This window comes from Lissotriton helveticus, chromosome 6 (assembly GCF_964261635.1).
Source record: "Lissotriton helveticus chromosome 6, aLisHel1.1, whole genome shotgun sequence".
Taxonomy (NCBI): Eukaryota; Metazoa; Chordata; class Amphibia; order Caudata; family Salamandridae; genus Lissotriton; species Lissotriton helveticus.
Genome location: NC_136067.1, coordinates 1,131,763,273 through 1,131,835,361, shown reverse-complemented (window position 1 = coordinate 1,131,835,361; position 72,089 = coordinate 1,131,763,273). Strand labels below are relative to the sequence as shown.

The 72,089-nt window shown below is 44.5% G+C and overlaps 1 protein-coding gene across 1 annotated transcript; it reads right to left on the bottom strand.

Annotated features, from left to right (window-relative positions):
• Window positions 1–15,198: 15,198 nt before the first annotated feature.
• Window positions 15,199–55,037, bottom strand: LOC144763309 (neuroblast differentiation-associated protein AHNAK-like). The gene is given in 3 exon segments (XM_078648784.1): window positions 15,199–25,448; window positions 25,538–25,716; window positions 54,869–55,037. Coding segments are annotated over 3 exon segments (7,602 nt in total). The 3' UTR covers window positions 15,199–18,194.
• Between the last annotated feature and the right edge of the window lie 17,052 nt (window positions 55,038–72,089).

The window sequence follows — 72,089 nt, the reverse complement described above, 5'->3', positions numbered from 1 at the left end:
CTCCCGATCCTCTTCCTGCCCCTGAGCCCACTACCCTCTCCATCTACTATCTTAACACTCGCTCTGCAGTCAAGCACTGCGAAGAACTTTTTGTCCTACTGGACTTGCACAAACCAGATCTCTTATTTCTTACAGAGACATGGTTTTGTGACAGCTCCCTCCCTTCCCTGTTAGCTGCTCTCCCCGCCTCATATTACGCACTATGCACAAACCGACCCTCCGGCAAATTGGGTGGTGGTGTCGCCCTGATCGCCCGTAGAGAATTCCCCTTTCAGCCTCTAACTTTTCCCTCCATTGGCTCATCTGACTTCTTAGTCGCCCGCTCCTTATCCCTTAAAGTTCCACTTACCTGCTTTGCTCATGTATCGTCCCCCCCAACCCTCCCAACTCTTTCTTGCCGGGTTCCAAGATCTTGTGGCCATTTTAGCGGTCAACAAACTCCTCCATTGTGGTATTAGGGGATTTCAACTTTTGGCCCTCTGACCCCGCAGAATGCAATTTTCGGACACCCTTTGTTCCCTTAACTTTGACTCTCACGTCAACTCCCCTACCCATATTCAGGGCCACATCCTCGATCAGATCTGGTCCCTCAACTGTCCTATAGTCTCCTTGTCCATCTCCCCCTGTCCCTGGTCCGACCACTCCCTGATCTCTTTTTCCCTACACCTTAGCCCAGCAACTAAGCCTTCTCTTCCCAAAAACATATGGGCACGCTCTTGGAGTCGGGTGGATGCGGCCTCACTGTCCGCCACACTCTCTTCCTCCAGCCCAGGGTTACTCGGTCTGTCAATTTCAGCACAAGCTGACTCCATCAATTCCTGGCTTCTGTCAGGCTGCGACTCGGTCGCCCCTCTCAGGCGAGTGTCCTCCAGACGGGCGAACGATGCCAACCGCTGGTTCAACGGGGAATTGAAGGCCCTGAAACTTACAGTCCGTCACGCTGAGCGAGCCTGGAGGCGACACTATTGCCCCAACCTTAAAGTTCAGTACACCACCCTCTTGTCCCAATATAAAAAAGCCATTCTGACCACTAAAACGGCCTACTTCTCCTCAAAAATCTTGGCTGCAGAGAACCAGCCCAGGGAAATCTTCTCTATTGTCCACAATCTCGCTTACTCTGACAGAACTACCGTCAATCCCTCCCCTTCACGGGCTCTTTGCGACTCCCTGAATATCTACTTTCTGGACAAAATTTCAAAAATCAAAGCTAATATCCCCCCTCCCTCCCCTGCCTTTCTTGACCCCCGGTGTCCACCAGTCAAGACACGCCTTGACTCGTTCCCCCTTCTGACTGAAGAGACCTTCCTCTCCCTTCTTCCCATGGTCAAATCAGGGTCCCCTCTAGACCCTTGTCCTGCTCATATTCTCAGGCATATCTACGCGACCTGTGTGCAACCCCCTCTTACCTTTCTTAACAGCTCTCTGTCTCAGGGCGTCGTTACTCCATCGTTTAAAACAGCTATCATCGTCCCCATCCTCAAAAAACCTGGTGCTGACCCCTCCGCTCTTGTCAACTATCGCCCCATCTCTCAATTACCCTTCTTAGGGAAAGTATTGGAGCGATATGTGACCAGAACGCTCACCTCCTACGTGGAGGAAAATGGAGTAATAGCCCCCCGTCAGGCCGGCTTCCGCCCCGCCCACTCCACTGAGTCGGTGGTGTTATCGGTCCTTGACAACCTTAGAGAAGGTATGGACACCAACCTTCCCCAGGCCCTTGTCCTCCTCGACCTCTCCGCCGCCTTTGACACGGTTGATCATTCCATCTTACTCTCCCGTGTCAGGGCGTCCGGGGTCGGGGGATCGGCCCTGGTCTGGCTGTCCTCCTTCCTCAGGGACCGCACCCAAGCGGTGCGCCTGGGTGACTTCTCGGCGGACCCGCGGAAGGTACAATGCGGGGTTCCTCAGGGCTCCTCCCTTTCCCCACTTCTGTTCAATCTGTATATAGCCCCCCTCCTCTTTGCTCTTCAGCAAATGGAGGTCTCCGTATACAATTATGCGGACGACCTCCAGCTTATTTTCTCCCTGTCACCATCCCCTGACGCCATGACAAACTTCTAATCCACTATGATCTTCATCCGGGACTGGATGAACTACAACCACCTGAAATTAAATCCTGACAAAACCGAACTGGTCTTGGCAGGTGGTTGCTCCAGTCCCTGGACCCCCCTTTTTTGGCCTCCCTCTCTAGGTCCCCCTCCCTCTCCTTCTTCCTCTGTCAAAACGCTTGGGATCAAGCTAAACGATCAACTTACACTGCACTCCCAGGTTGTAGTACTGAAAATTCTGGACCCGTGTCATAAACCTCGTCGTATCATGACGATTTTGGTATCAGCAGACCGAGAATGACGAGTATACTATACACAAGCATTTTCGCTGTATTCGAGTGGCGAGATCACCCTGAAATCAGGGATTCCGTCCTGAACCCTCGGGTTCCATTTTGTGTAGGTATCAGTATACAAGGGAACCCGTAAAATTGGCCAAGGACCACGGGTGGAACTACTTATTTTTATTTAACAAAGGTCCTAGGTTTTTAAGTAATACTTAGAGAAATAATTTACACAGGCTCGAGATAAAGGCTGTGTTTTTCTTCTTCAATGTCCAGCCGGACCTAGAAGCGTTTATTTGGAAAGCAATTTTTAGTATAGGCAGAATAGGGCGAGACAAGTCGCACATTGGTAACTGGGCACAAGCCTGTACCTAGTCAGAAGAAAACAATACAAGGGAAAAAGAAAAAGAGTTTACAGGCAAACAAGGAGAGCAGGGTGGCTTATAATACAATGCAAACAATTTTTGAATAAGCACAAACCCACAGTAACTGCCGTGAAAATTATAAATCATGAAACGAGCAGTACTGCAAAACAGTCGACGAACGTTTCGATCCCTATCTCCTACAGTATAGTGGGATCATCTTCAGGACTATAATTGACTTTGCCTGATTGGTCGAGTGAGCCTGTAGGGTTTAAACAGGAAGGAAAAAAGGGGAAAGAAGATTCTTCATCAGTTCGTTACATAGTGAGGATTAAAAGAAGCTAGTCAGTGACCACTCTTGACATGCAGAATGCAACACGTGCACATGCAGTTGCTTGTTCCAAAGGGCACGGGTGCTTTTGTGCTCGTATTTGGAGTGAAGAAGACCGAGTGATAGTAGGGCATACCGCATTTGCTTAATAAAAAGTTTTTGTGCATGGCAGCCATTTTAGTGGTTGCCCTCACATAGGCCGATGACTAAGGCCAAAACGAGTCTTAAGGACACGTACACCTTTGCTGACTTTTGTGTGACCTGGGCAAGCTGACTCCACTGCCTGAAGCCAAACCTGTTCGGCCGGTCCTTTCCCAGTGGCCGTCCGAGATTAGGATCAAGGTGCCGCATGCCATAAACCTTTCATCACACACAACTATGCCTAATCTTACACACACCTGTCTCTGCTTCTTGCTTTATGGCCTGCTTTACGATGAGGAGGTGCCCGATTTTATTAGGGGTCCGTTCGATATCTGATGAAAGTATTGGGCCTTGCCGGGAAATTGATTGTGGGCTGGGCGAACTGAAAAATGGGCTTGTCACCATGATTCTGCTTTTTCTTTGTTGTGAAAATATGTGAATGGTCAACTGTAAAATAAGGAATGTTTGCCTAAAGCATAATATTTTGTATAAAAAGGGATGGCTGGCTTTGTAAGTTGAGCAGTCTCCTGAGAATATACACCGTGTTGTACTTCTAGGATATCTGTTACTGGCTGCAGCCAATAAATTCGATCTTTGACTTCACCAAGAAGACTCTGTGTTTCTGTAGTCTGGGACAGGAAGGACTCGAAGTCTTAGGGTGCGTTCCCTGGCACCGCTGGGTTCTTAAAAACCCAGTACTTCAAGGTGAGCTCAGCGGTGTCCTCTTCTTTTCTTTCACTTCGTACTATCCGTAAGGTCTCCAGCTTCTTTTCTTTCACTGCCCTAAAACTCATCGTTCTGGCTATGGTCATCTCCCGTTTAGACTACGGCAACGCTCTATACTGCGGCATGCCCGCTTACAATATACGGCGATTACAGCTGGTCCAAAACCAGGCCGCCCGCCTAGTCTACAACTTGGCCAAATTCCAACACGTCACCCCGCTCCTAAAGTCCCTGCATTGGCTCCCCATTCGAGAACGATCCCAGTTCAAGATGGGCTGTATCACCTTTCAGGCTCGGCTCGGCTCCGCCCCAGCCTTTATCTCCTCGGAAATTAAAACCTATGCCCCCGCCCGGGAACTGCGCTCATCTTCCCAACATCTGCTGACAGTTCCCCGCTTTAGGCGCAAAAAGTGGGGGGGCTCAAAATTCTCCACCCTTGCACCCACCTTCTGGAACTTTCTACCGGTCCACCTCAGATCCTCTACTCAATACTCTCATTTCCGAAAGGCGTTAAAAACCTTTCTCTTTCTACAAGCCTTCCCACTATAAATCCTCCCTATTCCCCCCGATCTTCTTGCTCTCTGAGGTTCAGTAAACCATAGCGCCTTGAAACCGCCAGGTGAACGCGCGCCTTACAAATGATTTAAACTCAAACTCATTTCCTGTCAACCGTGGGTCTCTCCTGAACTGCACTGAGAGACTAAAGCATACCACTTTGACTTTCGGCCCTCACAGAACCCCTGACTACTCAATTCAATTAAATTCAACTAAAAAAAAAGTCTTTATTGCGATTATTCATCTTAAAAGACAGGCCAGTCAATTAATTTCAAAGGGTTACAACCATAAATACACCGTGATTTTACATAAAGCTGGCTTTACATAATATGTCAATAAAATTAAGAAATAAATACATATATATACAATTTAAAATCAGTTCTTAAGAAGAGATTAAATATATCACACGCACAAGACTTAAGACACATCATGATAAAACCAATAACATTTTCCAACTCCACGCATTAAATTCAGTAGCCCAACAATAAGCTAACATGACTATTTCGACCTCCCATTTTTCTCCCGTTATACCCATGCCCAACTCAGGAACTTAGCTACTCCTATTACTGCGATGTCGTTAAGACCGAATTTCAGTATCCTCTTTGCGACCATCGCAGGGCTAGTTCCCAAGGTCCGACATACTGGTTTCAACCAGATGCTTCTAGGTTTTTGGTAAACCGGACAAACAAATAGAAGATGATCAATATTTTCTATATGATCGATCATGACAAAATGGGCACTTATTACTGATTCCTGGCTTCCATTTACATGTTAGCCTACTAAGGGGTAGTGTCCTTACCCTGAACTGATGATAAAGCTTGCGATCTAAGGGCTTCGTTATAAGGTCCCAATAGCTTTCCAAAACGGGTTCATCTTTTATCTCAAGGAAATACCTCGACAGAGATGAGCTGGTGTGGGAGGAAAATCTCCTGATTTTAATTAACTCCCAATATGCTGCTCTATAAGATTGTTTTGAGGGAAATTCTGCAGTCTCTGGGCTGTCCCAAAGATCCCTCATCCCCATATCGATAAGTGAGGTTTTAATGCCGATCAACCATGGGATCCTGTGTGAGCGATCTAATCCCCTTACTTCAGACAGTGCCCTAGCAAAAAGGTGGAGCTCCGTAGTAGTCCAGAGACGCCTCCAGAATGCCAGCGGCCTATAGCGAGCTGCATCCTCAATTGTATGACAACCTAGGTCAAGGAGCAATGGGATGTGAGGGGATGATTGAGGCAGTCCCACAACCGATCTCGTAAATTTGTTCTGAGCAGTGGACAATTGGGTAAGGTTACAGAAACCCCTGATTTTAGCACCGTATAGGATAGCAGGAGTGTTTTTCGTTGAATAGATTTTAACAACAGGGGCTATGGGCTTAGTTAGTGATAACCTATGTTCCTTAATCAATGCTCCAGCTAATTGGGCGTGTTTCAGCGCTAGGATCTTAACTTGAGGTTTCCAACTCAGCTTATCACCAAAAGTGACTCCTAAATAGGTAAAAACGTCGGTCTGCTCCAGGAGTTCTCCTCCCATAAAAACTCGTGCTTTGACAGGCTTGGACCCATGGAGCACCATAAACTTAGTTTTCCCTACATTAACCGCGAGCTCATGTTCGCGGCAAAACACCTCAAAACGAGACAGTGCCAACTGCAACCCCTGTCTCATCTTGGATAATAACAGGGTGTCATCCGCGAACATGAGCAAGGGCACTTTCTGGCCAGCTAAAATTGGTGCATCCGTTGGGTGATTAACATAATACTGCACCACCCCATTAATAAATAAAGAAAACAGGGTGGGCGCCAACACACGCCCTTGTCGGACGCCTTTCCTTACCTCAAATTTCTCAGTGACCACACCTGGTTTACCCAGCGAACCTGGGCATAAGTGTATTCGTGGAGTTTGACCAAGAAGGAGACTATCTCTTTTGGCATCCCTATTTTCAATAGAACCTCCCACAATTTTGCTCTTGGGACGAGGTCAAAAGCGGATTTTAAATCCACGAATGCCGCAAAGAGCATTCCCCTACCCAAAAAGACCTCCTTCCAATAAAGTAAAACAAATCTAAAAGCTTGATCCAGGGTCCCTATATGAGACCGGAACCCCTCCTGCAGAGGGGTTTAAATGTCGTCATCAGACATCCAACCCTGAATCCTACCCAGTATCAAGCGTGCTGCTATCTTTTGCACTGCATCAATTAAGCTGATGGGTCTGTAATTGCCCGGAGCAGAGCGATCACTCTTCTTGTAGATCGGAATAATTTCCGCTCCGAACCAAGATACAGAAATTGATGCTCCACCAGCTAACGTATTGACTAAAATTTTGATATAGGAGACCCAAAGATCGTAATCCTGCTTGAATAGATCTGCCGGAATGCAATCTGGCCCCGGTGCTTTACCACTCAGGATAGACTTCAACACTGTCTCTACCTCTCTATCGTTAAACACCAAGGGATCTTCAATTTTAATGAGTGGAACTACCCCAATACTGTCCGTGCTTATTTTAAATTGAGCTTCAAAGAAGGCAACCCATTGCTGAGGGGCAACATGGTTATTTGGGGTTTTCGACTGCTGCTCGTTCCCCCATTTAAGTAGATCCCAGAATTGGGTCATATTTCTACCCTTACAAGCTAGTAATAGATCTTTCCATCGATCCTCGTCCCAGTCTCTCTTAGCTTGTCTTAAGGCTGATTTGTATGTTGCTCTACACAGCTTAATATTGCCATGGGACCTAGATTTAATAGCTTCCACTAAGGCTCCATGGGCGACCGTACACGTGTTATTATACCACGTGTTTGGCTTCTGCGTGCCGATCTTTTTAGCTGGTTTTACGTTTATAAAAAACCTTTTCAGCCCACTAAAAAGCTCATTGTGGATTCCCAGTAAATTGGCATTTAGAGCCTCCTGAGAGCCGCATTCGGACAGTTTCTTTAGAGACCCTGTTACTAAAGCCCTTATCTCCGCCACATTCCTTTCGTCTGAAACTACCCATGCCCACCGAACCCTTCTTAAATCATTAGAAATGGTTAGCAAGTTGGGGCAAGTATCACCTTCGATCGGTACGGGGCTAGAACAACTCCTATCATCAATTTTAAGGACCAAGGGATTGTGATCACTTTCAGGATGGCATTGCACTACCATATCTACAACTGCAGGCCATAGCTCCACATTCACAAGAATATAATCAGGATGTATGACATTACAACGCATGCTTTTACATCGCAGGGTTGTCCCCTAGCGTATACTTTGTAAATAGTTATGTCAAGACCACACACTGAGCTTATCCTTATGACCATGATGTCTGGGCTATCAATAAAAACCCCATCCACCCTTACCCCCTCGAATTGCCTTACCCAGCAGGTCAAACCACCCACTGACCTGCCCCTGTGACCCCTTATTGCTGGTTTGAAGAAGTTTAGATAGCCATCATGGAAAACTTCTTCTGTAGACCAAGGGCCAGATGTAGGTGGCCCAATACCGGTCGGTAACGGCCGAAATTACCGAATTTCGGCCGTTACCGACCGGTATTGGTCATTTGGGATGTAGGGGACAGAAAATTGTCCGAATCTGTAAATTTACCGAATCGGTAAAGTTTCCGAATCGATAAATTTACCGAATCGCAACGGTTTGCGAATCGGTAAATTTACCGAATCGGTAATTTTACCGAATCGGTAAAATACCGATTCGGTAAATAAGAAGTGGTAAAATTGTATATTGAGATGTAGGTAAGCCCTTAAATACCGAATTTGCTTGAAATTCGGTATTTAAGAGTCGGTATTTACCATGGATTGAAATCAGGTGGTAACCAGGTGCAGCCTATAAAAAAGGACCCAAAATGCAATTCTTTTTTCACAATGGCGGCATTCTATGTCATTGCGAGCCACGGCTACGGGAGGAAGGAGAGAGGGAATGGCAGAGACAGGAGCAGGTCTACAGACAGAAGATCACCTTGTTCATGCTCACAGAGGCAGAGATACTCCAGAGGTACAGGTTGGACCCAGACACCATCTTGGACCTCATCAGGGACCTCCAACCACTGTTGGAGCACACTATCCCAAGGGCACACGCTATTCCACCCCACGTGCAGGTGCTGTGCAGCCTACATCTGCTTGCGTCTGGGAGCTACCAGAGTGTGGTTGCTGCGGTAGGTGGGGTGACCCAGAGCAGCCTGTCACGCTTTTTCCACAAATTCCTTGACGCCATGTTACAGAGCATGGACCATTATATATCTTTCCCTGCAACCCATGCAGAACTGCTCCAAACAAAAACTGACATATCTGATGGCGCATTTCCCCAATATCATTGGCTGCATTGATGGCACCCACATTCCCATTTGTCCCCCTGCTGCCACCGAATACATATATAGGAATAGAAAGTCCACCCACACCATCAATGTGCAGGTCACCTTCCTCCTGCGAGACTTGCACTTGGCTTGGACCTGCTTCCTCACTCTCCTCCCTCGCTGGTGCAGTCCCTTCTGTGTCAGTGGGTCCACTGCCAGATTTGGCCCCTAGGTATAAATAAGCATATATCAACTGAGTGCTACTGTGTCACAGTCACTACAATAAATGCTTTGCACATTTCACTTTCATTTATCTGCATTCATTTCACTAACTTGCTGATGAATGCGCTGTTATACATGGTCTTACATTTGCTGACTACATTTCCCATAATGCATTGCTCCTGTATAGTGATAGCAGTACTGGACTGGGGTTTGCTTGTCCACAAAGGGTAAAGGGAAGCAGGTTGGTATGGGGTGTAATGCAGCGCATGCGTCTTATCTTTTTTTGTTGCAGCTCTGGCTGAGCTGTCCACATCTCCCAGTCCGCAGACGCTGTCTTCCTCAATGCTTGAGGCCACCAACTCCTCCAGGTCAGTCAGGGGGGCGCTGGGTTCCTGCCTCCACCGGTTAGGCCTGCCTGCTTGTGGATTTCAGCCATTTTTTTTGGGTGAGGCTCCTGAGGTCATAGAATCTTTTTTTGAGATCCTCAGTATTCCTGGTTGTGACTCCCACAGCATTCACTTTTTCTAATATTGCCAGCCAGATTTTCGGGAACAGTGAGGGAGTGCCTGCCAAAAAGTTTGTTGTGCACTCTCACTACCTCCTCCACAAGTACCTGCAGCTCCATGCTGCTGAACTTTATTTTCCTCTTTCTTTCTGCCTTCTGGCTTTCACTGCTGCTTGCCATTTTTCAGTTGGTAAAGTTTCAAAAAGAACTCTCCCTGCTGCTCTGTGACTCTGCTCAGCTCTGACCGCCTCTCCAGAACCTTCTAATTAGTTGCAGCTGCCTGGGTAGCCACTTCCTGGTAGGGAGGGGGAGGGTGGTAGCACCTGATTGGCTGTTTTCTTAAGTTTCACTTTTGCTTGCTTTCCGATTCGGAATTTACAGAATCGGAATTTACAGAATCGGTATTTACCGATTCGGTATTTCCCATTCATTCCTATGGGCCTTTTGGCCCATAGGAATGAATGGGAAATACCGATTCGGTAAATACCGATTCGGTAAATTCCGAAAGTCCGATACCGAATTTTACCGAATCGGTAAAAAATACCGAACTTTTCCCTACATCTCATTTACAGATTCTTGAATACCAATTCGGTAAAATTCGGTATTTAAGAATCGGTAAATGACGTTTACCTACATCTGGCCCCAAGTTTCTTGAAATGCCAAAATATCTGAACCCTCTATATATGATGACCAATCTACAGACAATAATTTAGATTCCAAACCCGCTATATTCCAGGAGGAAATAGTCAGTAATGGTCTTGTCACGGTAGGACCACCGCAACCAGTGGTTGACCCAACCTCGTTTATACTAGTTTCTAATACAGGAGGATGGAGTAAAGTGGGGGATCTAGGGAGAAAATGTACCTCCAAAGCGGCTTGGATAGTGCACCCTACACTCGGGAGGTCCTGGACACCCATCTTCTTATCCCCTCTACCTAATCCCAACTGTACATTACCATCCATTCCCAGTCAGTCAATGTCTTCGAGTGAAGATAGTACCTTGATGCGATTGTTGATCTGAATGGGAAAGTCAGACCAGTTGTGGGACTCATGGGGAACACGAAAGTCTCTATTTCTAGGCATCATATGCTGGTTGTAAAAGAATCCAAGGGGGAGTAATCTAATCCCATCCGCAATGGGGGGTAAATGACCAGCCATCTCAAGAATGTAATGAACCAAAGGGGGTGACCTGAAGCTCAGTACCACACAATCGCCCGGCATTGATTTAGAAGAATGACCGACCCATTTGATACGTCGGACCATTTTAAACTCATGAAATAAGTAATAACCAATGCCAGTCTTCTTGCTCAAAAAATGAAGAGCCTTATTTTTAAGAGTGGACCAATGCTCACGAGTCCCCGGAGAGAGAGGAGGCACATTCGCTAGGATAACCGTGTATGGTGTTGCTTCTGGTGGGAGAGGGAGGTTGGGGATCATATCTAAACCACCAACAGTACTATGTTCATCCAACCTCCTATTCCCCTCAGCCCTAGCATGCTGCAGCTGAGAAGCGGGCTTAGCATTACTAACACTTGAAGGGGGTGCGCTTACAACCATCCCTACCGGTTGTGCCCTAACCACAGTGATCTGGGCATTCACCATATTACCCGCCTGTTCCTTATGTATTTCCCCCAAGCTGATAGGGAGTACCCCCCCATTTGCCTGTATACTAGGTTGTACAGGGTTCGATTGAGGCGGGCGTGCTAGGGCTTCTTCGATCTTATTAAGCCTAGCATCAACAGAGTCTAATCTTTTCATTATAGGGTTAATAAAGGCAGCTAGTTGTTTGCTTAGTGGAGTACGGAGATCTCCTTGATTAAACTGGGGATTAGTGCAAACCGTGGGGGTAGCATCTAAGATATTAGCACTTGAATTACCAAAAACAAAAACCCCACTTGATTCACCAATACCAGGCAGTGGATTTTGTTAATTTGTACCACGACCTTTCCTTTTTTTGGTTGGTGGTTCTGTGCCATTGCCTCCTAAGGCCTAATTCCCTCTAGTCTTTAACATAACAGGGCTCCTAACACTGCTCTGGGGTTGCGGGGAGCCCTGAGTAGGAGTAATTGGCAACACACATAATAACCTTGGTGATGTTTGGTCACTTGCGGAATCTGCATCAAATCAATATTAGGCTGCCGAAGTGGTATCTGGGCACTAGGCAGGGACCCCCCCTCCCCAGATGGAATGGGTTCGAGCTAAAGCCTGCGCTCAGTTGCCTGAATCTCGTGTATTAAAACCGATTTGGCTCTATTTAAAAAGGCATCCAGAGTGCCCACCACCCTGTCCCCAACTTTCCTTTTACTCATAGCAGATGGTTGATAATATACCAGCACAGCATCAGCCCCCAGCAACCTTCAAGCTAAAGACCGTCAATATTGAACGCTTACTGTCCGTGGCGAGTAAAATGTCAATGACGTGGCCCTGCCCGGCCTCTTCCGGCTTCTGACGGGCACGGACGGGCACGCCCACGCGCGTCCCGTGCCGCGGGAGGCGCCGCGTTGATTTAAGCGCCTCCGGGCGCTTAGCAGTGACGATGTTACCGTGCGCGACCCCTAGGCACGCTGGGATATGTAGTTCCCTGGCCTTCTCGAGCAAGGGTGGCGGCAATTGTATTGGGCTCAACAGGTCCCGTGGCAGGTCTGCGTTACCCCCAACAGCAGCTCGTGATAGCAGGTAAGGGCGTCAGAAGCAGAAGAATGTCCCCCCTGACTACTCAGCGGAGCCCCCCTCACCCTCAAAGTTAGAATGAAGAAGGTAGTTTTAGGCAAATGGGGAAGAAACGTACAGAGGGTAGCATGGATGAGCGATCACTTACCATGTTGGGTTGTATTTGTCTTGAGGTGGTGAAGGGCTTTTCAGGGGATGGATTCGGAGGGTGGCAGGACACTAGGAAGAATTGTATTTTTTGTATGGGTGAGGGGTTAGGGATGAGGGTGAGACTGCATAGAGGATGGTGTGGTACGGTTGCAGGGCGTCAGGTAGGATTTGTTTGTGTAGAGAGGAAGAGGGAGGAAAGGGGACTGCTGGTGGGTTATGTATGGCTCCCATTAGTCCTCTTCTCCTCCACTGCTCATCTGAACAGGGGACAAGCTGTGGAGAGTCATCCATAACACACAATTGTAGAGTAACTTTCAATAAAGAGTATGTTTTTCACATTCAGGTCCTAAGTGTCATCATAGACAACCTGAGCCTCACTTGTGTTGTCTATTGGATGTCACTCACATCCACTGTGTGAAGAACATCCTTGGGTATTCAGTCACCCATTTATAACTCTATATATCTTTTTGCCATATCATTGTGATCTGTTTCCAGTCACATTTGCTGCTTTGGTGTTTCCAGGAATCCATCCTACATACCTCAAGAGCAATCATCTTTATGTATTTAGCCGGTAGTTGTGTACTCACCATAAGTGCAAATGACAAGACATTGCTGCATTGCCACTTGATATGTATTGTGCTTGTGTGTGCTGTCATTGGTGCATTTTGCTTAATTTCCATATTATGTAGTACTACTGGGTATTTGTAAATGGCTACTTTCGTCAGACGCTGGAGGTCTTTGTACAAATCGGCCGGCCATTGCTATTCATCGTGTAGAGGTTCTCCACTGAGGCATTTGGTGCTGAAGCACATTGGTGTTGGTGTGGGTGGGTGGTTTGGAGGGTGTGGGTTATCCTCACAGAGTTCTTCCATAAGGGGAACAGGTCTTGCCACTTTTCCGCATAACTTGTTTGAATGTTGCGTGTTTAGTGGGATGTTTTAGCATCGTGGTCAACAGTGGATTTTGGGTCTTGAGCCCACCATCTAACAGGTGGTAGAGATTGCCCTGTTGTGGGTCAGAGGCCATGGACCTTGTGCTATGACAAATTACCTATGTGTTTGCATGTCAGTGTCTTTCTAGTGAATTGTTTTTGGATTTTTGGTTTCTCATCTGAATTGTGATATACTTTCTAAAAGTAACATACCGTAGTAGGTTCTTGTTTCCATGTCTCCTCGTAGTTGAAAGAGGTCTGTCCCTATCTTCAGCCGTTTCTGCTGCTCTTGGATCCAGTGTCTCTGTCTTGTTGTGTCTAAGGGCCTATATTAATCAAGGTTTTGCATTCCTTTGCACCACCAAGGGGGCACAAGAGCAACACAAAACCTAAGTGAGATTAATCATGGCTTGAGAAGTCTAGAGGAAAGTAAGGCAGCACAAATCGCTGCCTTTTGTTACTCTGAGGTAGGGAGGTGTTCAGTGGGTGGAGCAGTGGAGAGATGGAGCGCAAGTGTTCCCATCGCATCCACCAATGGATTTTGGCGCATTCCCAGATTTACTATAAGTTGTAGGCCTAGGAATGCATCAAAGTGCTACGCCTCCCCAGGTGAGGCGTAACAAGGAAAAATATCTTTTTTTTCCTCTTTGTGCATGTGCTGCAGAAAGAGGAAAATGCCTCTCAGGATTTCTTTTGTGCAGGAAGGCGTACCTTCCTGCAAAAAGAGACAATCTTGCCTACAATACAGGCACCCTGGCGACGGGATGCAAGGATGCCTGCGTTGGCGCTCGGCAGCCAACCTGCGCCAGCGCTAGGAAAGGACAGTAATGAGCCGTATAATGGTAAATACAAGGGGCCTCATTTATGAGAAATGACGCATCGCTGCGTGAAAGCAGCGATGCGTCACTTCTCAGTGCGCACTCCTTGCGACCTTCCTGATGCGTCATATTTAATGTATGACGCATCATGTCGCAAGGAGTTACAGATACGTCAGTATTTCTGACGTATCTGTAAGCGCAAAAGTGACGCATTGCTGGAGTGTGTCACAAAAGTGACGCAACTCCAGCAGTGCGTCCTTTCACATGGGGAAGCCCCATGTGAAAGGGCCTGCGTCAGTCTTACGCCTGCTGTGAGGCAGGCGCAAGATTTTGATGCAACAGCGTCCTAGAAGTGACGCAGTGAAATCTAATAGATTTCACTGCGTCACTTCTACGAGGCTTTTTACGGGGTAACGCCCCCCCTGCATACATTATACCTGACGCAGGTATAATGTAGCGCAGGGGTTTACAAAGTGACGCATCTGCTTAGATGCGTCACTTTGTAAATAGTGCGCAACAGGAGGCATGTTTTACGCCGCCGATGCGTCACAAAAAGTGACGCATCGGAAGCGCAAAACTGACGCAAGGCCTCATAAATGAGGCCCAAGGCATTTTTGCCCTTTCACCCAGCGCAGTGAAGTGGCTTGCAGATTTGAACTGCATGAAAGAATGATAAATCTGTCCCAATGTTTCCAGGCTGAATGTTTGATCGTGTAAGAGTTTACTCGGTTCGTAATTTTTGCAAGGTTATAAATCGAATTTAAGGCAAACTGGTAATTGTAAAAAATGGGAAACATCCTTTACAACGCAACTTTTATCACGCAGTGCCTTTACGACGCAACTTTTACAACGCAAACCATTACAACGCAATGCGCTGGGGGGCGCTCTAGGATAGGGAATATATTTAATTTACTATCCAACACCTTCCCTACTATCCACGGGGACTGAAGTTGGAATAGTAAATTAAACTATTCACTATCCAGCACCCTATGCGTTGTAAAGGCATGCGTTGTAAAAAACGCGTTGTAAAGGCATGCGTTGTAATGTCATACATCCGTAAAAAATATGCTTGTACACAAGTGCAAGTGCTGCTGTTCTGCTATTAGTTTAGACTGTAATCAAACACATAAAAATCACAATTTGATACAGCAAAGTTGCAAAAGTAATGTAAGTATGAAGAAGATGCTTGTTTTAAAAGCTTTATTTGATTATATACACTTTTCTCGAACAATGTACAGTGATTGCATTTCGTTTTGCATCCTCATTCCTTCATGCAAAGCTCAGGATTTCATTTACAAAGTGAAGAACAGAATTTCTTCTTTCTCAATCCTTGTCAAATTTTAGTACGATGGAGAATGTATATCCTTTACAATATATACGATATGATTTATTCCCACATTCTTAATAAAAACCTGTGGTCCTGCATACTGACAGGGTGCTGTTTCTAGCGAGAACAGTAAAACTGTATTAACTGCCAGAAGAACACGTTTCTGTTTTCAGTAAAAACTGGTGTAGGACAACCTGCCTTTTACGTATTCATGTAATATCAAATATAACCATAAGACAATATAAAAATATATCCCTAAAAATAACATTTTGCCATATATTATATCATAACATAATTATAATATACAATGATCTACAAATTCACATAGAAAAATGATCACAGGTGCCTTATTTCTAAAGATATTTTAGCAGAACTGCAGAGCGGAGGGTACTATTTTCAAATACTTGACATCCTTGGTCATATCCCACATTGTGGTGCATGCGGTAGGCAGACAGGCTAGTTTGAGATTGCATACAAGATGGACATAAGAGCAATATTTAATTTGTAAAACAAAAAAGGGCCAGGTCTCTCGTTAGGAGGCCACTGCAGCTTGCACCACACATTGCCCCGCCATGCTTCCAATGATAGTAACAGCACAACTACTAACCATCACAAGGCTACAAGTGTGACAGTTCGGACTATTTCAATCGTCCAAAGCTCTAAGAATGGCTTAGGCGGCAGGTAAAAGTCAATGTATATTGAATTAATATTTACTTTTTGTTGTGGTCGTCTCTAACTTTGCCAAACAGCGCTCCATTGTGGCAAACTTTTACAAGCGCCGGTGTTGAGAATCAAGTGCAGGTGCTGAGCACTGGCAACCACAAGCTCAAATTAAGCACTGCATAAAAAGAGCACATACAAAAGGTTACCTCACAATTTTCTATGACTCTTTAACAACTTATGAGATTGCACCTCAGCAAAGTCAATAGTGAGCCATGCTTGTCTTCTTCACAGGGGCACATTCGTGTATTGTTTTGTGGATTCCTTGGTTTCCTGCTGCTGTTTGTTGAAATCCTTGATACACCAGTTTAGATTGTGTGGACACATTGCTTACATGTTTTGATGGAGAAAGGGCATGGTTCTCTGAAATATCATTCTATTACAGCCTTATTGTCCGCTGCCTAGGGCTATACCGGTTGTTAAAGGCCCCTATAACGAGGGAGAGGCACTGTAACAACCGGTATAGCCCAAGGCAGAAGGGCTCAAAGGATATTACAACATTCCAACCACTGAGGGTGGAGTGGTCTAAATTAAAAAGGCAGAAACATATAGACAAACATTGGCAGGCTGGCGCTCGTGATCTTATACCAGCCATTATAAGCCTGGAGCTGCTCCATTGTCTTCAATGGAACTCTCAGCGTTCAAATGTTATAATTAAGAACCTGATCTGAGGAGTCTGCCAGCTCCACTGTCAGAAGCTGGAGAGGGGACCATTAATTCTCTTAGAGAGAATGCATGAGGCAGATAGTTTATTGAAGGCCACATCCCTCAAACACACTTTGGTGAGTACATTGAAACAGCATAAATCCACAAAGAACATTATAATATGGAATGCTAATAGAATTTATCACATTTAATAATTTCATGATTTTTTGTGTGGAATACAGTTTAGGAGAAACAACTGAGGCTACATTGAGTCTATGGGAAAGCAAAGCTAGTAATTTAATGGCTAGACCTATCTTTTTGAGATGGCTCTTTACTTGGACATTTCATAACCACAGTGGAAACCAAGCATCAGGCAGTGCAAACTGAGGAATTAGTACATTATATTAACATCTTAGCAGTGAAGCTGTTGTTCTTAAACTTCTGCTGTCCCCATACCACCTGCGTATGCAGAATAAATAGTTTCATATTTTACAGCCTATAAAGAACAATATCACTATTTGAATATATATTTAATTAGCATTAAAATAAAGAAAGGCACTGTGCTAAACCGTAGAATAAAATGTTGTTAATTATTCATTCTCTACTTTCTGGACTTTACACCAGGGTAAATGCCTGTGAAACCTCCCGAGGCACTGTATCTGCGGAGAGGGCCCTCTGCTGGCAGAAAGAGAGGGGGCATTTAACTTTTGTGTTGTTTCTAGAGCTGATCCATGCTAGTGAACTTTCCAGCACCATAAGGAATGTTATTTTAAAGCAGTAGCACACTTGCTAGGAAGCCTAAGTGAAATATTATTTTTACTGCCTTCACTCTTCTTTTCCATAAAAGTTTAACTCCACCTTCCAGTTTTTTTTAACATCTGCCGTAATCCTTTCGTATGGCATTTTGAGGGAAAAACTACGTTCCCCTTTATTTATTAGAAAATTATGTGTTTATCCATGTGTAACACAGCTTCTGAACTGGCTATCTCAATTAGATTATTTATCAGATTTCAAACTATGAATAGATAACACATTTTAACCGTGGAGTCCTTTAGCAAAAATTTTCAAGGTGTGCAAAGTTATTGGAGGCCTCCTTTAGGAGTTTGCCCGGGGCCGCACTTGCTGGCCCTAAGTGGCTGTTCGCAGCTCCTAAGATCTACTTTGCACCCTTTGTGATGTATGCATTCTGATTACTGATCTTTGAAAAGTTAAATACCCCGTTAACTTTTCTTAAACCATTTAGTATCATTGGTGGCTGAGTGTTTGTTCCTTTTGGTATTAATAAGGATTGAAAGTTTCTTGGTTCACTTTACCAAAGAGTGGAGGCAGTAAACTTTAACTTTGATGAAAGGATTTAACCTCTCTCATGTTATCACTTCCTGTGATGTCATCGGAGTGAAAGGTCATGCAAAGCCACTTCTGGTACCCTGATGATTTGGATGAACTGATACCACTAGGTCCTCTTTACTGTGATACTTAAAGTGAGTGCTCAGAATCCAAAATCTACTTCTGGGAGAGTGAAATTAGAATCACTAAGGTTAAATGGAAGCTTTATGGGGGAACCTTTGCTCTTTTTGTGTGGAGAACTGGGGTTCGTGGATTCTTTTGGAGAATTGACATGAACTTGGGGTGTGCTTTTATTTTGTGTGCCCACATCTAGCTCTACCTCAGGCGTCTGTACAGCGGGACCAGAATAACCAAATGAAGGGAGCTTAAACTGAGGTCCACTTATTTTTTTCTCTGAAGTTTTAAGGTTCAGTTGTGTATCTAATTCTGGAGCTGATAGGTCAACTTCACCTTTTACCTCTGGCGCATCCAAATTGAAATCAATATCTGGCACCAGTATTTTCTTTTTTTTGGATATCTTATCTGAGGGAACTGACACATCAGGATTTTGAGGGTTCTCTGCAGAAATGCTGGCTGATGGCAATTTAAATTTTGGGACACTGATATCTACCTCCGGGCGATCAACATTTATTTTATTTGTCACACCCGGCAAGGAAATATCAATGTTGCTGTCCATCGTTCTCCCATCTACCTTTATTTTTGGGGTTTCAATGTTTGCACCAGACATTTGAACTGAGGGCATGTTGAACTGTGGCAAATTCATATTTTTCTGAGACCTTTTTAAGCTGACAGTTGGTGCGTCAATTTCTACACCGGGCCCTTCAACATTGGCTTGCAGTTTCGGGCTGCTAATTTTCGAATCACCTTTAATACCTGGAGCGTTCACATTTACATTTCCGTGGGAAATGCCTGGCCATGCCATTTCAACATTTGCACCTTGTGTATCAATAGTGGGAAGATGAGCTTTTGCCATGGAGCTCTCCAGTTTGCCTTCCACCTTGGGCAATGAAACATCAAAGTCGGGGGCTTGCACATTAGGCTCAGACATTTTAAATGCCGGCATTTTGAACTTTGAAAACGTTGATTTCGTGTCAGGTTTTGTAAACTCAATATCAGGTGCGTTTATGTCAAGCTTGGGCCCTTTAAGACTCCCTTCCACTTTGGGATCTGAAATGCCACTACTTCCTTTGAATTGTGGAGTCTTCAACCTTAAATCCCCCTCAGGAGCGACATGTTTGTCCGACGAGATGTTTATTGATGGCATTTTGATTTTTGCATCTGTAATATTTGCACCAGGGAGATCTACGTTTATGTCTGGACCTTTGAATGTGCCTTTTGTTGTTGGCATGTTGACATCTATGCCACGTTCATTCACAGTACCACCCGCTTCCAGGTCTGGGGAGTTGAGGTTGGGCCCAGAAAATGAAAATTCAGGCAGCTTGAAGCGAGTGGGATTGGCCTTTTTGTCAGATTTTTTAAGACTAATATCAGGTGCATTCAAATCTAGCTTTGGCCCTTCAACCTTACCTTTCAAATTCGGTGCATTCACATCACTACTTAGTTCTGGAGATTTCAAATTCACATCTGCACTAGAACTTGTTTTTTTCTGGAAAAACTTTGGCATTTTAAATTTTGACGGTTTCACTTCTGCTTTAGGAAGATCAATATTAATTTCAGGACCTTTCACCTTTGGTGCTTGCATGCTTATGTCAGGTTTTGTAATTTTGCCATCTACTTTTGGCAATGAAACATCTAGCGATGGTGCTTCTACGTTACCATCAAGCTCAGGACCTTTGAAGCTTGAACCGGATAGGCCAAATGACGGCATTTTAAAATGTGGCGAGCTCACCTTTTTGTCAGAACCTTTCACATTAATATTTGGTGCCTTGATATCTACATTGGGCACTTTAACATCCCCTGTCAATTTAGGATCTTTAATATTAAGGCCGCCTTTTAGATCTGGAGGATTCACACTTAACCCACCCTCAGGTAGTGAAAGATTACCAGAAGGCATGTCGACTGAGGGTATTTTAATTTTTGGAGCTGTGATATCTGCATCTGGCAGATCCACAGCGACCTCAGGACCCTGAAATGTACCTTTCATTTTCGGCACAGAGACATCCACTTTAGGTTTTTTCATTTTACCATTAATGTCTAGATCTGGCCCTTCAATATTACTTTTTAGTTTTGGAGAAGGGATGTCAAAGTCACCTTTCATGTTTGGACCTTTTACATTTAAATCAACTTCTGGAGTTCCAGCCTTTGTACTGAACATTCCCCCAAATGAAGGCATTTTAAACTTTGGACCTTTCACATCTAAACTGGGAGTGTCAACTTTTGCTGATGGTGCTTTCAGGTCACCCCCAAACTTTGGCAAAGACACATCTAGTGATGGCATTTTTAAGTTGCCATCAAGCTCAGGTGATTTTACACTGGGCCCAGATATCCCAAGCGAGGGCATCTTGAATTCTGGTAAGCTTATCTTTTTATCAGAACCTTTTAGGTTAACATTTGGTGCGTTAATATCGATGGCGGGGCCATCAACCTTAGCCTGCGCTTTTGGTGCACTAATATCAAAGTCACCTTTCAGTTCTGGAGATTTTATATTTAAATTTGCACCTGGTATTTCTGCCTTGGTATCAAACAATCCCCCAAGAGAAGGCATTTTAAACTTTGGACCTTTCACATCTAAACTGGGAGAGTCCACTTTTGCTGATGGTGCTTTCAGGTCACCCTCAAACTTTGGCAAAGACACATCTAGTGATGGCATTTTTAAGTTGCCATCAAGCTCAGGTGATTTTACACTGGGCCCAGATATTCCAAGCGAGGGCATCTTGAATTCTGGTAAGCTTATCTTTTTATCAGAACCTTTTAGGTTAACATTTGGTGCATTAATATCGATGGCTGGGCCATCAACCTTAGCCTGTGCCTTTGGCACGTTAATGTCAAAGTCGCCTTTCAGTTCCGGAGATTTAATATTTAAATTTGCATCTGGTATATCTGCCTTTGTATTAAACATTCCCCCAAGAGAAGGCATTTTAAACGTAGGACCTTTCACATCTAAACTGGGAGAGTCCAATTTTGCTGATGGTGCTTTCAGGTCACCCTCAACCTTTGGCAAAGACACATCTAGTGATGGCATTTTTAAGTTGCCATCAAGCTCAGGGGTTTTTACATTGGGTCCAGATACCCCAAATGAGGGCATTTTGAATTCTGGTAAGCTTATCTTTTTCTCAGAACCTTTTAGGTTAACATTTGGTGCATTAATATCAATGGCTGGGCCATCAACCTTAGCCTGTGCCTTTGGCACGTTAATGTCAAAGTTGCCTTTTAGGCCGGGGGATTTTACGTTTAGATCTGCATCTGGGACTTCTGCCTTTGAACTGAACAGTCCACCAAATGAAGGCATTTTTATCTTTGGACCTTTCACATCTACATTAGGAAGATCCACATCTGCTCCGGGAGCTTTGAACTCTCCTTTAATCTTTGGCATTGACACATCTAGTGATGGCGAGTCTATTGTACCATCGAACTGGGGCGCTTTATTGTTGGGCCCTGATATCCCGAAGGAAGGCATTTTAAGTTGAGGTGCGCTTCCCTTGATATCTGGAGCCTTCATGCTAACACTTGGCGCCTTGACATCAAGACTTGGCACTTTAATATCCCCTTTCAATTTTGGATCTTTGATATTAAGATCACCTTTAAGTTCAGGAGCATTCACACTTAAGCCCCCCTTCGGTAATGAAATATTCCCGGAAGGGATGTCGACGGAGGGTATTTTTATTGTTGGAGCTGGGATGTCTACATCTGGCAGATCCAGCCCTACCTCAGGAGCTTTGAATTTGCCTTTCACCTTTGGTACGGAGGCATCCACTTCTGGTTTGTTCAGTTTACCATCTACCTTGAGTTCAGAAGATTTTAGGCTGGGTCCTGACATACCAAAAGAAGGCATCTTAAAATGTGGCAGATTTATGTTTTTTTCTGTACCTTTCAGACTGATATCTGGTGCATTAATGTCTAGATCAGGTCCTTCAATATTGGTTTTCAATTTTGGAGAAGGAATATCAAAGTCCCCTTTTACATCTGGAGCCTGTACATTTAAATCAACACCTTGGGCTCCTGTATTTGTATTAAACATTCCCCCAAAGGAAGGCATTTTAAACTTTGGACTTTTACTCTCTACATTCGGAAGGTCCACTTTTGCAGTTGGAGCTTTGAAATTCCCCTCAATCTTTGGCATTGAAACATCAAGAGATGGTGCTTTTATGTTGCCTTCCAGATCAGGGGATTTTGAACTGGGCCCAGACACTCCAAAAGTAGGCATCTTGAATTTTCGCCCTTTAGCTTCTACTGTAGGAAGATCCAGATTAATGTCTGGACCTGTTACTTTTGATGGGACCGTCATCGATTTTGATGAAGCATTCAGGTCTACACCTGGTGTTCTGTAATCAAGGCTAGTGCTTTTCAAATCGCCTTGTAACTTTGGAGTTGGAACAGTAATGTCGCCTTTAAGCTCAGAGGATTTAAAACCTATATCAGCATCAGGAATTCCTGCTTTAGGATGAAAAATCTTTAATGAGGGCATTTTAAATCGTGATCCTTTGGCCTCTACTTTTGGAGCATCAATCTTTGCTGAAGGGCTTTTGATCTCCCCTTCAAATTTTGGCGATGACAGATCTAGATCAGGTGTTTTTATGCTAGCAGACTTTTTAAAAGTAGGCATTTTGAAAAGTGGCTTTTTCACATTAGCACTTGGTGCCTGAATATCCAGGTTAGGGACTTTAATATCACTTTTTAGTTTAGGATCTTTAATATTAAGGTCACCCTTTAGTTCTGGAGCCTTCAATTTTAAACCAGCCTCAGGTAATGAAAGATCACCGGAAGGAACATCTATTGATGGCATTTTCATCTTTGGAGCAGAGATATCCACATCTGGCAGATCCACACCAACTTCCGGACCTTGTAATTTACCTTTCACCTTAGGTACAGAGATATCCAATTCAGGTTTTTTCATTTTGCCATCTAACTCCACCTCTGGAGTTTTAAGACTGGGTCCAGATATTCCAAAGGATGGCATCTTAACATGCGGTACTTTTAGTTTATTTTCTGGCCCTTTTAGACTAATATCTGGTGCATTAATGTCTACATCGGGTAATTCAATGTTGGTGTTAAATTTTGGAGAAGGTATGTCAATGGCCCCTTTCATTTCTGGTGTTTTTACATTTAAATCTAAATCTGGACCTCCTGTTTTGGTATTAAATATTCCCCCGACTGAAGGCATTTTAAACTTCGGAGCTTTCACATCTGCATTCGGAAGATCCACCTTTGCAGATAGTGGTTTTAAATCCCCTTCAACTCCAGGCAATGACACATCTAGTGATGGTGTTTTTATGTTGCCATCTATCTCAGGGCCTTTTGCACGAGGCCCTGACATTTGAAAAGATGGCATCTTAAAATGTGGTGCATTAAATGTTTTCTCTGGACCTTTCAGATTGATATTTGGTGCATTAATGTCTACATCTGGTGTTTTAATGTTTGTTTTTAATTTTGGAGCAGTGATATCTAAATCCCCTTTAATTTCTGGTGTTTTTACATTTACATCTGCACCTGTATCTCCTTCCTTGGTATGAAACATTCCTCCCAATGAAGGCATTTTAAACTTTGGACCTTTCACGTCTGCATTAGGAAGATCCACCTTTACTGTTGGTGGCTTAAAATCCCCTTCAACCTTGGGCAATGAAACATCTAGTGATGGTGGCTTCACATTTGCATCCATCTCAGGGGCTTTAACACTGGGACTGGAAATTCCAAAGGATGGCATTTTTAAAGGTGGCATAGTAAATGTATTTTTTGGACCTTTCACACCAATATTTGGGGTATTTAAATCTAGATCTGGCCCTTCCATGTTGGCTTTTAATGTTGGAGAAGGTATATCCAAGTCCCCTTTAATTTCTGGTGCTTTTGCATTTAAATCTACGTCTCCCTTAGCAGTGAACTTTCCCCCCACTGAAGGCATTTTAAATGTTGGTCCTTTCAAATCTACGTTTGGAGGATCCATTTTTATGGCTGGAGATTTGAAATCTCCCTTAACCTCTGGTATTGAGACATCTAGTGATGGGGTCTTTATACTGCCATCCAGCTCGGGAGCTTTTGCACTGGACCCTGACATTCCAAAGGATGGCATTTTCAAATGTGGCATATTAAAGTTTTTTTCTGGGTTTTTCAGCTTAATATTTGGTGCATTAATGTCTACATTTGGCCCTTCAAAGTTAGTTTTTATGTTGGGAGAAGGGATATCGAACTCCCTTTGAAATTCTGGTGTTTCTACATTAAAACCTCCATCTGGTGAGCCTGCTTTGGTATTGAACTTTCCTCCTAGTGAAGGTATTTTAAGATCAGGTCCTTTTATATCTACGTGGGGAAGATCAAATTTTGTGGCTGGAGATTTAAAATCTCCTGCAACCTTTGGCAATGAAACATCCAGTGAAGGGGCCTTTATGTTGCCATCCAGCTCAGGGACTTTTGCACTGGGCAAAGACATCCCAACAGATGGCGTCTTGACATTAGTTTTATTTTCCGAATGCTTCAGACTAATATTTGGTGCTTTAATGTCGAGATCTGGCCCTTCAATGTTGGCATTTAATTTTGGGGAAGGGATACTGTGCTCCCCTTTCATTCTTGGTGCTTTTAAATTTAAATCCACATCAGGAATGCCAGCTGACACATTAGGGGTTTGAAACTTTGGCCCTTTCACATCTGCATTCGGAAGGCTCACTTTTGCGGATGGAGCTTTTAAGTCCCCTTTCACATCTGGCAATGACAAGTCCAGGGATGGTATTTCTATGTTGCTCTGCCCAAAGGTAGGCATTTTGAATTTAGGTTGCTTTATGTTTTTCTCTGCGCCAATGGAGTTGATATCCGGTGCCTCCATATCTATAGTGGGACCTTTAATGTTTCCCTTCAATTTTGGATCTTTGATATCAATTTTGCCATTTAACTCTGGACCCTTGAACTGCACATCTTCACCGTTAACAGAAAGTCTTCCTTGAGGGATGTCTCCCAATGGCATTTTGACCCCTGGTGCTGTGAAATTTGACTCTCGCTGATCCACATTCCAATCAGGGCTCTTGAATTGGCCAGCTTTTATGTCTGGTACTAATGCATTAATCTCTGGTGATTTAATGTTGACACCTGGGTCTTTTTTTATGCCACTCCCTTGTATGTCCAATCTAGGACTTTCAATGCGAGCAATTATCCTGTCGGAAAACTTTGTTGCGCTCTCTCTGTATGCACGTTTATTGCTGGGTTCCGACAAATTTTCCAATGACTTTGCTGCTTTCAGATGCCGTTTAATCTTATTGTTGAAGAGGCTCTCATAGACAGAATCACGGGAAACCTAAAAAATAATTCATAAAAAAATATGTAAATATATGGAGATGAATTTTCATGATGGTGTTTAGACTAAGCACTTTGAGTCACACTTACAAGGTCATCCGTGTAAACATTAAATGTAGGTGATGAAAATACGCTTTCTCGAGATTTGACCTCATTTTTCACGTGAAGCTTAAGGCCTGTTTTATACGGTTCAGTTGCCTTCAGTATGTCCATGACGTCATTCTTGTTGAGATTTTCAAAATAAATTGTGGCACCAACCAGTTCATCTCCTAGAAAGTGGAACAGACACATGTTACACGTGAAATGATTCATACAAATACTTTATTTTCTGATTAGTCAGACTGTGAGTTTAAAATGCAATATGATACACTTGTTAATATGCATTAAATTACATGCAGGATACTGTAGCCAACTGTTGTATAGTGAATTTCTAGATGCTGACCTATTTCATGTAAGAAAACTAATAAAATACGTTTAATAAAATAAATAAATACTTTATTCTCAGACATATTGATCTACGTCAATGTTGTGCTTCACTTAAAGAGAATATAGATAACAAATAGGGAGCTTTCCTCCCCTGGGGTGCTGAAGTTGGGTGATTCCTCCTTTCATCTTGAAGCACAAGGCACAGGGCCTCTCTATACAGTACACTGTGAACACTGCAGGCAGTGGACAAAAGATATCATTAAAAGCTTAAATCATACATAGAAAACAACTGTTGGTTAAGGAAAATGACAGCTCCCAATAGAAAGACACTAATCTGTATTATGGAAAACCTTATAAATTCCCTCAAAAACATAAATCTATCTCTATCTCTCTCTCTCTCTCTCTCTCTCTCTCTCTCTCTCTCTATATATATATATATATATATATATATATATATATATATATATATATACCCTGCACAGGGGGGAGTTCCTCAGGGAGTGCCCTCCTTGGGCCAGGCCCTGTATTTTTCGTGTTAGGGTTTGCATACCCTACTGCAAACTTCGTGGCCATGGGCCACTATCTCAGTGCAAGCTTATTGGGCTGGTGTTGGGCCTCCCCTGGGACCTAGGTTGGAGTTTTCAGAACCGGAGAAGAGGCCAGCAGAGGCCAGGGATTTGTAGTAAATCTAACTATATAAGTAGACCCATTTTTTAGTATTTCGTCTCGCTCCACTCTGGAGCCTTGATCACTCCCTGTCCTGAAGTTATGGCTAACTTTGATTACAGCACTTAAACTTAGTTTAAAGCAACTCAGAAATTCTCATGCACATGTATGTACTCATTCTTGATGTGACAGATGCAATTACAAAAGTAAATATTACAGATAACACATTACCATAACAGTATGAAACAGATTACGATGAATGTACTACTATTTATTTGTTTGAGTATCTGTTGGTATTTAATTACAGTGTGCTTTTCGGTTATTTAATGGTAAAAATATTGACAGGTCATGAGCATTGCATTTGGTGTGCAAGGTGTGGTCTTCATGGCTTTTGTGCAAGTAATGCCCTGCCATTCCAACTAAAAGAAGCACATTTCAATGTTTTTGTTTTTAACCCGTTCCATGCTGCCGTCGGCCGTTGGACGTCGCGAGCACTACCTGGCTGATGCTGCGCACGTCCAACGGCCAACGCAGCCCCGCCCGCTCTTTAGAACGCCTGCACCGCGGCGGAAAAACCGCCGCGGTTAAGGCGTTAAGTAACAACCATAACTGCACTTTTACTGTGTTTTTTTCAGTGCATTTCTCAAATTGTTATAAACCAACATTTTTGTGTTATAACCAAAGCCAACCGCAACTTCATTTTAACCTTTGTTTTGTTCAGTGATGTTTTGAGGTTTTTGATGATATACTACATATATAGAGTTTTCAGTATGAGCTGTTAAACCTCTCAGCATGAAATGCATGGGTGGGAGGGGCTATTGGCTGTATAATGGGAAACACAGGCTTCAGCTGGGTGTTACAGAGGTTTGCCACAGGGGTTGGCCTACAGGCAGGCCCTGCACCAGGCCTGTCATAGGTTGACTGCCCCCACTGTGAACAGTCTTTGGCCTGCACAGAGGGGAATGGCCTCAGAAAGTCCCTACTGCCAGACCCAGTGCCCTACCCACTACAGGTGGCCAACCTCACTGGGACAGGCCCTGTTTTACTTTCCTTTTGATAAGGGTTTTCACACCCTACTGTAGATTTCCTGGTCATGGATCACCATCCCAATGCAAGCTTCATGGGCTGGTGTTCGAGCGCCCCTGAGACCTGGTTTTGAGCCCGAGAAAAGACCAGCAGAGGCCAAAGATTTGAAATACACGCCCATGAAGCTTGTACAGGTCCCTGGCCAACCCAGTCCCAGGGAACACAGACTTTGCAGCAAATTCGACATTTCCTTACTATGTTTTTACTATTTAGTCACGGGGGTGCCCTCTAGGAGTCACCACCTTATGGGCATGAGAATGAGATTGTACTCGCCCAGCTGCCATTCAAGCCCTTTCAATCTGTTTCCAGTATGCAGGGACCGACCCCCCGCATTCTGTAATGGCGGGCATAAACACATTTCTGCCTAGCCAATCATAGTGCTTTAGTTCCATACACATAACATTATGTTTGCCGAACCCAAATGGGCACAAGATAGAAAGCTCCCTTTGCAGATATTAGAATATTTTTCAAACCTTTGCTCCGCGGAGGTCCATGAAACCTGATACGCGGACCTCCATGGATTAACGGTCATGGTGCCGCATCATGTAAATGGTGCATTGTTTCTGTTTGTGCCATGGCACTCTTAACTAGGCTGGGAGTCCTATCCTGTCAACAGGTCTCCCCCACCCCTCCCCTCTTACACTTTCACCGATACTCAGGTCGGTTTTGTCTGTCTCTCACTTTGACCACTTTGTTCCCTCTGAAGTACTTTTCCCCTTTGCCAGTCTGCCTGCCTCTATCTGCACTCCTTAACCCTGTTTACCATTCCCCCTCTACATTTCATTCCCCACAAGACGAATACCTTGGCTATGCTACGCGCTAATAACTCATATTATTGCGTAATCTCATGTTTTTTCCACCTATGTCTATACCTGGCTCCTGTAATTAATGTAATTATGTAACCTGTAACTAGCTGATCCTCATGTAAAGCGCTCTGATACCTCCGGGTCTAGCCAGCGCTATATAAAATTTTGCAAATAAAAAACAGCAAATTAGTGAAAGACAGACCCACTGTTTGAAGCAGCCGATTCGTCTTTCACAGTGCACTCGGCACCTGGCCTGCTTTTGAAAGGTGGATAGAGATCCCACTGCACAGGGTGAAATGAGTCACTGCACCCACCTGTAGGGGGATGTCTGGCTGGTCCTTGGGACCACATTTGACCACATTTGACCCCATTTCAAATTGCGCACTGAGTGTGCCTCATAGCAGCCTCTTTGCTTCTTTGCAGTATGGCACAGACTTAGACGGAAATTGTTTCCCTCATTTGATTGGTGCCACGCTCTCCTGCAAATAAGGGCAGGGCTCTTAAAATAGAACTGGCACTACATGTGCGCTTGTGTAATCTGTATTACAGACTAGACCACTCAAGCATCTGTGGCCCCTTCTGTTATAACATAGTGACATAGGGTGCAGAACGGGGTGCACTCACCTGTTGTGCCACCGCTGCACTTTAGGTAATATGGTCCTAAAATCTCCATAATTTGACCCCATAATGCATACCAAACAAAAGTTTTAAGCGTTAACTTCTTCCAATTTACTGAATGAATTTACTCCAATCCAACCAAAGGGGTATTTCTTTGGGTCAAGTTCTATTTTCATACCAAGATGGTGTAATTAAATTCATATTTTTTTCTGTATCAGAGAGCAAAGAATCCTCGGGAAATTAAAACGGGAAAAGTCACGTTATGGTAACTCCTATTTTTTGGCTTCTGCTTGATGGGTCGACATGACACTGCAATGCCAGGCCCAAAGTGGATCAACCTTTTTGGGAAATGTCAGTGCAGAATCATTGTATGGTGCCAAAGTTATTAGAAAAAACTAAAAAAAACTGTTTTAATTGAAATGCTGATCTAATCAAAATTACAGAGGTTTTTTCCAGGTGTTTTCAAGTTTTTCCTGATTAATGAAATTGCATCCCTTGATTGCAACTCCATTGGGAGCTTGTTCCATGTTTACAGACCTAGAAAAGAGAAGCACCTTCTCAAGGTCAGACTGTGAAGTGTGACTTAATTTAAGAAGAGAGACAGAGAATGCCTTTGAAGCTAGGGATTTCCCTGCCCCTTCCAGGCCCACTGTTCCCTGTGAGAGGCCACCCTTCACAGGTTAGCAGGTAGCTAGGTCAGGCAGACTTAGACTTCCTTGCGAATGTGTTCTTGTTTTAGGTTCCTTCTGAGAGGAGACTCCCAGCACCCGCTACCTTCCTGCTCATACATCACAAGGACCATGGCTTGAAGCCTGGGATCCCACAACAGTGGTGAACTTTCTTTGAGCTCCATGTTTGGGATACTGACCCCTTTTCTTTTGTATTTGCCAGCGAGTGCGAGGACGGAGTGTTAGTAAATTCCAGCTCTAAAATCCCACTTCTTGCGGTACCCGCTCCGCGGGTCCCGCTTCGTTTGGGGTGGATTCTGGACCCTGATCTTCACGACGGTGTCCGGCGAAGGAGAGTGACAGGCGGGGCTGCGAGTGAAAGCAGGCGCTGGAGCGGGACTACTGCTCCCAGGAGCGCTTGCCAGTCCTAATTGTGACCACCTGGGCCGCTCTCCCTGTCTGCTCCTCCCCCTCCCCTTCAGTTGCATATATATTGACACTGCCATTGCCGCTGCGCGTTAGCGCCGGGAGAAGCCCGGGACAAGGGCGGGACCGTCTGTGGCCGTCAGTGGCCGAAGGTGGCTGGGCTGGGACACCCCACTAACATCTATAGTCCTGGTATTGCCGAAAACCATTTGTCTAGCAATTGTACCCTGTTTTGCTACTATATCGTTAGCTAGTAGGGGGGTTCGCTATATGGCTTGTTCTACAAGCACTTCCACCCTCCTGCCTTCTGTGGGCGAGGTGGAGACGGCCATTATGGGCCCCCTAGATACATATTTTAAACGGCTTCCCCAGGATATTGACAGGGAGATTGCTTTGTCAGAAAGACGTGCAGGGCGTAGGCTGTCGATTGAGCTTATGAAAACACCTCTCGAGAAACACCAAGGCCAAAGTTTCCCTTCATTGGTTACCCCGTTATCATCTATTGTACTACCAGCTACACATGATATCTCGCATGATTTATCTTTATCTAATGAGTCACTGAGTACTTTTCCCTTAGATATAGTAGCTACTACTTTGCCCGCTGAGCACTTAAATGCTTCCAGCCAATCATCTAACGGGCAAAATGCAACACTAAAAGTCTGTGCCCAAGCACAAGCTATAAAATCCAAACCCTGTCCAAAAAGGAAAGGGGTGCCATTGTCAAAAAATGTCAAGCCCCAAAACCCGCAAGGAAGTATAGGAAGTTGGGCACTAAAACACCCCCAAGCCATGTCCCTGTAGAGAATTCCACTGGCTTAACAACGGGAGAGGGAGAAGCTGTCCCAGTAGGTTTAGACACCATAATATTGGTGTCCCCTACGATGCCAGTATCATCAGGCGTAGATCCTATCTCTATAGCACCCCTTGGGCCATTAACATCTAACCCCGAACTTCTTTTGGAGTTGGAAAAATTAATACGTTCCCTCTTAAACCCCTTTGAGTGTAGACTTAAAAAGCTAGCAGAACAACTGGACCATCTAGAGCAGGCTAGCTTAGACAATTTTTTTCCCATAAAATCTTTAATTAAGTCTTGCAATAAAATGGGAGAGAATGGGAAAAACCAACAGATAGCTGAGCGAGATGCAGGTGCCACGTTGGTTGATGTACAACCTCCAATTGTGAGTGGTGCATCTACCCAGCGGAGTAACGGGCAGAGCAGCAAGAGCATTGCTGAGCCATCGCCTACTGTAAGTAATAGCAATTGTGGGAAAACTAAGTCTAATAGCACTGCAGCCAAAGGTAGAAAGGGCAGTCCAAAAAACTTTGCTACTACCGCTAATAAAAATACTCCACCCTTGCCGACTACTTCGGAAACAAGAAATGGCACATTGTCAGGAAATGCTAAAACCCACTGTAGTAATGGTGTTGGAACAAATGTGCCGCTTGCCCCCCAGATAGTAAGTAGGGGTGGCCCCACAGGGGATGGAAATACCATAGCTGATGGTAATAATGCTATTATAGCATTGGAAAATGTTCCCCCACCATGCCTTGTTGTCCCAGAACGTTGCCAACCAATATCATATGTGACAAAATTTCCGACTAGGAAACCCCCGGTACAACTCACCCCTGATTCCTTCCCCTATGTGGCCATCCTCACCAATGTTCCACCCTTATTGGAAGGTCAAAGAGAAACCTATGACATGCTAAAAAACAAAGCCATGCATTGGCTACGGGTCAATAGACCTTTGCCAGGGGGAGTGGATGGTCTGATTATTGGGGTTAGAAGGGTCAATTGGATAGGGAATACCTTGAAAAAACAGGGAGGCGAGTGTATTATAATTAACTTCCAAGACCCAAGGGTAGTAGGGTTAATCACGAGACCTGGTTGGAATATTAGTATTGGTGGGATTGGTGTTGTGGACCTCACCTTCTTTTACCCAAGACCGGTAGCCACCCAATTTGGGGGGAGTAACGAGCCATTGAGAACTTGTCTCCCTCCCTGGGGAGAGGCTAGCCCCTTTCCTACCCCTATCCCACGATCAAACGATTGTTATAACCAGGTATATAACTCCTACAATGGGCTAGGGTATATGAGGTGGGGATGTTGACGGAAACCAGTTGAACACATTGATTTTGGGGGAAAAATGGCCAGGGGAAGCATCCTGGAGCCAAAATTGGCATTTAATGGGGATGTAATGTGTAATCTAGATAAAGTGGTTACTAACAGGGAATATGGAAATACGAGGGGGGGCACTATGGCATGTCTGGAAGATTGGGGGGGTGAACTCAGACTTCCATCAAGTATTGGCACAAATGATGGTAAAGACGTTAACTGTGCAGATACTGTCCCAGGAGAGGGCGGTGATTGTGAGAGCTTGACCAATTCACCGGCTATGGTAGTTACCGAAAGGGGGACTGGTAAAGGCGACACCATGGGGAGGTTCCTTTCATGGAATATAGCGGGGTTGGGCACTCGACTGCTGTCACAACACTGGATAGATTTTGTTAATGGGTTTGAAATGTGCCTATTTCAAGAGACGTGGGCTTGCGATCCAATTTACCTCCCAGGTTATCTTAATTTTTGTATACCAGCGACTAGAGGCCCCAGGGGCAGACCTATGGGAGGTCTGACAGCCTGGATCAAGCAAAACTCAAAACTCAAAATAAAAGTGATTGACCTAGGCTGTAAGGATATACAATTATTAAGGTTATCACTGGGAAAGGGGGGCGTGATAGATATTTATAACATTTATGCTAGGGGTACTTGTGTTGGGAACTCCCCTACCCTAGAAGCTCTATCCACCTTCCTAGAATTACAGTCACTGGGGAATAGAGTGGTTGTGGCCGGCGATCTCAACAGGACATTTGAGCCTTTAGAAAACACGGAACATCCGATAGGACAGGAGGAAGATGCCCAATGGGGCGTCCCAAACCTAAATCTTATACCAGTGAAGCGGTGGACAAAAGATATATTGTTGTTGAATGCGTTATGTTTGGAATATGGTCTGAGGGCCCTTAATGGCAGGACAAAGAGCGACCAAGGGGGAAATTGCACATTTGATAATGGCCATAACAAAAGCAGGATTGACTATGTCATCTGTAGTCTCGAGTTATGGTGTGGCGTGGGCGATTTGGAAATCAAGGGTAGACTAGAAAGCGATCATAATCCCCTTTGTGTTACCCATTCATGGTGGAGGGCCGCGCCTGACAACCCAGAGCCATGTAGCGAGATCGTACCTGTTATGGCTAATGACTCAAGAAGGGTGAAATGGCCAAATGTGCTGGCCAATTTGGCCACCTTGGATCACATTAACTTGGAGGTGGATAATGCTATCGCCGCCATGGAAACAGTCAATCCTGTAATACCGGGTTCCTCTACAACAACAGATATACATGACACATTCTTTTCTTTCTTTTTTATTAAATTAGTTAAGGTAAATAGAAAAGCACCTATCAAACTGGCGAGGTGGTTCAATAAGCAGTGCAGAGTAACTAGATTGGAGTTGGGTAGGGCAATCAAAAGTAGAGATAAGGCTTTGATTAGTATTGCCAGGAAACAATACAATGATAACATCCGTAAGGCTAAGAAGCAGTGGGATGAGGAGCATTGGGAGGAGTTACTCGAGGCTTCTGGGCTAAGAGATTCCAGACTTTTTTGGAAAATTGTGAAATGGGGCAGAGGTGGTACCCCTAAGAACCCAGACAATTATGTTAATGAGGCATCATGGGTCGAGTATTTTAAACCCCAGTACGCGGAGAATAGGGATACAATGGCCATAGAACCTATCTCAGTGGTATTTTGCAAGGGAGATTTATTCTCAAACAAAGAAGCAGAACTTGTAATCTCAACACTGCAAGGGGGGAAAGCTCCGGGGTTAGATGGAATTCCCTCAGACATATTTAAACACGATAAGGTTCGGTGGGCAAGGTACGTGACCGCGCTGGGAAATGCCCTTGCTAAAGGGGCTAAAATCCCAGATATATGGAAGGGGGCAATAATAATACCGATCTTTAAGAAAGGCGATCGGTCACTCCCGGCAAATTATAGACCGATAAGTTTGCTGGCCACTATCCAAAAAGTGGTGGGGAAGATGGTGGTCGACAAACTTATGGTCTGGGTAGATGAGAATAATGCTCTATCCCCTTACCAGGCAGGATTCAGGCGGGCAACCAGCACGGTAGATCAAATATTTCGCTTCACTATGCTACGGTGGGGGACTGTACTCCTTGGCGAAGGCAGCCTTTATGTGGCATTTGTAGATTTGAGGGCTGCCTTCGACCTGGTGCCTATGAGTAAGTTGTGGGTTGTCCTGAGTAAATAGGGGTCCCACCCGAGTTGCTTACATTAATAATGCGTCTCCACGAAAGCAATTTTGCTAAAGTCCAGTGGGGGAGGAACGGGGAATCTACCATTAATTTCCCAGTTGACCGGGGGGTACGGCAGGGATGTGCCATGGCACCCCTGCTGTTCTCCTTGTACATTAACGGTATAGTGGATAGGATGTTGGATGCAAGGGTGGATGCACCCTCGCTAGCGGGCATCAGGGTTCCGATCCTGATGTTCGCTGACGACACCCTGATTGTGTCCAAAACCCCGGCAGGACTCCAGCGAGCCTTGAACATATTTGATATGTTTTGTAAAGAACAAGGTCTCGAAGTTAATGTAAGTAAAACAAAGCTGATGGTTTTCGGAAAAAGGCGCCAATCTCAACCAAGGGTATCCCTGAACAACACCAAATTGGAGGTAGTAAATGTTTTTACATACCTAGGGGTGGAGATTTCGAGTAAATTTGGTTGGTCGAGACATATTGAGAAGGCGGTACTGAAACACCAGCAGATCTCAGGAGCACTCCGGGTAGAACAAGTAAAATCCAAAACTAGGCCTATAAAACCGGTCCTTATGGTATACGATGCAAAAGCCTTGGGTGCAGCCCTCTATGGGGCTGAAGTTTGGGGTTTTGAGAGGCTTGATACCCTCCAAAGATCAGAGAACAGGTTTCTGAGAGGAATAACAAGTCTCCCCCAAAGCACCCCACTAATACCACTTGGTCTGGATCTAGGAAGGAGATTGGTTAGCGATCGTGCCAGACTAAGGCCTATCCTCTACTGGAGACGGCTATGGACGACCGCAGAAATTAGACACTATGCTGAGGGTTTTTTAGCCTTAGTTAAATCAGATGTCTTCCACAAAATTGCATGGCTGAAGATGCTCAGGGATCTCCTCGCTGAGCTCGGTCTTTCCAAGCTCTGGGAAAATCCAATTGGGGAAGTATTCCCTAGTAAAAATATTATAAAGGCCATATATTGGGATCACATAGAGCAGAAGCTCTGGAGGAGCGTAACCTCAGAATCTATGGGGGGTAGATTTATGGAAATTAAAATGAGACCTGCCCTAGAACAGTATTGGGACACTATAACTGTTCCGTTAGATAGGAAATTATTTTTCCAGTTAAGGGCAGGTTCACTCCCCCTGAGGTCATTGACGTCTAGTTGGAGAACCAGTAGTAGTTCGTGTTGCCCGTCATGTGGCGCTACCAACGAAAGTATTGCACATTTCTTATTTTTGTGTGAGGCCTACGTAAACCCGAGAAAATCCTGGTTGGCACCTGTTTGTAGAAATCTTGGTGTACTAAGTGGTGTTGAGGGGTTGAAAATTATTTGTACCTCCACCGAAATGTCCATTGTAGTAGGAACGGCAAAATATCTGGGGTGGGCGTGGTCCATACGCCGGAGGGCTTTATCTCCCAACTTGCATTGAGTCTTATCACTTTTTGAGAAAGCTTGTATTACTATTATTGCTAAGTATTTTATGTGTGTGTATTATGAATTTTTAATTGAAATATGTTGCCAAATGTATGCTAAGAGTTTTGATTGTATAAATTTGGGCATGTTCCAGAAGGCGGAGGGTTTATCTATCAACATGTACTGAGTCTTAGCACTGTTTGAGAAAGCTTGCACTAACTAATATTGCTAAATATTTTATGCGTGTGAATTATGAATTTTAATTGTATTATGCTGTCAAATGTATGTCAAGAGTTTTAATGCATAAACTTTTATGTGTGTGCTTTTATGAGTGTATAACTCGAATAAAGCTTTTTTAAAAAAATAAAAAAATCAGATACTGACCACTACCTACCTGTGCCAGGTTTCGGACCAGTAACCAAGGAAATGTATATATATTTTTTTTATTTGATTATTGCCATTTCAGAAAAAAAACAACATCAACAAAGTAAAGTCTACAGGGAGGGGACGGGGGGACAGTTTAGGTGCTTTACACATCAAGTCATGTTTTCTTGTACTGGAGATAAGGACGAGGATACACCATAAAGGGTTGGATAGCCAAATTAAAAAGGAATACAGATATCAAGGGTAGCATGGCATTTTGATTCGGCTGGTAATATAGGGGCGGCAATTAATCATGCAGACAGGGCCCATCATCAGGCGGGGGGTTGTCTCTGTGTCTGGTGAGGGCACAGCAGTGGATAAAGTTTCAGCTGTCTCTCTCTGTCCCAAATAGATCACTAGGGTCCCCAGATGTCTTTCAGACGAGACCCTATTGGCATGAGCCCTGGAAGTATGCAGCGTCATGCAACCAGTCCACCTCTTTAGATGCAGGCTGTCTGCGCCAGTGGATGGCAACTCGTCTTTTAGCCAGAAGTAGGAGCATAGCAGTGAGGTGTCGGGAGGAAGGGGGCGGGGGCATCTTTGACGTAGCTCAAGAGGCCGACCAATTCAGTCAGTGGTGGTGAGGGACCATTAATCTAGGCTAGTTCTCTGTAAACTTCAGTCCAGAAGCTAGCTACATGTGGGTAGTACCATGCAAGGTAGAAGAATGTGGCCTGCGGGGCAACACACCTCAAGCAGCACGCCTTGACTAGGCCCATGCGGTGCAGTTGCACAGGTGCACAATATAGTTGATGTAGGAACTTAAAGTGGATAAGCCAAAGTCTATAATTGGGTGACAGGGCAGCCGATTGACCATAGAAGTTTGTCCACTGCACCTCAGGGATGGGAGGGCTTGTGTCAAGTTTCCATGCCACATGGGCTGCAGGGGCACAGACCAGCACCTTTTCTTGCATTGTGGTGTACAGACGTGTTACCAATTTGAGGGGGAGGGATTTGTTAATAGGTGGCCCAGAGCATACAATGTGGGGGGAAGCACGGGGAGCAGCATTCGGCATGCAGCTCAGAGCTGGTGATAGAGGAGGGCATCAAGAATGCACACCAGCTTCAAGTGGGAGAGGAAACTGACCATCCGGTTAAAGATCTCCAACTGTGTGGAGGTTTAGTCGGCGGGCTCGTCATCTAATTCCCTCATCCATCAGCGTAGAGATCATGGGGTTGGGTGCGAGTGGTATAGTAGGAGTGCAGAGACATGATAGCGGGGTCTGTCACTGCAGTCCGTCTTGTGCCCATCGGACACAGGCCACTGTGTCGATCTCTGCGCACTGGAACTTGTTCGGCTGGTACAGCGCAGTGGCAAAGGGGCAGGGGACCGCCTGGTTCGCCTCCACCCCTGTGTGATGCTGGCACAGTGTGAGGTATAGCCAAAAGTGTATGTATTGTGCTTGTGCACAGTACGCACAAAGGTGAATGTCAGGCGCGTTTTGGCCTCCCTGTTGGCAGGGTAGTGTAAGCTTCTCACACGCGATCCTTGGCTGTTTACCTGCCCAGACCAGAGAGAGTTTATATTTGAACAGAATCATTTCAGACATTGGGCGGTGAGCGGAATCAGAAGATTGATAAATAGATAGAGCCGCTTAGGTAGGACAACCATGTTGGCAATGGCCATCCTCTTGCCATGCTGAGCTGCGACTAGGTCGGGATACTCTCCTCCAACCAGGTCATAACCTTACCATAATTCACCCTCCACAGTTCGTCTGTATCACTGCTAAGCCATATTCCTAAGTATCAGATCGGTTCAACTGCACACTATAGGGGGCATTCAGACTCAAATGGTTGTGCATCTGAGGTGGGAGGGAATAGGGTGGATATTGACCAGTTCATGAAAATGCCAGATTATCCGCCAAACGTAATTACCTCTTGTATAATAGGAGGCAAGCTTGTTTGTGGTTCTCGTATATAGAGCATGATGCCATCCGCAAACACAGACACCAATAGCCCCACGGCTATGAAATTGAGACCCCTGTGGGATGATGCTGTTGCAGCCAACCTGCTACGGGCTCCATTGCTATTGTAAACCTAGAAAAAAACTTTTTGGACTTGCCAGAAGTGCTGACTGCATCCTACCTCAATGAAGAGGGCTGACTTCTCAGGATGGATATTCGATGTGTCCTTGTGCAAAGAAGTCCAGGCCCATACTATGGAATATTTGTCTTCGGGTGCATGACCCCCAGTACTGGCATGAAGGGAGGGTTTGGGGTGGTTGCATAGTGAAGGGAGTTCTAGCTTCTTAAAGTATTTGCAAAATATGCTGCAATATAAGTGAGATTTCAAATCCTGTAATTCAGTTTCTTGTGTATATTTTGCAATTGAGTTATATTCCATACCCCTCTGCGAATTATTGAGGAAAATATTGTAAAAATAGCGTATATGGGCATTTATTTTAAAATAACGATTAAGAAAACTAGAACCACTAGCAAAAGTGGAATAGGATCGATAACATCTTAGGTGATGTTTTGGGGTTCTCCTGGGAAAACTGTGTGAGTTTCAAATCAATTCTTTAGAAGTCTTCCTTCAACTTTATAGACCTTGAATTAATAAGTGGTACACATTAGTGTGAGTTTCCTATTGCATCCAAAAATCTGCTATTACCCACTTAGCAAACACCAGTTTCCTACGCAAATTCCACACAGACAATACTTCCAATTTTCTAAAAGCCTTAATAACATCAGTGGCGATATCATGTAGGAGACATTATTATTTTAGACAACGTTTTAACTTATAAAAATGGCCTATTTAGCATGACCCTCCAAAATAGTAATCCATCCTTTTGCATTTCACTTAAAAGTACAATGCAAAATTGAAGAGGAAGTACAATTTTCCATTTTTATCTCTTAAAATCTCCTTCTAAGTCTTCACTAAATTCGCTATGTATTGGTGTAGGCAGAATATCTAGTAAACCCATGTGTGGCATATGGTATTAAATAAAGGAAGGTTCTGAATTGAAGTGTTCCATATGTTCTACGGAAAAGAGGCCAAGCATGGAATGGAATAGTGTGGTACCACTATACGCCCCTAAAAAAAGTGAAACCCTCCCTATATGAAACTGACTTCAGATCAACAGCACAAACATTGCTCCACTCCCACCTGGATGGAGACAACTGTGCTCAATGGCCTCCTCAACTCCACTTTGGGACCCATTAAAGCCATCCTAAATGATCTAAGGTCTTCTTATTGAGGGCCTATGTAAATGCAAGTACACCACCTCAGAAAGGAGGGCCTGCATCCTCTTTGACCAGGTGCATCACCAACAAGGCCATCATACAAATTCCCAGCATACATTGCCTTGCCATTAGTCATCATGGCAGGACAGTGTGAGGACAGCACCATACCAGGATCCAAGACATAGTCAAGCTGGAAACAAGGAATTCATAAACCAAGGATGTGAAAATGTATCCCTATCAACATTAGAACTATTATGGTCCTCCAGTAATGTTCCTAGGTTCTCGCCCTTTGTTCAGTGCTCCACTACTTCCCCAGATTTGTGCTACGTAAGTATACTCACATACATACATTGTTACAATTGATCATCATTTCAAAGAGAGCAGGATTGATAGGACATAGAAATGAAGTGTTCCTTCATCCAGCAAAAGGGATTTCTCTAAAGGGAGGACAAGGATTGACTAGGTGCGTGCACTTTCAGCATTGGAGACCGGGGCAGACTGCAAGCCCCAGAGTGCCTTGAGAGGAGAGGAAGAGGTGGGTAGAGCGTTGTAGTGCCAGTCGGGCTCTTGAAGAGGCTTTCTCCCCTTCTTCACCGTGGGACATGCCCAAGCGTGTGAACAGTAAGTATACTACAACTGGTTCTGTTGGGTAAACAATTTCTTTACAGTTCTAATAATGAATGTACAAAAAGAAGGAAACACACTTTGATGGGAGTCAATCAAGGTTAATATAATGTAATATTTTTCTTTTTGTTTTTACTTTTTTACAAAGTTTTCCAAAATATTTCGGCTGTCACAAGAAAATATTTACAATTGAAAAAAGCGAAGAAGTGACTTATAAGTGGATAAGTGATCTAAAAGTGACAAGGTGTTTTTGAGTGAAGATACTATGTACAGTGCTATAAACACAGTTTATAAAATGTAGAAATCAATGGGCATCCGTCCCTAAACACATGAATCTCCAATTCATCTCATAAACATTCTGTTCTTGTAAGTGGGATGGAGAACATAGGTTGTGGATTGTCGAGGTACATCGACGTTTCGACCAAGGATTGTGCGTAAATGCAACGGAGTCACAGCGGGTCTTTTTCAGCGCATGCACAGGGCATGAGTGGGTCCGTCTTAGCCTGTTATTGGCCAGGAGAGCCTGGGATGGCCCGTACCTCTTGGCTCGTTTCCCTGGGACAAGCTGATCTGGACTCTGTCACTTGGTAGCAAGGTAGACCTGACACTGCTGTAACAATATGAGGAGAAGAAGGATTGCCCCCTCCAAAGTCACCCATTACTAATTACTTGCCCACGGTAATGGTGGTAATCACATCAGAGTTCGAACAGGTGGAGGAGTGCATTGACGCATCACAGAAAAAGGCCCAAAAAAATCCCCTGGAACCAGGGGTGATTATCATCAATAATTGGGGGCCTAATTCTTCAACTTCAACAGTGGGCGGACATGGTGATATGCAGGAAGCGGGTCTAGAGGCTGACTTCTCTAGAAAAGTGCCCCATGCCTCTTCATATGTAACAACTAACACAGAGGAATCTAATAGGGGCAAAGGCCTCTTTGTTAGTGTGCCCCCGCCCCCCAAAAGAGAAGGAATGTGAAGAACAGACCCTCAGTTAATATGGATCAAAACGGCCACAGTGTCCCAAAATGAGGGGTCCAAACAAATTCTTGATAACGCAGACGATATAAAAGACAGCAATACATTTGTGAAAGAGTCACTGGAACAGTTCATGATTAAGTCCAGATTAGATGATTTTTGGAAAAAGTTAGGGGCATATTATCAAGCAGGGCGTTAAAATTATAGCCGTTTTAGCGGCAGAAAACTGCCGCTAAAGCCGCGATAATGTGCTTGATAATATGCCCTGGAGAATTCCAATAGAAGCCCATGTTCACACCAGAACATGGGTTTCTATTGGAATTCACAAGGCCATATTATCAAGCACATTATAGCCGCGTTAGCGGCAGTTTTCTGCAGCTAAAACTGCGATCATTTTCAACGCCATGCTTGATAATATGCTCCTTAGAATTTAAGATAACAATATTAATCAAACATTAGATGGAGCAAGTACTTTTGCAATCCTTTCTTTCGAATGATGTTACAATATGCACCAGTACCAGAGCGAGGCAGCTGAAGCAGTGGGTAATTTCCCCAGAAGGCCCCTCATCTTGAATGGTGAAGGGGCAATCCATGCTGACATACAGAAAATAGACACTAATTGTGATCAAGTTAGAGCTGTGGCTAATCAAAAGGGCATGCCCAAGGATAATGGCCCAAAACCTATCAATGAGACAGAACTTATCGGTATAAGGCCCTTGCGATTGCCACCTGACTGCACCCTCTATGTGATTATATTAGGGAACGTACCATCGTCACGTTCTGGGGTGAATGAAGACAAAGAGGCGTTAAAACGAAAGACTTCACACTGATTACAATCTAAAACAGGATTTAAAGATGACCTAAATAAGGAGATCCTCTATACCCGGAGGACGAGCTGGATTGGACAATCTACTAAAACCTCAAAAGGGAACTGCATAGTAATTAATTTCAGAGATCCAGAGCTTCTTCATAATTTATCACAAAGTTGAGATTATCTGGCTAAAAATCATGAAGGAATCTGAGCCCATCCACTTGGCTTTTGCTATAAACTCACGCTTCTTTGTAAAGCTTATTAAACCAAATGTCCAGAAAGTGCAAACTCCCTTTTCGCATACACAGCACCAATTTAATGTCCATGTGAGCAATCGCTTTGAATTAATGAGTGACCTGAGCACGATTGATTGGCTGCAATTTATTTTATTTATTTAAAGAGTTTTATATAGCACGAACGTGAGCCTTGGGTATCAAAGCGCTTCACAATTACATGAGGTAGGTTAGAATTACATCTTGTATAGCAGAACGATTCACAATGATATGAGGTAGGTTAGGTATACAGCCATATAAAGTATTAACATAAATATATACAATGACATGAGGTAGATTTAGGATACAACTTGATATCAAGGTGTACTGGGACTTCCAGTCCAAATTAGTTCTGAAATGTCTTCTTCCCGTGCATTCTACATTCATAAGTCAGGAGTAGTATAGTACCGACAGAGGTTATCCCCAGTATAGCTGGTGACTTTCTCTTTACTTACATCGTTGTTCTGTTTTGGAAACATCTATGTCACGGTGCTAGTTATGTACTGTCTTGCCTATGGAAGGAACTTACTATTAGAAAGATCTTAGCTTACCTCTTAAATGTTTCCGTGTTTGGAATTTTGCTAATGATTGGAGGGAGTGACTTCCAGATTCTGGGGGCTGCTCCTGAGAAAGCTCCATCATACATTTTCTTCTTCCGGAAGATGGGTGGTCTCAGCAACAGCTCCTTGGCACTCCTGGCTGGTCTACTTCCTCCTGATAACTCAATTTATTTCTGGGCCACGTATCCTGGTGTTTTGTAGTGGAGCGCTTTGTGGATAATACATGCCATTTTAAGTTGAATTCTGGCTTCGTAAGGTAGCCAGTTTAAAGCTTTCAGGTGTGGAGAGATATGGTAAAATTTCCTCGATCCGGTGATGAGTCTTGCAGCTGCATTGAGGCATGCTTTTAGTGGCGCTGTGGACATTTTTGGTAGACCTGCTAAGGTTGTACATCCATATTCAATCCTTGATATGACTAAGAATTGGACTGCCAGTTTGAGATCCGCCAAAGAAATTAATGGTTTCACTTTTCTAATGTAGTTCAAATGAAATCGGGCACTTTTTGCCATTGATTTGATGTGTGCTTTCATGTCTAGGCTCTCATCCAGTGTGATTTCTAGTGATTTCGCTGAGTCCACTAGAGTAGGGGTGCAGTTTAGTGCTGTGTTCAGTTTGGTCCATTCCTTCACTTCTGTTTGGTTCTTTGGTGGTGAAATTATTAGGAATTCCATTTTTTGTGCATGTAGCTTCAGATGATTGCTAGTTAACCATTGTAAGGACATTTTTAAGGCCTCATTCATTAACTTGATGTCTTCCAGAGACGCAATCTTAATGTATATCTGTGTGTCGTCCGCGTACATGTGATAGGATATGTTTGCGTCTCGGAGAATTTATGTAAGAGGTTCGACATATAGGTCGAACAGTGATGGAGATAGTGTAGATCCTTGAGGGACTCCAATTGAATTAGGGAATGGTGGTGATAGTGTCTGGTTGACCAGGAATCTTTGCGTTCTATTCTGAAGGAAGGATTCAAACCATTTCAGCACATTTCCAGACATTCCCATCCTGTCATGAAGCCTGGCTAGTAATTTTTTATGATTTACCGTATCAAATGCAGACGAAAGGTCAAGAAGAACTAGAAGACATGTTCGATTGTGGTCTAGGGCTTGTGCTGCATTGTCGACAATATGTAGGATCACTGTTTCCGTGCCGTGGCTTGTTCTGAATACCGATTGGCAGTCGTCCAGCAGCGTGAAATTGGCAATGCTATGGCTCAGTTGAATTTGCACACATTTCTCAATTAATTTGGCAAGTAATGGAATGTTGGTCATTGGGCAAAAGTTTTTGGGATCTGCCGGGTCCGCCGTAGGTTTTGTGATGATAGGGACGACTACCTGTTTTTAGGCATTCTGTAAGTATCCCTTGGGATAGAGAGGCATTTATTATTTTTGTCCATATTGGAATGACGATATGGCTGATTTTTTGGGGGCATTTAGAGGGGAGTGGGTCTTTATAGTGGTTGTTGGATTTGATATCCGAGAGCATTTTGGCGATGATATTCTGGTCATACAGCTTGAAGGTATCCCACTGTGCCTTGTTTTTTGCCCTATTATGGTCGATTGTCGAGGTGGTATTGTTCGGTGAGGGTGGTTGGTTGGGAACGTTGTCAGCTGCCATCCTGAGCTCTCTTTCAAGCGTGTTGGCCTTGTCAGAGAAAAATGTTGAGAATTCTTCACAACTCAGTTGCGTTTTTGTAGTTTCTTGGGCAGATTTGGCCAACTTATTGGATTGTTGCTTTAAGATCTCGAATAGTTTCAGTGGCCTGTTTTTGGCGTTATCCAGTTCTGATCTAATAAATCTCTTTTTGGAATTGAGGATCTTTTTGGTGTACTCGTTTCTGATTTTTCTGAGGTATTTCAGTTCGGGGGATGATGGGTGCTGTCTCAATTTTCTTTCAGCATATCTTAGTTCCCGCCTATCTTCATTCAGTGTTCCATTAAACCATGGATTTTTAACCTTCTCTGTGACTCTTTTCAGTTTTAGTGGCATGGTGGAGTTGAATATATTCGTTACTGATGTAGTGTAGTGGTCCGTTAGATCATTCACATTCTGCAAGTTGTTAGGCGAATTAACTTTCTACTAGTAGTTCAATATTCGAGCAACCACTGAGCAACATGACTACACAAAATGGGGAGATGGAAGTTTCGCTTGACTCTGTTTCGCAGACACAGGAAGCCCTGTCTGGTTGCCAGGGATCCAAATGTACGGCTAGAATCCCAGGTGTAGCCAATGGGCCTAAGCTTGATTTCCTGGAAAGGTGCTAATCCAACTGCTCTTGTTGTGCGAGTTCCACTTGCTGATGCCTAATGCATTTCGATACACCGTCCCTTCTTCAGGGGAAAAAGTAGAAGCTCTGTTCTTGCTCCTTACAGTGCCGAACAATTCCAAGATCCACATGGCACAAGATTTTGTCTTTAAATAAGGAGGGGAGCAACATTGTCAGATTATTTCAATAATCAGGATTGCCCATTGCGCGTGATTTTAGTACTCCTTAAACGAAGGATCTTAAAATTGTTCTGCACTGTAAGGAGCATCTACTTTTTTTTCAGTCGTTCTGAGTCATAAGATCATAAAAACTGGAAGGAAAAGTTAATTTGCATTCCTGTGCTCTATTGTGAAATGTAGATCTTGCAGTGCGACCGACAATCTAAGCAACTTGGGATTTTTAACCCTTCATTGCTATCAACCACTGGAGTGGTTTGTGATCTGACAAACCACATACCTAGTACCAACCATATACAACCATAACATTCACAAGGCCCACATTATGGCAACGCATTCTCTCTCAATAGCTGTCTAGTTAAGGCCACCAGAAGCTCTTTACCCTTTTCATCAAGTTAAGCCTGTACTGCTTCAACTCCATTGTCTGACGCACCCAACTGTGCTATGAAGGATTGACAGTAGTCTGAGGCCTTCAACATAGTTTCATTGCCACAATCTTCTCTTCACATACTCAAAAACGATGGGACACTTCTCTATCCGAATAACCTTATTGGGCTGCTTTTCGGATGTCAAAGCTGTCAGAGGCCCCTATGGTCACATAGGAATACAAAGTTTCTGTAGTAACCAATGCGTTCTAGAAAGAATGTCACATGTTTGGCTAGTGGACACTTTCCACTCCAACACTGAGTAGCATGAATCTTGCTATCCAACTGGTGAATCGTCCTGTTGCACTCGTGAGGCCCCAAGGTAAATTACATTGTACTGTCCCAGTTGGAGAAGATCCCACTTCCCACTGAGGGTCTTTGGGAGAGTTTCTATCAAGCTCCTAAAGGTCTTGTTTAACGTCTCAACTAATCACTAAGGGGCATATTAACAAGTAACAGGGAATATTAACGCTAAAGGCGCTTAGCGTTAATTGTTTTAACGCCCGCTATCTCTGGATAATATCGCCTGGTTATCGTGTAATTAACAACTCTAACCGCCTAGGCGATAAAAAATCCAGCGATAGCGGCATTTTGGGATGTTATCGTTGGTAATGCAGCGATAAAACTACAAGGATAGGGCTATCCTTGTTGATAGCCCATGATGGACTTAGCCATGTAATCCACCTCCCATTGGATTACATGGCTAAGTCTGAAAATGAGCAGATGTAAAAAAGCAGCGTTAACCCTGATTAGCGCTACTTTTTTGTTTCTTAACAGGGTTAGCGGGAAGCTTGATAATAGCTTGATAGCTTGATAATAGGAAAAATGTCGCTTAGCAACATTTCTCCTATTATTTTGCTGTGGAACGCCCACTTTGCATCTCATTAGAGATGCAAAGGGAAGCGTAGTGAAAAAGGGTGCTAACATGCGATTTTGCATGTTAGCACGCTGTTGTTGATAGGGTGATATTTTTATCTCCGCTTCTTTGGCTTTTAAAGCCAAAAAAGCGTAGATAAAGCCCTTGGTAATATCCCCTTTACTTTCTGTATGGTATGCAGTAGAGGAAATGTATATCATACCAGCTTGCTCTTACATCCCTCTCATATAGGAGGAGATAAAATTGGTTCCTTGGTTTGAAATACTTGGAAATATAACCTTTAAAAGATCCCCAGCTACTACTTTTTAGTTGTTCTCCTAAGAAGTACCACTTCTGGATACCTGGTGGCATGATCCTCCTCAATAAAGATGTACTTGTAGCTTGATGCTTGGGGGGGGACCAACAATGTCTAATCTCACCAACTCAAAACAATCAGTTGCAACTGGCAGAGGCATTAACTTTGCTTTAGTCTTACCTAGACTTACCATTTAATTGGCAAGTGGAACAGTTCTACAGAACTTCTTGGGGTGACTCTATATCCCTTACCTATTAACAGAGGCCCAAATTCTTCATTTTTTCACGCAGCAAACCACTTTGCTGTGCTGCGGGAAGGTAAGGGCAGGACTGCGCAATATTTAACTTTATTTGGCAAATTCATGTCCTTTTCTAGAGCTTGATCACTTTTGGCTGTCTAGCGCCAACAAAGGCACCCTTGCGTGATGGTGCAAGAGTGCCTGCGTTGTAGGCTGGATTGTGATTGTTACACCTCACCTGAGGAGGCATAGCATTTTGATGCATCACCAGATCTACCACTAATGGTAAACCCGGGAATGCACTAAAATGTATAGGTGGATGCGTGAGAACACCCATGTTCCACGCATGGAATGCCTCCTTGTGGTAGAGTAACGCAAAGCAGCGATTTGCGCTGCCTTGGGTTACTCCAGATTTATCAAGGCATGCAAGGTGGCCTTGCATAGCTTGATAAATCTCACCTAGGTTTTGCGTGCAACTTTTGCCCCACTGCATGGTGAAAAGCCAACGCAAAACCTTGATAAATCTGTCCGAGAGGGTCCAACCTATCCTGCTCCTAATGCTCAAGTATCCTGTTAAGGGGTTTTAGTGGGCTAATGACAGCAGTAAGTTCATGTGCACTAGTGAAACCATTAGCCCCTTGCTAGCTCCTTGTTCAGGATTCATTGCTTCACCATAAAGCAGTCCATCCTCCAATCCAACATGAAACTTTCCAACTACTACTTTACTGACGTGTCCCTCGGGCTTCCTTTAGAAGTCTCACAGGCATAGGGAACTCTATGTGTGTCTTGCAGAATTCCTCCTAGGTAGGTTCTCCCACAGATTACAACCCCTGTAGCTCTGACAGTGACCCAGAGTCCACCGCTTGGTCTGCTTCGGGTATCTCATCCTTCTTTCCTTCTGGAACGGAGGCTGTGGATACCATAGCTAGTGTCTTTTCAGAGTCTGTGCTTATTTGCTTACTACCCTTTTGTGGTCCAGGCAATTCGGGAACCGTCCCAGTCTCCACCTTAGACTGATGTGCAACCTGTGCTTCGGTCAACACAGTTCATGTGGTACGATCCGTGTAGGCTTCTGAACCTGGCACTAAACCAGGGTCGATCAATTTATTGCCCAAGTCATCTCACACATTGCTTCTCTCTCACGCCTATATAACCATGGCTGACTCACCATTGATTTCTACCTCAACTCAGGTAATCGGATACTCCATGTCCTTTTCACTGGCTACCAACTCAGTGCCATTGGCACCAGGGAGAATTTGCTGGTTTTTTAAAAATACTTTCCCTCAACCAAAGTTCTGTAAGCCCCTGTATCACTTAGTGCAGGAACATTCAGGCCATTGATATTAGCTTGCAACACAAATGATATGTAGAGGGGGAAGGGTAAACAGGGTTAAGGAGTGCAGATAGAGTAAGGCAGACCAGCAAAAGGGAAAAGTACTTCAGGGGAAACAAAGTGGTCAAAGTGAGAGACAGATAAAACCGACCAGAGTATCTGTGAAAGTGTAAGAGGGGAGGGGGGGAGACCACCGGATGGGTAGACTAGAAGAAAAGGTCAATCAGGTGCAAAAGGAGCAGTCCCGAGGAAAAGAGGATATGTTGAAACCGCCAAGAGGGAAGACTTACAGAAGCCGATAGCAAAAAATAATAAAGGTAGCTGACTCCATGGGTCCACGAAGGGCTGGAAAAGGGGAGGCAGTCAAAGAGTCACTGAGGGAGGAGGTGGGAGAGGGGAAAGAAACACAACGGGGAGATGAGGAAAAAAATGTCCGATGTCCGGCTGTGCAGGTGATGGCCAAGGGGGTGAACTAGAGCCAGACTCCTCTATAGCTGTATAGGACAGCTCCACCGGGCATTGGCCAAGGCTGCTCGGGCTCCGCAGTAAGTACAGACAGTTGTGGTTTCCGCCCAGGGGGCATCGTTATAGTTCCATCAAAAGCACCGGTCCCGTTGTTAATGGGGAGCGCCGTCCGTCTCATCCTCCAGCTCGCCCCCAGGTCAAGAGTGGTGAGAGGAGAAGTGGAAGGGACAGTTACAAAGTCTGCAGATCTTCCCCATTTCCAGCAGTAGTAGTGAGTGTTGGGCATTTGTGCAGGATCCCAGTGGTAGGAGGACCACTCCCAATCCTCTACTGGGTGTGTCTCCCTTGCCGCTGTGGTCCCTCTCGGAGAGTTCCCTGTAGCCCCGGAGAAGAAATGCTGGATCCCTCACCAACAAGGGGAGAAAAGAGTGCTTTTGTGGAAAGCCCACTTGTGGTGGCCATCTTAGAGACAGTCAGGCTGGTATGAATGTCCCTCACTGCTGTAGGAGGTATTTATTGCACCGGCCTGTCCTGAGTGTTGCCGGCAGTTCCCAGGTAATCTCTACTCCCAGCACTATGCAACAGGAAGCCGGGGGCTCCAGAGTCCATCATTTGCTCTCCCCGCTCTGATGATAGAACGCCTGTGCAATCAAGAGGGTATGGCACAGGGCCCTGCATCCCGGAAGGTGCCGCGATTGGCGTCGGGGCAGTCATCACGTCGAGGCTCATGCGAGACCCAGCAGGTGTCCACAAAACACCGTGCAATCTCCCTGGCCACAGCTAAACTTAAACTTAAACTTTCAATTGAGTGTTTATGAAGCAGGTCATTTACCTAACTACACTCCCTCAAACGAAAGGCCATTATCTCATTTATCATTAGTTAGTAAAGAAAAACTTTTTGGGCGCTAGCTTTTGCACCCTTTAGGTAGAGAATGATCTACTATTATTTACAACATTCACAAGAGAACACTAGATAAGAAAAGGAAGAATGTACTTACCTGCTCAGGAATATCGAACTTCAAATTAAGTGCCATCTGTACAAGTTTAAGTTACAGACAAGGCATACCATTCCATTACGAAGAAAGAAGAGAGGCATAAGTCACCAGAAACTTGGGTAGGTGTATTAGAACCCAGTTAATAAAGATAATAGACTAACGATGTTAAGAGAAGAAGAGTATTGGTTCTAATAAAACATGTATTGCAGTTCCAATGTAATTACACCACCTTGCAAGAACAGAAAATAGCAAATGGAGTGAAGACCCACAAAAGGAATCAGAGTAAGAAGTGTGTCTGTCTCTTCTCTGTCCCATCCCCTTTCCCCCCTGTGGGTTCCTCAGTTAGTCATGTGCTTGGTAAATGTGGTTGGCTGGGAAACTATAGTGGGGCATTGGGAATTGACGTCATTCTGCTCCTGTGCATCTTAGGCAACAGTCTTCCTGACAACAGACTACAATTTTCCTGCATGGACTTGTAAAGACCAGGAAGGGCCTTGGGCCAGAACCCCATCTTCACTGCAACCTTAGCAAAAACCTCCAAGTAAATTGACTCATGTGCCAGTACAAATCAGTAGAATCCTTCCCAGACCATGACCAGACAAGTATTGAAACCACATCCTCACAACATGCAAAGCCAGCCTCATACAACCACCACACATCATCAAACTCCCAGCCACGCTTTCTGACTCATGCTCATCAATGCATGCTTGGAAGCACTGAACACTCCAGACTTTGCAAACCTTATCACCTATCACAGCCTTGACACTCTCTTTGTCACAGAAACATGGCTCACTTCCACATCCTTGTACAGATTAGTTATCCTTGTTCTCATAGGCTACAGTATCCAATGTGTGGATGCGCCCATGAGAAAAGAAGAAGCCTAGCCATAAATTATAAGGTAACCATCAGTCCTCCTGGTCATGCACCCGTGACATGCAAATAATACCTAAGTCTATTTTGCAAATCATATGCAAATTCCCACTATCTGCATCCCTGTACTCCACCTGCACTGCATCTATAGATCTCCTGGTCAGAACAAGGACTTCAAAAATGAATATTCAGACCTCCTCATCATGTCATCCTCCCAAAATACCCAACCCACCCTCCTCTGTGACTCTAATGTCTCAAATAACTCAGACAGTGATTACACAAGAGATTTCCTCCTCAATTTCATTGACACACTCAGGGGCATATTTATAAGCCCCTATTGGCACAGGAACGTCACTTTTTCCAATGTTCCTGGGGTGATAGGGGCTTCGCCTTATTCACAAGGCAGTGTTAAACCACTTAACGTGGCTTATCGTCGCCTGGTGAATAAGGCCCCCACTTCACTCTACACTTAGCCTGAAACGGGTGGGCAATGGGTGTAAGGGTGGGCGTTCCGCCGCAACACCCATTGATTTTGTTGCTGTCTGATATTTACAAGGGTGGCGTAAATATCGGGCAGCACCAAAATTAAGACCAGGGAAAACCTGGTCTTACCATTGCGAAACAACGAGAAATTTTTATTTCTCCTCATTTTTGCTGTTTGTATGTGTGCAGCACATATAGAAAGAGAAGAATGCCATGAATTATTGTTTATCCTGCACATAAACAATCTTTCCCTGCATCACAGGCACCATTTCACGATGGGGCAAGAGTGCCTATGTTGGTGCTAGGCAGCTACATTTAGCACCAGCACTAAGGGTAAGGCAGGGGTGCACCGTATTCCTGGGATTATCGTGCATCCCTGTGTTTGGAAATTGTCGTAGCGCAGCGTTAGCCTTTTTGGCTTAACGTTAAAGCAGCGCTCCAACATTTCACTAGTAAATATGCCCCTCTTGGTGGTACAGCTTGTAACCCTACCAACTCACTCCAAAAGCCATATTTGGACCTCGTCTTTTCAACATCACCAACCACCTGATGCAAACTACCCAAACCTGCAGATTGAACGGATCATATCTCCATCCCATTACCTTGTTCAGTGTGCAACCAACACACCAAAGCCAACCCAAGAGATTAACAAAGCTTCCTATGAATAAGGGACTTCTCCATTAACAACCAAAGTGCAAATTGTTTTCTCACCCTGCCCCTTCAACTCAGCATTCAACATCAACTGACATCTAAATGACCTGAGCTACTTTCTGGTGCACCACTGTCAACACCAACACTCTCCCTGAAACTGCAAACTCCTCAGCACCTAAGATCATCATGACAACAAATGTTCCATCTATAAAAAATGGCAGAAAAATAGATTCCCACAGTGTCCTTCCACTGCTAAAGTCTTTGCGCGCAATGCACACATCACTCAATCAATTAACCAAAGCCTAGTACCATACCAACTTTATCAATAAAACAACTAACAGATGCATAACACTTTTCAAGACTAGCAATCATTGCATCAACCCCGAGCTGACTCACCAATCCCGCGCTTCACAGAGAAGAGTAATACAAGACTATACCCACTTCTCCTTTTACACAAAACCCTCTATAGTGCTCCCCACAATAATCATCATTGAAATCCCACCTCTCACACACCTCACCAACATCCTCAACTACCTCGAAGCTGTCAGTTATGAAGATGATGTATTACCCTCATCCTTTATCAAAGCATTCTTAGGACAAGCCCTCTCAACTCTACTCAACATTGTCAACACCTTCCCAACTCAAGACTTCTTCCTCTGTAAACTACTCGTCCATCACTGACTTACACTTCATTGGCAAAATCATCAAAAAAGTTGTCTAAGCACAACATGAAGATCATATCAGTGCCAGCTATCACTGAATGACTATCAGTCCAGCTTCAGACACATCTAATAATCCTTTATGGGTTTCCGGAGTAGCGTGCTACTTGACAAAGATACTCGACAAAAAAAAGAGCTTTAAGCACCCCGTCAGGGGTAACAAGTGCTGTATATATACAAACCTTTTTTCCTCGTCTATCCTTCTGAATCCAAATAACTGCCTAACCTATCCACCACCTAAAATTACTTTCGTATTCCACTATAAAAATTCAACACTAATCCTTTATGGGTCCCGGAGTAGCGTGCTTCTCGTCGAAAAAGCGCTTCAACGCCTCGTCAGGGGTAGTAAGCGCTATATAAACGCAATTACAACACAATACAATTGAGGCATGGAAACAGCTACCATCAAATTTGTGGACAAGGCTCTCCTGATCACAGATAAAGATGACCCTACCTTCTGATACTGACGGACCTGTCAGTTACTTTTTACTTTCTTGATCTTTCCTTTCTCATTCACACCTATTTTTACCCTCCATCTGTTCTTCGTCTACATTTCCAATTGACACTAGTTCATTAGGTCCCCTACGCTTAACATTGTTCAATTCACCAAGCAATGCCTGCCCCTCATGCAGCACCTAAATGAAACATAGCCCCACAAAAACAATTGCTTCCTATATGTCAACAATAGCAAGCAGCTACTAGTCCACAAATGGCTCCACGACATAAGCTTGGATGTAATTCAAAGTCTAACGTTTGACCAATGCCAAATTGACAACGACCTCAAGGAAACACTGCCAAGAAAACCAAGATGGCTTGGTACTAGCTTTCACTACGAAAGAAAGTGAAACTGTTCTCCCAGAAAGCAACTTCAGAATTACTGTTTAAGCCTTGTACTTTGCATCTGGATATCGATATTTCACTGCATTGTAGCATCCCTGACTGCACATTGGACTATTGGAAGGGGAAACATCCATCACAACGCAACTTTTACGACGCACTACCATTACAACGCAAGCCATTACAACGACTTGCGCTGGAGGGCGCTGGAGGATAGGGAATAGTTTAATTTACTATCCAAAACCTTCCCTACTATCCACGGGGACTGGAGTTGGAATAGTAAATTAAACTATTCCACTATCCAGCACCCCGCCAACGCAAGTCGGTGTAACAACTTGCGTTGTAAAACCTGCTATGTAAAGGCATGAATAGTAAAAGCATGCGTTGTGATGACATACATCCATTGGAAGGGCATCCAACATACTGTAATACTTATCAACATGGGCCTTACTAAAAATGGCCACATCAACTCCACCCGAATGGGACTCCAGTATGACATGAGCAAATACATGGTATTGTAATTGCATTTATTCAGCCCTTTATACCCCATTGTGACAAAGCTCATTATTAAACGGTAACATGCTGCATTGTGGGGAATCCTTGGTTGGGAGTCTGTTCGAACTGCATGGGCTTATGTGGGAAGTGTTTTTGTTCAGGGCTCTTATTGTGTCTTGGATCACAGCGCTTGGATGTGTGATGGGGGAAGGAAGGAGACCGCCCTCAGGTGATGTTAGCTAACTGCTATGAATTAGTGCCTAGCGGGCACATGCATCATTGGTTTTTGCATTCGCAAACGGTGCGAATCGGAAAAATCGGCCGTTTGCGAATGCAAAAACCATTTTTGGGATGCATCAAACTTTTTTGCACAATTCGCATTTTTTTGCATTTCTAAAAAATGCGAATGCATTTAAGGAATCGCATTTGTGCGATTCCTGAAATGCAATGCATCATTTTTTTAAAAATTGCGAATTTGGAAATTGGAAGTGCAAATTAACACGAGGTTGACCCTCGTGTTAATTTGCGAAAATTTTAAAAAAAGCAAAAAAATGCATTTTTTCAACTTGCATGTTACAGACACACATGTCCTTAGGACATGTGTGTGTGAAACATCCACTTAAAAATACATTTCAGGGGTGCAGGGGGGGTCCTTTGGACCCCCCCTGCACCCATGGAATGCATGAACATTATGCGAATTCTATTTTGCAAATTCACAATTCCCATTGATTCCTATGGGCCTTTTGGCCCATAGGAATCAATGGGAAATGCGAATTAGCAAATTAGAATTCGCATAATATTTGCGAATCTGTAAAAAATGCGAATTTTACCGAATCGCTAATATTATTAGAAAATATTCATGCATCCCGTTTTGCGAATTCCAAATTGCGATTCGCTATTTTTCGCAATTTGGAATTCGCAAACGGCCGGGATGATGCATGTGGGTGATAGTCCCCTAGCAGTTTTGTAGTGGTTTCAAAAATACTCCCAATTTAAATATATTACATACCTTTACTTATTCCAAGATCCTTCAAAACAGTGTTATCTTGGCGGACATCCGATACAACCACATTCCCGTTTTCATTTTCCAGGGTGATGCCACTTGAGATGCTCCCCCGAAGACCAGGAAGAACAACTTTGCCACCATCTTGCAGGAAACCCTATAGAAATGATAGCATCAATAGCATGTTAGTGTTTCTCTGCTGGTGGATTTGGTAGGTTTAGTAAACAAGTTTGATTTATTTCATTTTGTCAAGTTTCTTCAAATGTGGCAGTGAAATACATTTCGTATGAAAAGGCGTTAGCGGAAAACCACTTCATCAAATACCATTGTCTATGCATTAAATGGGTAATGTAGAGTAAATGCACTATTCTTCATTGTGTATCGGTGCTACAGAGCCAACAAAGGCGGAGTGAATCAACTCATCAAAAAACAGAAAAGGACATATGCAAGTGGTGGAATGGTGAAGTGGAGAGAATGGAGAATGGAGAGAGGAGGGCCAAGTATAGAACGTCCTTCCTGATTGGACTCCATGGATCACCCCTGAATGCTTAAAAACAGCACTGGCAAAGCCAATAGGCCTGGCTAGAGAAAGAAAGAAAAAAGGAAATAAAGAAGGAAGGAAAAAGAAGGAAATAAGACTAGAAAGAACAAAGAAAGAAAGACAGAGGGAGGGAGAAAGAGAGAGAGAGTAAGAAAGAGAGAAAATGAAAGGAGAGAAAGTGAGAAAGAAACAGAAAGAGATAAGAAAAGCTAAAGAAAAGGAAAAGAAGAAAGAAAGATAGGAAAATAAGGATAACTTAATATACAGAACAGTTTCAAATGGACACAATCTGGTATGGTGTGAAATATCAGCAGTCAGGAAAGCAAAACCCTCCAGAGTAATTTAGAACAGTATTGGTAGAAGATAGGAACTGATAAAGATGAAACGTACATCATAAGCATTCTGCTATCACATCTGGATCTAAACATAAAGGCAGCACTAAAGTAATTATAAAGTAAAGACAAAGACACTGGCACTGGCACTACAGGGAACTTGTTCCATGCATGCGTTGTCTCCCACCTACCACAGGGATAGGGTTACTACCCTTCCCCGAGAAGAATACCGTCCGTCTGTTCACGTTTTAAGATTCTGCAAAGGCCTGGACATGATTCTTAAGTAGAAGTTTACATGAAAGGATTGTATTCATTTTTAACTTGGCCTTTCTGAATTTGTTTTCTTTCATTATCACTCAGGGGTCATTAGGGCAGCTGTAGAACACTTTTTAAAGTGTTTTTCTTCTTAAATTTACTGTATAAAGTATGTACTTTTAAGGGAAAAAATATTGGCCAGGTGATTTTTGTAATGTTTGCATCAGACTGGATATTAAGATACCGGTCATGCCAGTATAAAGAAACAGCCCAGCGGTGACCCTACTGCCATGTCCGGTTGATGGTGCTTTTTCTCCTGGTCAACGTTAGAAACTGTGATCATGGCCTGGTGTCCGGTGGTCTAGCTGTGGTGGGGGAGCAGCATCCTCAGTCATCTGTGCGTCATCTTGGAAAGGAGTTACAGGAAGCAGGCCATGGGGGTTGGTTGGTGCAGACTTTCAGGGTCAAATATTGTGCAGGATAGTTCCTTTGGCATTTCCTCGTACATCCACATGAGGTAGGTATCATGACACCAGTTGATTTTGAGAAGTGCATCATTTGACCAGCAAATTGCTAGTGTCTGGCTTTAGTCCATGGCCATATAGGAGTATCGTAACACATCTCTGTGTGCCATGCCCACAAACCCACTGCCCTGGCATACATCAGCAGAACAAAAGGGGGTGGTGATGGACTGAGCATCTGAACCAATCAAACACTCACACCCAGTCAAAAGATCTGGGTTTAATCCATCACCGTTCTTTAGCCCACTCTGCCAAACCAGTTCAGACATGGCCATATGCAAATCAGTCTGACCCTGTGCCTCATGGGAACAGTCCAGCCCGAACTGCCAAGCCATGCCTTCCCTGGACCGGAAACAAGCTTCCTAGGACCGGTTTCTGGCATTTCAGCCGTCTTCAGCCAGGCTTGCTTGAATCCAGTGGCAAAGTGAGCAAGGGACTCACGTCTGAGCATACCCTGCCAACTTATGGCGAACAAAGCGGAATAAAAGGGGGTGGTGATGGACTGAGCATCTGAACCAGATCTGTTGACTGGGTGTGAGTGTTTGATTGGTTCAGATGCTCCGTCCATCACCACCCCCTTTTGTACCGCTTTGTTCGCCATAAGTTGGCAGGGTATGCTCAGACGTTGAGTCCCTTGCTCACTTTGCCACTGGATTCAAGCAAGCCTGGCTGAAGATGGCTGTAATGCCAGAAACCAGTCCTAGGAAGCTTGATTCCGGTCCAGGGAGGCATGGCTTGGCAGTTCGGGCTGGACTGTTCCCATGAGGCACAGGGTCAGACTGATTTGCATATGGCCATGTTTGAACTGGGATGGCAGAGTGGGCTAAAGAAGAACGGTGATGGATTAAACACAGATCTGTTGACTGGGTGTGAGTGTTTGATTGGTTCAGATGCTCCGTCCATCACCACCCCCTTTTGTACCGCTTTGTTCGCCATAAGTTGGCAGGGTATGCTCAGACGTTGAGTCCCTTGCTCACTTTGCCACTGGATTCAAGCAAGCCTGGCTGAAGACGGCTGTAATGCCAGAAACCGGTCCTAGGAAGCTTGATTCCAGGGAAGGCATGGCTTGGCAGTTCCGGCTGGACTGTTCCCATGAGGCACAGGGTCAGACTGATTTGCATATGGCCATGTCTGAACTGGGGTGGCAAAGTGGGCTAAAGAACGGTGATGGATTAAACCCAGATCTGTTGACTGGGTGTGAGTGTTTGATTGGTTCAGATGCTCCGTCCATCACCACCCCCTTTTGTACCGCTCTGGCATACATCAGTCACCCCTCTAGCTGGGTGCCCTATGCCAGTGGTGTGGGCACAGGTGCATGAGCCCTGTCCTCCTACAGTACCCAGGGCCATTCCTGCGCACTGTAAGTGCAGTGATGCCATTAAGAGTATATGGTGCTGGGAGGTTGTCATTACGAACTCCACAGCACCATAATGGCTACACTGAAGACTGACAAGTTTGATATCAAACATCTCAGCACATTAAACCCCCACTGATGCCAGTGTGGGATTTAATGTAGAATGCACCACAGAGGGCATCTTAGAGATGCCCCCTGAAACCTAACCTACAATCCACGTCTTGTCTGAGAGGCTGCTTAGGCTGCCACACAGCAGACATGTTGCTGGACCCCTGGGTGGAGAGCCCCCCGCTCTCCTGGGCCTGCAACAATGCACATCCTGGGCGACGTGCTAGGTCTCCTTCCCCAGGATGGGCACGGGGAAGCTTCAAAGGCATACCACCTTTGTGAGCTTCTCCAGACCACTTGCTGTACTCAGTAACTGGCCCCCACCAGTTCTGACCCCCACTCTGGCGGGAAGACTGGCGGGAAACACTACGTGAGGAAAGAGGGTGTGCCAGCCTGTGCCAACTCCACCGCTCAGGTGGGAGAGGCGAGGTGAAGCCCAACTCCGGGCTCCGGCCATCTTGAGGATGGGGAGCCCTGCCCAATCAAGATAGGCTACTGCCCCCCTCCCACAGGAGAGGAGCAGGATAGGGAATGTACTCATCCCAGGACAGGGACCTATTGGTCCCTGCCCTTCCCCTACCTGTAACGCCCCTAAATTTAGTATTTAGGGGCACCCTGAACCTTCCTTCCTCAGATCCTGATTCTGAAACAAGAAAGAAGACCAAGAAGAAGAAGACCTGCCGTGCAGCTGCTAACAAGAGGACGACACCAACTGACTTGGCCCCAGCCCTACAAGCCTGTTGATCCTTGAACCTGCTCCTGCTAAATCCTGCGTCTCCTGCGGACAGCAACCTCAAGAAACCCGGAGGACCTGCCTGCCTTGACCCTCTTAGAGACTGGGACGCCCATGAGCAATGGTTCTGCTTAAACAACAATACCCCTGGTGCCAGCCACCAGGAACTGCACATCCAGCCCACTCTGCACCCGCCAAGCCTGGCCTGTGCCTGAGTGGACAAATGCCCTGAGGACGTCCCCCCGGCAATTCTGACCTGGAATCCAGTGCCCAAGAACCCACCTCGACGACCCAGACGATGACTGCAGACTCAGAACCAGGGACCCTTCCAACCGTGACCAGCAGAGAGTAAGATTTCCCGACGACCAAAGAAACCCCTGCACCCGGCGCCCCCGGCCTCCTGTGCCCAACTCCGGGGTGCCTACCTACCCTCCAAGATCCCAACTTACCCCTCGAAGTGTTGGTCGCTACAGAAGATCCACCGTCCCCGAGCCTGCAGCCTTCGTTCCCTTTTCAAGATCTCCATTAAATAACATTGAGCGCCCGACGGCTCAAAAGCACCCTGCACCCAGCCGCCGAGTGACCCTGGCTTTACAACCTTTGTCCTATCCTACTTCCCCATTTGCCCTGAGCAAGTAACCAGGAGCCCAGCTCCCACAGCCGCATGGTCTGCTAGCCAGCAGCCACCAACCGAAGGCCCCCTGCCTCTCATTGGATAACTTTGGGCCTAATTACCTCTGCACCCTGCCCCTGTGCAACTGAGGGTGTACCAACTGTACCTACCTGACCCTGGGAGACCCCTGAGTTTATTCCCAGAACCTTAATTCTGCCAGTCGAGTACTTACCTAAAAGCCGATAACTCACTTTTCTTCCATAGGCTAACGTTGACTGTTTCACTTGGAAATTCTTCTAAGTGTGGAGTTTTTGAACTTTAAAATATTCATCTAAAATCAGCTGAACTACGAATTCCGATTTACTCACCTGCTATCAGGAGAGACCGAGTGCTGCATCTTTGAGCCCAGTACTGACCCTGAACAGTAATTATAACCGTACTTACCAGTAACTTGCATTTCCTTCCATCGGATATCATTGCCTGCTTTTTGCTGAAAAAGTTTCTAAGTGTCGATTTTTGAAACTTACACATATTCTCTAAAAATCGTGCCAACGATAAAATCATAATTACTTGCCTGGTTTAGATAGAGGTCCCAGTGCTGAACCCAGGAGTCCAGTACTGAATGACAAAAGTAACGTGAACATACTTTACCTGCAAATTGAATTTCCTTCCATAGGATAACATTGGTAATTTTAACTGAAAAAGTTTCTGTCAACTTTTAAAATACAATAATATTCCTTAAAAATCACTACTGTAACCAAAATGCTTTTACTTAACTGTTCACAGCCCATGTATAGGGACTGAATCTAGGATCCAGTCCTGTGGTTAGAAAAGTAATCTACAAAGTAACTAATTGCATTTAACTAGAAATTCCCATTGAGCTCAATGTTGCATTGTGTTTGAAATTGCAATTGCCTATTGCAACAAACTGTAACTATTGCATTCAAAAAGTCTATTGCCTATTTGAAAAGTATTTAGCTAAAGTAACTCATCTTGAGAAAGTATATTTTGATACCTTATTTGGTTCTAAAATAAAACAACTATATCTTTTGATACAAAACAATTGGCCTAGAGTTCAGTTCTTGAGTGTGTGAGACCATTTGCTGACTGAGTGTGTACAACAAATGCTTTACACTGTCCTCTGATACTGCCTTACTGCTCGACCAAGCTACCACTTTAGAGAGTAAGGTTATATCTAACTTTAGCCTCTGCCAAACCTCTGGGGACTCTATACACACTGGCCCACATGCATCATTGTGTCATTTTGCATTTCTTAATTTGCGAAAAATAAGGAATCGCAAATTAAGAAATGCAAAATGATATGCATCAATATTTTCGGTATTCTTGTGGGATTCGGTAAAAATCGCATTTTTTACCGAATTCCAAAGAAATACCGATTTCTTAACTTAATTTTCGCAATTTCCATTGATTCCTATGGGCCAAAAGGCCCATAGGAGTCAATGGAAATTGCGAGTGGCACTTAGAACATTTCATGGGTGCAGGGGGGGGTCCAAAGGACCCCCCCATGCACCCCTGAAATGTACTTTTCAGCATAAGTTACATACACACATGTCCTAAGGACATGTGTGTGTGTAACTTTACAGTTTAAAAAATGCATTTTTGTGCATATTTAATCAATTTCGCAATTTACCACGAAGTTGAACTTCGTGGTAATTTGCACTTCCAATTTTAAAAAAAGCATATTTTTCTATAATGATGCATAGCATTTAAGAAATCGCACAATTGCGATTTCTTAAATGCTAATGCAATTTTAGAAATCGTAAAAAAGATGCGACTTCTAAAATGGCATGATGCATCCCAACAAGCACTTTTGCATTCGCAAACGGCCGATTTTAAGGAATCGCACCGTCTGCGACTGCAAAAATGCTTGATGCATGTGGGCCACTGTACCTTTCTTTGGTCCAGTTTATATAGAGCCACAAAAGGCAGGAAGATTTGCAAGTCCCTGCTCCTAATTAGAGGCTCATGTTCTGATTTCCAGTGAGGCTCTTACACTCTACCTATTAGGAAACGATAAATCAGGCACATAGGCAGTCATTTCTCAAAGGGCTTAATACGTTCTGGGCCTTTTGGTGTGATGCCAAGTGTGGGAGTATCTGCTTTTGCCAGTTGATGCAGTGAACTGGAGTCTGAGGTATTTGTGGCTAGGTTGGCTCACCAGTTTATTCCTGTCTCAAGTTTTGAGGGTTAAACGCATTGCTAATGTTTGTTCAGTGTGGATCCCATAAGCGACTTATGTAGCCTGCCTTGATGACCGTGCCGCCGGTGGCATGTTCCGCAGCTTGTCCTTTAAGGATTGTAATAGATGCAAGCCAACGTCTGGGCACTGTTGGTCCTATTAAAATTATCTTTATAGGCTTTTCTTTTGTTACAGTGTCCGGATGGAGGTGGAGATTAAGGGCTCCCATCTCGTCATTTTGTGACTGGCATGACCAGTATTTTTGGTACAAAAATGGGAAAAGCAACTAAATAAGTCCCAGATGCAACCCAGAACAAAGGAGAGCTAGGCCCCATAAGAGAAGAGCTTGGCCCAAGCATAAGCTCGAAGAAAAGGAACACCAGCCTGCCGCTAACACGAGACAGGAATAAACTTTTAAAACAACACTAGGAAAAACCTGATTTGTAAAGGAACCCTGAGATGTAAAATCAGAATATCATTGTCAGCATAACCTCTGAAGTCCTCAATATTGTTTTCAAACAAAATTATAGTTGGGTAACTGTGAGTAACAGGGATGGGTTTCACCAAGGAGTTTAGTATGGCATCAAATAGACAATGAGAGCGAAGCTGAAGGTTTCTATGATGTCTTAGCACTGTTGTGACTTCGCTGCTGTGAATAGACGGATTTCGATCCAGTTGCTCACAATAAAGGCTTCCAATAGAAGAATATACAACATATAGAATTGTAGATGGGTAGCAGGGTGATTTTCACTGAAAGGTTCTGACTGACATGAATTAGACTACGAGAGCGAAGCTCGGGCTATCTATAATGTCACTTGAAACCCTGAGGTGAAAAATATCCCCTTAATTAGTTTTTTACCGATCTATAATTTTATGTTATATTTTCTCTTCCCAAATCATCTACCCCTGCTGCCAACTTCATGCAGGGGCAGAGGAGTAATGGGGCAGCCATACATAACATGGCCTCTCCTTGCTGTCCCATATTAAAAACCAAAAACACGCCCTGGCCTCCTGTCACCGACCCCAACCACTCTCTGTGGCATATTTACAGCCCCTATTGCCACCACAATGTCACTTTCAGTGATGTTGTGATGGCGATAGGGGCTTCTCCTTATTTACAAGGCAGCGTTAAGCCTTAACATGGCTTAACGCTGCCTTGTAAATAAGGCCCCCTTCACACTGTACTTAGCGTGAAAGGGGAGGGCAATGAGTGTTACAGTGGGCGTTCCACGGTAACACCCATTGATTTTGACGCTGCCCCCTATTTACATGGGTGACGTGAATAGGAGGCAGCGCCAAAATTAAGACCAGGGAAAACTTGGTCTTAAACAGGCGAAATGAGGAGAAATGCTTTATTTCTCCTCGTTTTTGCCTGTTCCATGCGTGCTGCGTTGTGCAGCACACATGGAAACAGGAAAATGTTGTTGATTGTTTATGTGCAGGAAGGTGTCCCTTCATGCACATAACCAAAAAAAAGAAATTACATGTTGCAACTTCTATGTGTGCTGCATTGACCAGCCGCATAAAAATTACAAAACGCTATTTAAAGATTGTTTATGTGCAGGGAGGGAAACCTTCCTGCACATAAACAATCTTCCCCTCAATGCAGACACCCTTGCACTATTGCGCTAGGCGGCTAAGTTTAGCGCCAGCGCAGGGGGAAACACAGGGCTGCACCATATTGTTGTAAATATGGCGCAACCATGCATTTCTGAAGTGGTGGAGTGCAGCGTTAATCTATGACGGCTAACGCCTCACTCCGCCACTTCATTGTAAATATGCCCCCCTGTGTCTACGCTTCCCTCTCCTTCAGAAGTTGTGCTCCCTGCATTCTAGTGCTGAATCTGACAGGCTCTCACAGAGCTTAACCAGAGCATCCTGGTATTTGTTTTTATGACGTAGTAACAGTGAAGTATGAGATCTGTAACCCACATCACATCTACATCGCAGCAGTGAATTATCACATTTTAAATGTGACATTCACACTAATGGCTCTCAGTGAGAGTCATACGTAACAACAATATTGCCTCATTCAACTTAATTGAAAATGTACACCCAAAGAGGTGATATATTTGTAAACGATATTTAAGACACATATATATGATATTCTGACATACATCTGTAGAGTACTTTCTAGAGACTACAGTGCCACCTGTCCTTTTAGAGAAAGTTTCACCGTATGCTCTGCTCCTAGTCCACTTTAATGCAATGTACTGGGTTTTTTTCAGTTTCAAGTCCACAATGGTCACAGGTTCAAACTAGCCAGTTCACTCATAAAATGTGTCCCATTGAGCTTGGTATCAATAAACGTCTCACCAATGAATGGTGCCAAAGGTGGGCAGTCACTCTACAAATACACCTGTTACGTGTTCTCTGAAGACAGCTGTGGGTGATGAGCACTCTAGTAGAAGCTTTCCAGGCAACACACATGTGTCTGGAGGCTGAAAGAAACTCTTGAATTGCAGTAGCAGACAAGGTGTTGCGCAATGCATAGCAATGGAGACCTATACAATCACAAATTGCAAGATGCATAGACTTGAAGCCAGCTCGGTAGGTCTCAAGGGAGCATGTGTTGGTAGGATCTCTCAGTTCTTCTTTAAGGCAGTCTTTCAAGAAGATGTAAACATAATTTTGAAATATTTCTTATTCGCACTGCTTTCTTCTGTCATTTAATTATAGAGTAAGGAATGTGTTGCCTACTACATGGTTACATAGTGCAAGTCTCTGTTTTTCAAAGTCCTGGATGGGTGTTTGTGGGAACAAAAACGTCAACCATTTATAGCAGTCAGGAACTGCTTGGGGGTCCAGGTACCAGCTATAAACTGTCTGCTGCTACACAGCAAAGGCACCTCACACAGATCCTCTGCTACCAGGGGGAGAGTAACTCTAAGAGAGTAAACAGTCATTTTATTTGGGATAAAGTGCCCTGTGCCATACATTATAAGTCTATTTCAAATCACAGAGGAGTTTCATTACCATATAGAGGAACCAGGCTGAAAGCCAAATTTCTTTAAAAGGCCATGGAACTCTGAGGTGACTTGCAATATCCTTTTAATGTAAGCAGAGGGTATTTTATTCCATATAATATTTGGTTGAGTCATCACACTTCACACATGCTGGTTCAATTCTTTGGGACAAATTTATCAAAGAGTTGCGCAGCCCTTGCGCAACTCAACTTATAAGTTGGATTTATCAAGCCATGCCTGAGTGGCTTGATAAATCTAGAGTAACACAATGCAGCGCAAATCGCTGTGTTTCGTTACTGTGCCCCAGAGAGGCATTCCATAGGTGGAGTATAGGTGTTCCCACACATCTCCCCATAGATTTTGGCGCATTCCCAATCGACTTGGGAATGCGTCAAAATGCTACGCATCCCCTGGGGAGGCATAACGAGGAGAAATAGCTTCATTTTTCCTCATCTTTTCCCTTTCTATGTGGGTTGCATTCTGCAGCACACATAGAAAGAGGAAAATGTCTCAGGGGATGGTCTTTGTGAAGGAAGGTGTCCCTTCCTGTACAAAAACAATCCTGTTTATAACACAGGCAACCTTACACCATGGTGCAAGGCTGCCTGCGTTGGCGCTAGTCAGCACATTGTGTGCCAGTGCAGGAAAAAGACAGGAATGTGCTGTATGATGTTAAATAAGGTATGTTAGACCGGTCTGCTTCTGACGCTACGCAGCACCTCCAATCTGCTTCAGTTCAGGAAGAGCCTGAAGACCTGGCTTTTTAATCTTTAGGCTTTTTAATCTTTAGGCTTTTTCTGGTGGGTTTTTCTTTTCTTTCTTAGTATCTGTTGTTCCTTGTTGTGTTATTCTACACCGAGCTGCCTGTAGAAAGCGCCGGGACACTCTTTCAGAGTAGCCGTGCGCTATACAAACTCAATATAACATTAACATTAACATTAACAGAGTCCCCTCACCACTATGATTTCTTTTGTTCCCCCGTACCTCCCAAAATTTGTCGTTTTGTTTGTCTACCAGGACTTTTTATGTGCTGTCTCATGGGGCTAGATGTTCCTTGACGCCCAGTTGCTCGCAAGGTACCCGATGGAACCTGTGACATTACAAACTGGGGTTGTCAACCTGTACTAGTGGTCCTAAAATGGTGGACACCCTTTTCCCTCAGGTGAGTGACTCTCATTGGAGCCTCCCTGAACTCTGGCCTTTTGAGGTTTTGGCGCCTTTTGTTTAACGCACATTCCTGACAGGAATACCTTTGTTTCCCTCAGATACACAAAATGGCTGCTCTAGAGCCGCAGTACGGTAGCTGCTAGTGACCTAGATACCCCTCAAAAGTGCCAAGTCATTGTCACAGCCAGAGAAGGTTCTAGAACCTTCTGGCTCATGCCAGCACCCCAGGGCACTGGCTATAAAAGGCCCAGTCCCTGGCGGCCATTTTAGATAAGCTCAGATAAGATTCGACACGAGAAGAGAGAAGAGATTCCAGACTTGACACCAGATTGACACCTGCCCTGTTGACCCCCTGAGGTGGCTGGTAGTGTGGGCGGTAGAGCAGCAAAGGGTTGCTGGCGTTGTTCCTGACTGGCGTTCCAGTCAGCTGCGTGAGAAGTGACCTAGCGCCTACAGCGCCTGCCCAGCAAGTGCCTCATTGCCCCAAAGACTGTGGCCATACTTGAAGTGCCTTCCCCCCGGTGAAGATATCGTGACTGATACTGCGGGTCGCGAGGCGAGAGCAAGTTCGCCGCGACCGCGATCTTCAGAAGTGCCCCCTTCGTGACAGGCGCCTCCAGGGAGGAGTTCGGACGTCTCCGAGCCCTTCCGCTGTAGAGCGCTTCCTGTGTGGACTGAAGGTGAGGTGGTGCGCCGGGGCAGGGAAAGGCCGGACTTCATTGGGCGAGACTAGCGTCTCTGCCCCACCCCAGTGAGCTGGAAGCGGTAGCTGTGGGCGGGATCCACCCCGTAAGAGGAAGTCGGAGGGAGGACCATGGAGCCCCTGAAAACCCTGTCACTGGCGTGACGAGTGCTGTGGCCTGACTGAATCGCTTTCCGATTGCAGCCGATGTGAGGTGGGCCCGTTTCTTCATATAGGGTGCAGCGTTGTGAAGGAACTGTGAACCGGCATTCATTTGACTGAGCGCGAAGGTTGTGTGACCCCTCCGGCAGCCCGTTCGTCAGTCTAAAGACTTTGAACTGGTGCCGCCTGTGTTCTAGCGGTGATAAAGCCCGTAGGCGCGCATAGACTCCACCGGCAAGCAGAGATCTCATCCTGGTGGCAGCGGTGTGCAAATGTTGTATTCACTGTGTTTCCTTGCCTTCTAGATACACACGCTTGACTCCCTGAGTGAACCCCAAAGAGTCCAAAGTTGTTTTGTGCCTAGGGAAGCCCGTACTCATAATCCTTGAAACCAACGTAAACTGTAAGAGTTATCTTTCCAATTTGAAACGTATTGCAAATGTGATCTTCCTAAAGTATTTAATTGGTGGCAGCGATACCAGAATGAACATGTGGTTATTTATTTAAATGAACCAGTATTTATTCTGATATTTATTGTGATATTTATTGGTGATATTTATTTGTGATATTTATTTGTGATATTTATTCGTGATATTTATTCTATTTATCTCGCTATTTGTTCCCGAAGATCTATTTTTTGTATTTATAATATTTATGTCAATAACTGAATCCCAGAAATGCAAATGTGCTTTCCTAACTGAATCCTATTTACAAGAAGAGAATTTTTACATAAAGGAATCGTATTTTTCTACAGCAGTGGTGTGGTGTCCTTCTTTTTGGTGTGGCTGTGCAGGGAGTTATTATTGGGTCAAAGCCGGCTTAACACTACAGCCTTCACTTGCCTTATCACTTGAGCCAAGCTACCCCCTTTGTGCTGGGCTTGCCCATCGCAGGTCCAACAAGGTACATTCCCTTTCCCTATTATGGTGTGCAGCAAGTTGGCTAGCAGCACTGCATGATTGTTTTTGCTAAATATGCCCCTTGGTGGTGTCTTGTTATTTCATGTTCATTGGAGACACAAAGAATAAAATGTAATTTGTACTGTGAAATTCAAATCAGACCACAAAGCATTTGGTCATTTTTGCAAATAGATATTAAGTCACCTTAATGTAAATCACAAAACAAACGCTGTGGCTCAGATTGTGCTGAAACATGTAGAGATTCTATCTTTCCTGTAATGAACTATAGTGTGTAAAAGCATAAACATATTACTGTAAATATTTCCTTTCTGCCTCTTCTTTCATTTTACAAAATATTTCAGAAGAAGGAAAAAGTAGTTTCCGTTTTGCTTATTTAAACAGCAGCTGTAATTATGCTCCGTGTCCTGCCTTTCACCCTGGCAGCGGTCTCTGGCTGCAGGCATTGTGACATCAAACGTCAACTGTAATAGTTTATTACGGTTGAGTAACCATCTTGTTTCTTTATTACAGGCGACTAGCTGCGTCACAAGTTACCTGTAACAAGGAAATTAAAGACAGAGGGGCATATTATCAAGGGGGTTTATCTCCGCTTTTTTGGCTTTAAAAGCCAAGAAAGCGGAGATAAAATTATCTCCCTATACCTAGCTGTCGCTAACACCAGTTAGCGACAGCTAGTAGGAGATAGCGACCATCTTGGGCCCCGCTTTGCATGTCAGTGATATTTATCACTAATGACATGCAAAGTGGGCGTGCCAAGATGTTAGCGACTGGAAACAGTCTCTAACTTCGCTATCTCCTATTACTAACTTTTGGAGATATTCGCACTAAGCGCGAATATCTCCAAAAGCTAACACCTGCCCCTGAGCAGTTCTTAGCCATGTTATCCAATGGTAGGTGGATAAAATGGCTCAGAGCATTAGCTCGGTAATGCATGAATATCGCTGACTTTTCAGCGATATTCATGAATTTCTGCCGATTTTGATCGCTTAGGAGATATACCTTGATAATAGCAAGGATCCTAAGCGATAAAAATCGCCGCAGCTCGGCGATACAAATATCGCCGCTAAACCAACATAGCGATAATTATCGCTAGTTGTTGGTAATATGCCCCAGACTTTTATGCAGGTTTTGTTCCAGTCCTATACCCCGATGGTCCAGGGAGACAGTGCACTTCAATTTTGGCGTGATAGTAGGTGCTCAAGCATGAGGCATTTATGCCTTAATTCTCACCTTTCCTGCTGGTTTTTTTAGGTCTCGCCTCTCAATGCGCATGCGCATTGAGCAGAGCGAGACTATAGGGACTTAAACAGACTTTACCCAACTTGGCGATTTGGTGCTGTGCCCGTGCGCTTTTAGGTCAATGCGCTTGCGCATTGACCTAAAATGCGCGTGCACATCATCAAATCGCCATCTGTTCCCCAGCAGCTCTTCCCGCTCCGCCCCACAAGCTTCCCCCAGCGTGCGCTCTGCCTCAGCCGCACTTCTCCCACACCTTTGAAGTGAAGCTTAGCTTCACTTCAAAGGCCCCTGCTGCTTCACACCCTCATGCCGCTCTCCCTGCTCCGCCCACTCCCCTGCCCGCCGTGTCGCATTTATCCTCCCCCCTCCCCACAGCAATGCCCTCCGTCTTGTTCTTTCAGCTGTCTCCTTGCCACTCGTGGGTACAATCTCCTCGTGCCTTCGACCAACACCTCATGCTTGCCGCTTGGGAAGAATCAGTTTTTGTTTATATTTTACATAGGCCTTTATTTATAAACTGCGCCGCTTTAACTTCACATTTAAGGAGCGATGCGCTCTGCATGGCGCAGTGCAACTCCTTTTTTGCTACTCTACATAGCTCTGCAGCTCATCAGATTTCACCGGACAGACTGGGAACTCTCCCTTCTCTGGGCTGAGCTCTTTCAATCCTCCCAAAGTAATGATTTTTATACACCCATGCCAGTGTTGTACCCAACAACATGTGCGATCCGTAGCGAAATGTGATTAGTGTTTTTTATGACCCTGTCAACAGCGGGAGTCACTTTTCTTCTAGCTTCCCAGTTCACGTACACAGCTAAGTACAGACAACTAACCTCCCAGACGGACATTTCTTACTAATAATTCGTCCCTTGAGCGATTGTTGGCATGGCGGGAGCACCACCACATCCACCTCCACATCCACCTCCACATCCACCATCACCTCCACATCCACCATGACATCCACCGCCACATCCACCACCACATCCACCGCCCAAATCCACCACATCCACCACCGCATCCACCACCACATCCACCACCACATCCACCACACCCACCACCACCACATCCACCACCACATCCACCGCATCCACCACCACCACATCCACCACATCCACCACCACATCCACCACATCCACCACATCCACCACCACATCCACCACATCCACCACCACATCCACCACCACATCCAACACATCCACCACCACTTCCACCACCACCGCATCCACCACCACCACCGCATCCACCACCACCACATCCACCGCATCCACCACCACCACATCCACCGCATCCACCACCACATCCACCATCACCTCCACATCCACCATGACATCCACCATGACATCCACCGCCACATCCACCACCACATCCACCACATCCACCACCACATCCACCACCACTGCATCCACCACCACATCCACCACCACATCCACCACACCCACCACATCCACCACCACATCCACCGCATCCACCACCACATCCACCACATCCACCACCACATCCACCACCACATCCACCACCACATCCAACACATCCACCACCACTTCCACCACCACCGCATCCACCACCACCACTGCATCCACCACCACCACATCCACCACCACCACCGCATCCACCACCACCACCCCATCCACCACCACCACATCCACCACCACCACCACCACATCCACCACCTCATCCACCACCGCATCCACCACCACCACATCCACCACACCCACCACCATCACTTCCACCACCACATCCACCACCACATCCACCACATCCACCACCACCACATCCACCACCACCACATCCACCACCTCCACCACATCCACCACCACATCCACCACCATATCCACCACCTCCACCACCACCACATCCACCACCACCACCACATCCACCACCACATCCACCCCCACATCCACCACCATCACCACCACATCCACCATCACCACCACATCCACCACCACATCCACCACATCCACCCCCACATCCACCACCATCACCACCACATCCACCATCACCACCACATCCACCACCACCATATCCCTCAGATCCACCACCACCACATCTATATGTGTGTGTGTGTGTGTGTGTGGCTCTGTGTGTGTGTAGGTGCAAATGCAATGTTCTTGGATTTTCGTCACAATAAAATACACTGAACATAATCTTCACAAAAGTTATTTACAAACGTTTAAGCTATTGCCATTATAAATTACAATAAATTTTATTTAAGTAATAATTATTTACAAAATTAAAAGCCATTGTTATTTGTAATATCAATACATCTAAGTCACGTAAATACAACACACATTGCATTACAAATGCTATAGGTGTCACATTTGCGAAAGTTAAAACTATTGACATTGTAACTGACAAAGCTATTAATTTTGCTATTTTCAAAACCAACACATATATAAAAAAAAGTGTCATTTACAATACCAATCGCTCAAACTTTCCTAATGCGAGACCTATTGCATTTCCAATGCTTGTTTTACCAAGGTGTGTATATTGCATATAGAGTGACCAGATAACTCCATATTGCTAAAATAACACTTTACCATCCCTGGACTTTGCTTTTACATGCCAGTGCATTTTGGGAGTTGTAGTCTTGGTTCATTTTAATGAGCCAATTTGACCCACACACCTCATAACAATGATACGTAAAAGCAAAATCCAGGATTGGAGAAGTGATGTCCCGGAGACATTCAGCCATCTGGTCACTCTAATTGCATATCTTTGGCCGGGTGGGGTGGTACCTGTGGCAGCAGGTGTGGGTTCAGGGTTTAATTCCAGGATGTGGTTGCCTCTGAACCCAGTTGAGCACAAAGTATGGACCCAATTCTATGACTGGTTTCATTTGCTCTTTATACTTTATCTGTTTTTTGTTGTTGTATAAACAAAGAAAATGTGTCATGAATTTCAAAAGCATTTTTAAGGGATCCTCACTCACTGTTATCAAAGATATTACTTTAAAACTTTACAGTAACGACTAAGTATCATTTTCTATTCACACCATCTCAGGATGGCATGATTATTTTCATGGAAGTTACACCAGCTTAATTTCAAATACATTATCAGTCATTTATTTGTACGTTCTCTTACCAAGTTTGCAGCCATGTTTGAGTGGTTTTGGGCTGTCTGTGTTCTTTTTCATACACCTGGAAGTGGAACGCATCAAAATATTATTCACATAAGTCAGGCAGTCTTTAATTTAAAATGACACAAATAATGCTAATTTCCATGTGACAGGCGAGTACTTTCCTGTGTCCATAAAAATGTGCACAATATTAAGTGATCTTGATTGAATAGGTTAAAAAACATTCTATATCAGAGAGCAGTGTTTGTTACAGAGTTTTTTTTTAAAGCTAGACTTTTGAAGCATATTTATGTATTATATTTATTTTTTATTTTTTCCAGTTTTATATAGCGCTAACTGGATTATATTGTTTATAGGC